Source organism: Lissotriton helveticus, chromosome 6 (assembly GCF_964261635.1).
Source record: "Lissotriton helveticus chromosome 6, aLisHel1.1, whole genome shotgun sequence".
Lineage (NCBI taxonomy): Eukaryota > Metazoa > Chordata > Amphibia > Caudata > Salamandridae > Lissotriton > Lissotriton helveticus.
The window spans coordinates 638516981-638589069 of NC_136067.1; positions in this window are offsets into that span (position 1 = coordinate 638516981).

Below are 72089 nucleotides of genomic sequence, written 5' to 3' on the forward strand. Positions count from 1 at the left end.
ACGCATGCTACGGAAGATCTTCTGGTGGATCCCCACCGAGACCAGGAAGACCGTCACCCAGGCCCTCGTCACCAGCCGACTGGACTATGGCAACGCCCTCTACGCCGGTACCACCGCCAAGCTCCAGAAGAGACTCCAGCGGATCCAGAACGCCTCAGTCAGACTCATCCTCGACATCCCACGAACCAGCCACATCTCCGGACATCTGAGAGACCTTCACTGGCTCCCCGTCAACAAAAGAATCACCTTCCGCCTCCTCACCCACGCACACAAAGCCCTACACGACCAAGGCCCGAGCTACCTCAACAGCCGAGTCAACTTCTACGCTCCCAAACGCCACCTCCGATCAGCCAACCACGCCCTCGCCGCCGTCCCCCGCATCCGAAGAACGACTACAGGAGGAAGGTCCTTCTCCTACCTGGCCGCCAAGACCTGGAACTCCCTCCCGACCGACCTGCGCCTGACCCAAGACCACCTCTCCTTCAGGAAGAAGCTGAAGACCTGGCTGTTCGAGCAGTAGCGGCACCCCCCCTCCCCCTCCCCCCCCCCAGCGCCTTGAGACCCTACGGGTATGTAGCGCGCTTTATAAGTGTCACTGATTGATTGATTGATTGATTGATTGATTGATTGATTGATTGATTGATTGAGATAAGCAATGCTCTCTGGGCAATACTAAAGCATTAGAGCTCCCGCTTAGGAGAATACGGGTCATTAAACGCCATCTTTTACATCAGAGTTGCAGGTGAGTGCCTGTAACTAGGGAGAAGGCCTTTAAGAACTGATGTAGTCACTGTAAGGGCCTTCAAAAGCTGACTGTTAAGAAAAATCCCTTCTCAAATGGGGCAACTCATATTTCTGCAAAAAAGGTTCGAGTTTGTAAGAAATGTACATGATGTTTTGCGAGCTATAGATATACTTTTTTTCATTGTAATTACAATAGCGCCATCTATTGGCCAGTCACAAGATCATTTTTGTTGTTGTTTATGAGAGTCGTTGTTCGTGTAAGTCATATTTAAGGATGTCGTGGTTAACAGATTGGTCGTTGTTTAGGATTCATTGTTCAGGTCAGTCGTTTTTCAAACTTCGTTATTAAGGCTGTTTCCCACCTAACAGGTCACCCTTACTGAGCACTTCAGAAAACATCTTGCAGTACTCACCAACTTTATCGGCCCATCTGATGATCTTCCACCTGGCCAACGATTGTATTCACCTTCCACCCAACCGTTCTCTGTTCTTAACGGGAGAGCTTTCGTGCCATCATCCCCTGCTAAACTTGCTGCTGAACTGCGTACAAGCCGACCCATGGGCCGTGGAGGTGAGAAGCCCAAAGTATCCAAAGTGACCCGAGTCAAAAAACCCAGGGCAGCTTGTACCAAGACAATCATGGCAAATACTTCTACAACAGTCCCGCCCCCCCAATTAACGCTCCGCCTCGCGATGCCGCCTCGAATAAAACTTTTTGGCTGGAAGCAGCCAAGTTTATGTCCACTTTACTTGATCCTATCATGCTAAAGTTGAGCCAAATCAAGGAGAGACTAGCCGGCTTAGAGGTCCAAAATTCACAAGCCCCTCCAATAATGGTGACCCACAATGTTGACTACTCTTCAGCAGTAACGGACAAGTCTAAATCTATTCTGCCCCCTAGTTGTGGCGCAAGTTCTCCATCGCCTTTGGGTATCCCAACAGGGCCACCTGCGCATGGGGGACTTGCTTCCCCAGCCTGTGCACATCCTATCGATCAATTGGAGGCATGTCCCCCAACTTCTTTGGGTGCAGGCAGAAATCATCAACGGGCACTAAAGAGACCGGGCGAAACAAGTCAGAGACCAATTCCACCAGCAACCCAAGCCCCCTCCTGGGAAGTGGGGGACACCTACCAATACCAACCTTTCATCTTCCTCCGGCAGCCTCACCCCTTGCGTTGGTCCTGGCAAATGTTCCTCCTCTTCGGGACCAGCAACGCGAATCAACCACACAGCTAATGGACAAATGCTTGCATTGATTATCTAATCATCTTATGGACCAGGGCATGGGGTGTCATCAGGTAGCCAAAAAAGATCATTATGGCAAGAAGAGTGGGGTGGGTCAGCAATTCGAACAAATCCTTTGCCTGAGACTGAGGTATGGCCGAAATGGGGAATGTACACGCGTGTTCAAAATCGAGAAGGGGGTCAGGCAGGGTTGTGTCCTTGCCCCGTTCCTTTTTTCCATCCATACAAATGGGGTGGACGCGGCCCTGTCTGGCTCAACTCCTGACATGCCCAGATTTAATGACTCCTCTTTACCATTATTGGCCTATGCTGATGATGTAGTGCTACTAGCTAGGACAGGGGTAGCTCTCCAGAACCTTTTAACCGCATTTGCCTCATTCATGGCCTCTCTAGACCTTCGCGTCAATGAAGCCTAATCCTTTATTTTCATAGCTGGTGCCGCCAGAGGTGCAAAAGTGCCTCACTTCCTCCTTGCTTGCAAGAAAATTGAAGTGGTCTACTCCTTTGCATACCTGGGTGTTCTGTTCGACAGTAAACAAACCTGGTAGAAACTGGTGGCTGCCAGAGGCGTGTGCATGGAAAGAAGCCTACTAGCTATAAAAGGTATCACTAAGAAGCTGGTGGCCAGTCCCGTGGACAAGGTTAAAATCTTTATTTAACCAACACAAAGGCGGCGGCAACCTATGGGGAAAGCGTCTGGGGGATGGCCGATATCGAGCAATTACAGAGAATGGAAGATACCTTTTTCAAGTCTAGGGTCTTACTTCCATCTACAGTATCTAACTCTGTCATAGACCTCGAATTAGGGCTTGCCTACTTGTCTGACTACATTAGACTGGCACCGATCCTACTGTGACTTTCTCCATCTGGCAAAGATTTACGGTTAATTTAACCCAACATATAATTGGTGACTGTCTCAGGTTGGAGGGTCGCAGTAGGATCGGTTGGCTCAGCTACGTGGAAGCGGAGCTTAGTGCCATCGCGCAGGAGGAGATGTTTAGGGGACCAGCTTCCTGCAGGAATGTCTCTAAACAGAAATTGACTGATTTATACATGCAGAACATGCAGGGGACTGGTTTCATCTCATCCGCAGGAGAAAGAACTGCCATCAAAAAGCGCGTATCGCTTATGCCTTTGTCCCACCTAGGCCTAAGGGAGATCATTATTTTTATCTTTCACGTATCACTATGGCTCAACACAGATTCATCCTGGTGCGTTTTCGTTTGAATTTTATCCCCCTGATGCTTGGGCTCCCAGAGACGAAGTTTAAGAATGCTGACCTCACCCTGTGTCCGTGCGACAACGTTTCCCCCAAACTGATCTACATCTGGAATTGTTTTGTAAATTTTATCACAGTGAAATAGAAGCTTTTATTTTACCTATTTTAAGATGCCAAAACTTTAAACATTGTAGGGTGGCATTGTACTTTTTTAAGTATTTACCTAATCCGTATGTTTGCTTCTCGGTAGCATCCTTTTTGTGGGATTGTACAAGAAAAATAAAGTTGAAGGGCACGCTGTCTTGAATTACTGTAAAGAATAACCAAAAGCAAATATGATTGTAAATTGTCCCTATGGTTTTAATGGTCTGATATGATAGATTTGTGCTTGTATGATCTTTATGTAAATAGATCGAATAAAGATTTTAAATTAAAAATGACTAATGTCTCATTTGTAGGTTGTAGCACAATTCATGTGGATGCATAGAGAAGGAGGTAAAGGAAGCACTTATAAAATTACAAAAATAAGAATAGGCATAGTTACCGGGAGGAATCAAAGTTCACTGCAAAGCTATGTAATTAGCATGCACTGCTAATTGAAGCATTTTATCCCCGGGTTTATTACGGTCATTATTATTCTGTTACAGTCCTGCCTTCGAGCTAACAGTGTTTGCAGATGGCATAATGCAATATGCTTCTTTGTTTAAAAAGGCCCAGGAGAGGGTTTCAAACCTGAATTAGTCGAAAGTAAATATCTCCCAACTTTCCTGTCCTGTTTGATTGAAATGCTCAGCCTAGAAGGGGTTGAGGGCATGTCTAATGCTGAACGAAAGGCTATTCAAGTTAACCCTCAGAGGATTCATGTGAATAGATACAGTTTTGCGGGTAATTCACTGAAGAACATTGCTTTGAAGATTAAGCAATAGTTTTCGTCATCTTAGACGTTAACCTTACCGGAAGATGGCAGAAATTGTTAGTCACACACACACGTAAAATGTAAGGTGACGAGGTGTGGTGTGTGGTAAATAAATAAATAATACCCTATTTTTGAATGAATAAATGAATAACAGATAGCTCAATAAATAAGAGTCAAGATTCGAGGTAGTAGGAGTTTTGCAGGTTTAATACAGCATAAGGACAGGAACAGGACGACCTGCACAGGAATAGGAAGGCAGGGCCCAGCAGCTGCTGGGGCTGGATCTGGGATGAGCGCGCTAAGGAAAAATCTTTTAATAACAGTACATGAGCATATATACATAACGCAAACATATAGCATTACATTGCAATAGGCGTAGCAGTGGGTGGAGCAAAGGGTGTGACGCGTAGTAGTCGCGAAAGATAAGGGTGAAAAGAGGTGTAACAGGGCGTATACATAGACATGTGATGCAAACGTAACAGAATATGTCATGAATGGGGCGGAAACCATGGAGGGGGCTACCTGAGGAGCCGGGACCTCTAACCTGATGGTGCGCGCAAACTAGCAATGACGTGTTACTAGGAGAAGCTGGGGGCTTCGAACTCTGTGCTAGGAGCAGAGACTGAAGTCTGGAGAGTCAGGGCTACATGTACCTAAACAGTATCTAGTATCTGATGTTTAGAGAACATGTTGATATAAACTAGAAGTCAGGAGGGTAAAGGCTAACAGACACTATGACTGGACCATGCATTATTCTACATGTAGTGCGTGATGAAGAATATTAAATGACCATTAAATGCAGTATTTCTCTTACATGGGGACGTGAAGGCTAGACAATGACGGAAACTATTGATGCGATTCAGTAGCTTTAGGAATGCAGAGACGGAGGACTGAACTGATAACTGGAATCATAACATACTCTTGGCAGACTCAGAGGCAGAGCCAGGCTGAGCCGGGCACTGCGAGGCAGGAAGTAAGTGAAGGGTCGAGGACACAGGTGGGGGCTGTATCGCTCCTCAGCGAGGCTTCGGGAGACAGGAGCTGAATCTGATGTCCAGGCCCTTCTGAGGCCTAGAAACGGGGACTTTACAATGAAATAACGTGCACACTGAGAAACGTGGCAACGTAGCTTTACATGGGCCTGATATTCGTAGTATTCACGAGAACTGGAAACTGGCATACTAGAAGTGGACACAACTGTAATTGCGTCTATAAACAAACATGGGGAATAACATATGCATATTAATCATGCACATATAACATATGATGGATGACACGTAGGGACACAGAACATGACAAAATTTACTTTTCCACATTCCCTCCTTGTCACTACGTTTCCATCAGGAAACATCAATATTCATGATACCATCTATCATTTCATACAGTATCATTTGCTCGTCTCGAATTATCCTGGAACGGGATTTAGAACGGGGCTTGGGACTAGGAATACATGATGTAGCACAAATGCCGCAAATCGCAGGGCCACATTGTATACAGAGGCAGCAGCTGAATATGATCGCTACTGCAATACCTAGAAAGGACAATACTTTCCATCCCCAGGCGGAAATTATATTCCAGAACCAACCGGACCATGTCCAGGTGCCTGGATCTTGGTGTAACAGATGGGCAATTTTATGGAGTCTGGTTATAGCTGAATAAACAGACGGCGCGTTATTTGGAATGAAAATGCAGCAACTAGATCCGATGACTCTACAGGCCCCGCCCCTATCGGCCAATATGACGTCAAGGACGAGACGATTCTGGAGCACGACAATTCTCATAAAGGATTGTTCTTCGGTTAAATTACTTAGAGCAGAAGTAGTCTCAATTACTACTGCTTCGAGTGTTCTGGTTAATCTACGTATCAGTTTACTATTCACAACTGTACCTAAATAAGGAAAGACACCTTTATTGATATCTATATATTGTTCTAGAGTAGTTTCAGTATAATCGACAATCGGGAGGTTTCTCTTGGGTCTTGTATGTACTAGGTGGGAATTCCTATGGTAGTCGGGTGGGGCTAGGAAAACTGGTGGCAGTAGGAAGGCAATGTAACAGGTTCCCTCCCAATCGAGGGGCAGACGAACATATGCAGTTTGACCACAAATAAAATAAGAATGACGTGAAGCTTTGAAAATAGATTTCCCACTGTCACTATACTTGACAATAGTAGTACAATCACTATGTCCTACATGTACGGAACCATTATTTCGGACACATAATTCGCCTTTAACTGGTAGTACTGAAATAGCAGGTAAGTCTGGAGTGGAATCAGACTGAACATTCAGGACCATGAAATTCGAAGAATAGTTACCTAAATTATACACTTCATTTTCTAGATCTAACCCGGTTCTGTGGGGGAGACCTTGCTTGTCTGGAAAAAATGTACTGTTAAGAAAAGACATATCTGTTGAGGATGACGTTAACGTGGACCATGCTCCACACGAACCATTATGTGAAAAAGGATAAGGAAAAAGTGGCAGAACTCCCTTCGGTGTCTGGAAAGGGGGGAGTCGACCACATACCCAACAATTAGTGGCATTGCTGGTCTGGTGTGAATAATGTAACATGCGGATGAAAGAATTATTTCGCATAGCGAGGCGGTAAGAGAGCTCATGAGGAGGTAGATCACTAAACGTATGCTCTACTGTAGCATTAGCAGACTTATTTACATGAAGAACTGGGAAATACAGGTAAAATGCGTAACTGGTGCAGGAAATCATAATGCTGAGAAATAATATGAAACATAGAAAAACAATACATCGAATTGAGTTTTGACTAACTCTCTCACTATGGGGGTCTATTTTATACATGTCAGAAACAGTCTAACCGTTTCACCTAGGGGAGGACTTAGACAATCAAACTGGCTGACTTATTTTACTAGACCGGAGTTTCAACTTGTACTCCTGTTGCGGAGTTTTCTCTAACAGGGGAGGGTTTGTAGCAATGTCTTTTGCGGGACAGTCCTTAAGAACAATATTTTGGCAATCCTTCAAATCCTGGGAAATGTTCTTTGAGACGGGTTTCAGTCCATAAAACTTCTTTACGTGCGAAAGGTGCACCCAGCCTTTGCGACCCTCCAACTTCACGGCTGTACGGGTGGCGAGGAGGACCTGTCGGGGCTCCTTCCAGCGTGGCTCCAGCGGACTTGAGCGGTCAAAATTGCGGACAAGAACCATGGATCCTGGAACGATTTCATGCGGTGCCACCTCGGTATTGTCTGGAAATGCGGCGGCAACCTGTGAACGACAAGAGTTGAGGGCAGACATCAAGGAAGCTAGGTAATCTGTCAGCATATTACTTGAAACATCGGTAATACTTCGGGGTCTAGGAGTACCCCACATGTTAGGGGGGCGGCCGAATACGACCTCATACGGGGACAGACCTGATCTGGAATGTGCGACCATGCGCATATAGAACAAAGCGACTGGCAGAGCTACTAGCCAGTCCACACCTTTCTCTTTACATACTTTGGCGATGCGGATTTTCAGAGTCTGGTTATGTCTCTCTACGAGACCGGCTGCTTCAGGATGGCGTACACAATGAAACTTCCACTGGTACCCTAACAAAAGGGAAACGTGCTTCATCAACTCAGATGAGAATGGCTGGCCGTTGTCAGAATATACGACTCTAGGGAATCCATAACGGGGGAAGAACTCACGAACCAGCTGCTTGGCAGTGGTCGCGGCGGTGTAATCTGGGACTGGATATGCTTCTGTCCACCTGGACAAAGCGCATACAACTACAAGGACATACTTGAAACCTCGACATCGCTCCATCTGAATATAATCCATCTGGAGGACTTCAAAAGGGTGGTCAGGGGGCTGGAATCCACCTTGTTCCACCGGGACACTTTTACCTGGATTAAACTGACAACATATCATACAGGTACGGACTTTCTGCTTGGCTGCAGCTCGTAAATGCTTGTTGAACCAAATGTTCTGGATACTGTCTAACATAGCTTTTTCTCCTAAATGTGCTGGACTATGTGCAGTATTAATAATGACTTGAACCATAGAGTCGGGGAGAAACCATGTGGCTCTACCCTTCGTTAACCATCCTTGATCTGTCTGGACCCCTCCTTGTTCGGACCATTTCTTGATTTCTTCAGGAGTAGCATGTAACTGGATATCTATGACATCTTGTGTAGGGTCCTTAACTGTCATGCATGTAGTCGGATCTGGAGTGTGTGTCTGTGTCGGATTAACTGGAATGTCTGGAGTCTGTGCTGTAAGCTTGGCTGTGCGATCTGCTAGATCGTTACCTTGAGAAATAATGTCAATAACTTTCGTATGTGCTTTGCACTTCATGATAGCGATAGATGTCGGTAAATGTATGGCATCTAACAGAGCTTGAATAAGGAGACCATGCTGAATCTTGGTTCCATGAGAAGTCATGAAACCTCTCTCTTGCCAGAGCACTCCGAAGTCGTGTACAACTCCAAATGCGTAGCGTGAATCTGTGTAAACATTAACTTTCAAGTTCTTGGCGTGTATGCAGGCTTGTGTCAGAGCAACTAGCTCTGCTGCTTGAGCGGACAGGGTGTCAATACGGTGTGTCTCAATAACTTCGGTGTCGGTAGTCACTGCATACGCGGCGACTAGTTCTCCTGTACTTGTTCTCATGCATGAACCATCCACATAAAGTGTCAGGTCGGGGTCTGGTAACGGAATATCTGTCAGATCTTGTCTTGGCTTTGTCGTAATGTTAACTACTTCCACGCAGTCATGTGTGGCAGAATTCGAAGTAACTGATGGTAACAGTGTAGCAGGATTGAGAACGTTGCAGCGTCTGATTTCTATGTGTGGCTGGAACAGTGTCAATTCATAACCTGTTAAACGTGCAATTGTCAAGTGCTGTGTCTGTGTTCGGTTTAAAAGAACTTCCACGGAGTGTGGAACTTGTACTGTCAGGGAGTGTCCTAATACTATGGAATCACTTTGTCTGATAGCTAGGGCTGTGGCTGCAACTGACTTGAGGCACGCAGGCAGAGCCTGGGCTACAGGATCTAATGTGCTCGAAAAATAAGCACATGGCTTGTATTGTCCTGCTTGATCTTGTGTGAGAACAGATAATGCTGTACCTTCGCGTTCAGTGACGAAAAGTGTAAAAGGCTTACTGTAGTTTGGTGTAGCTAGAACTGGGGCTTGACATAGGGCTTTCTTTAACTCATTGAAACTAAGTGTATGTTCAGATGTCCAAGGGAGGACAGTCGATACGGCTGCCTCCTGTGTCGTTAACTGTATCAGTGGCTTAGCTAGAAATGCATACTGAGGAATCCATTGTCTGCAGTAAGAAGTGAGGCCGATAAAGGCACGTACCTCCTTCTGGGTCTTGGGCTGAGGAAGACTCGCTATTAACTGGATACGGTCTGGTGTCAACTGCCTACCCCTCTTGGACAGTAAGTGTCCTAAGTAGACCACTTGCTGGACACAGAATTGAAGCTTAGAAGGGGACACCTTGTGCCCCATCTCGGCTAGGAAATACAAGACTGTAAGGGATGCTCGCTCGCAAGCACGTTCAGAACGGGCTGTGATCAGGAGATCATCGACATACTGGAGCAGGGCAGTGTCAGTTGGCATGTGAATGTTGTCTAGTTGTCTCTTGAGTGCTTGGCTGTAAATGCTAGGGCTTTCTGTGAAACCTTGAGGAGCTCGTGTGAACATATAGCTCCTTCCATTTAAACAGAATCCGAAAAGGAACTGGCTGTCTGGATGAATAGGGACACTGAAAAACGCGTTCTTGAGGTCGATTACAGTAAAGAACGTGGCTTCGGAATCAATGGCTGTCAATAGGGAAGAGATATCTGGAACGACTGGGTACTGAGGAATAATACATTTATTAAGTTCTCGTAGGTCAATCACTAACCGATATACTGGGGGTGCATTTGGATCAGTACGTTTCATGACTGGAATGATCGGAGAATTGCATACATTGGAGTCAGTTTCTACAACCACTCCTTGAGCCATGAGCTCGTCAATAATTTTGGATAAGGCTGCTACAGCCTCAGGTGGCAATCTGTACTGTCTGATTCGTGGTAACACCACACCTTTCTTGAGAGTCACACGATGGGGTGTGATTTGCATATAACCAACATCAGTTGGACCTTGCGCCCATAGATGCTGCGGAACATTAGACAATCTGGGATCAAAATCTCGTAATACATAGTGACCCTTGAAGTCACGTAGGAACAATCGTATTCCCTCTGGGGAACAGCATATAACTGCACCTAATTCTTTCAGTGTTTTAATGCCTAACAGATTTTCTGGACATGACTTAGTAAGTAACAAATCAGTAGTACGGGACAATGGACCTACTTCTAGAGTAACTGGCTTTGATATTTCATTTACAATGGGTTTTCCTGAAAATCCAAGGGAAACATTTCTTGAGCCTGAGAGCGGAGCCCCTGGAACTTCGGCGTGACTTATAGTGGTCCTACTTGCCCCTGTATCAATCAAAAACTTTCTGTCTTTCCCTAATACTTGACTGTGAACATAGGGACCTTCTTGATCTACAGGTATCTCGATGAGAGGCAAGCCTACCTCCCTCTCTAGGCTGTTTCATGAATATGGCTGGTACTCTGGATACTCAGACTGTGCATACTGGTACATCTGCTGTGTAACGTGCTGTGTTGCAGCAATAGGCTGCGGAGCTGTAACTGTCTGTGGTGCATTCTGTGACTGAGGAGTCTGTGAAACTTGTTCGTGTCTAGGCGGACGTGGTCTTTCTTTAGTCTTACCAGTGGCTATGTTGTGTTTCAGAACTGCACACTCGTTTATAAAATGACCTGGCTGTTTACAATAATTGCAGTTCCCTTTAACGGGAGCTGCAGGATGACTGGCTTGATTCGGACCCCTCTTCTGACTGTCTTGAGGAACAGATTGTGCAACTAGTACTTTCATTTTCGTGTCTTTCATACGTTTTCTCTCGTGTTCTTGTTCTTCCCTGATCCTATTCTGGTGGTATTGGAGCATCTGCAACATCTGGGACGGGGTATTAGCTTGCCAGGTACTTTCGACTTTCAAAACTCGATTCTTAATTTGTGGACTTGAATTCTCGACTAATTTAGTAACAAAAAGGTGAGGGTATGACTCACTACTTGTCTTGAGGCCACTGTTGATGCTAAAACATTTCTCAAATCTAGAATAAAAATCACTAATGTCTTCGTCTTGTTTCTGTTTACAGGCTGAGATTGCATCCCAGTCTTCTTTTCTAGTTGTCAATAACCTAGGCAAAACTTGTATTAATAATTCCGGTAATTCTTTACATTTCGCTCCAAGACCGGTACCTGGTACTCGTGCCTTGTCTTCGGCTTCTAGAACTGCCCAATCGATCTTTTTCTCTCCCACCTCCCATTCTTTTTCCTTGAGCTTTTCATACACCCCTGCGGGATACAGAACCTTGAACATTTTAATTATATCTGGATACGTGTATTCTCCCATACGGAGCATGTCTTTTAATTCTCTATGGAACCCTGCTGGATCTTTATCATGACAGGGAATTAATTTCTTCATCTCTAGGAGTTCCATCTTTGTAATCGGAGTGTAAACAAACACTCGTTCTAGTTCGCCACCCGTTCCTCTAACTGGGTGGACTTCTCGTAACGGATTCTGTCTCTCCATGTAAAATGGTTTACTTTCTGGGGGTGAGACATGAACAAAATGCGGGTTCAGAAACGTTCTATATTTGTGACGCTGTTCTAGAATGACACTAATTAAATCGGTACCTAAACCTTTCCATCTATACTGGAGTAACTCGTTCAGGATATCGTGTAACGGGCCTGGATCAGAGTGTTGACCCTCATACAATGTAATGAGGTGCTGAATCATATACATACCCGCCAGTCGTTGCTCGGCTGGGGGCATTTTCAGAAACATTTGTGCCACTATTTCGTCTGGAAAAGTGGTAGAATCAGTAGTCCATCGGACTGCCGATCGGGCTAGTTCTTGTTCATGCATGGTACTTAACTCGCTATAACCGATTCGTGATTTCAGAATGTGATCGGTAGCTTGGAATACTTGTTCTAGAGAACCTTGTTCTGGTGCTGGATGATGAAAAATAGACTTGTGTTCTAGGCGTAAATGGCGATCTGGAAATCTAGATTTTCCTACATAGGCTATTCTGTCGGGATTCTCGTCCTCAACCTCTTCAGGATCAGAGTTACTTTCTTTCTCGCTTACTTGTGCTGCTTTACGTTGTTCGTGTATTCTTATTATTTCTTTACGAATTTTCTTGTACATACTTTCCATAGCACTGATGGTTCTGTGCTTACCCTCGGCTATATTATCACTCCACTTTGTCAGGGTTCTCATTTCGGCTTGATCTTTGGTCGGATAATCTTGTTCTCGTATTAGACAATTAATCAGAAACTTTAATAGCATGAGCTGGACTTCAGCTTTTCTTTGAGACATGACTTCGCCAATGCTTTCTGGATCATCCCCTGTACGGATGAAACGATTTATTCTGTCTAGATCTTCTTTCATATTCGGTAGGGTGACTAGATACTCGGCCACCCTTCTTACACGTAAGGAATATAAAACCATATTATCCTCTCCTGGGACTGGATCATAGCCACATTCATTAAGGGCTTTTCTTATTTCTGCTACAGACTGATGTCTGGGCGTACGCTGTGACGCTTGCATATGTAATTCGGCTGTCGTTAAACGCTTGTGTGGCGGCGGGGTTTGAGGAGTACCTCCCCCTGCGGCCCCTAAACTAGAGTCGTCGACTGATCCTCTTCGTACTAGTGTGGCAGGAAATTGAAATGCGGGCTGAACTGGTATGGCGGGCTGGACCTGGGGGACCGTAGCAGGTACTGCAAGGGGTACCCCGGTGTCTGGAGGAACGGGAAGTGCCTGATTTACAGGGACTGGTGGAGCGGGGACAGGATTTGCATATTCTGGGACTGTGTCGTCCAAATAGGACGAAATAAAAATATCAGCTGCGGTCTGTTTGTGACGTAGCTTGGTCGGAACTAATGGTGGCGGGAAATTACTGGATGCCTCTGGGGTCGCTTTTGGCAAGCCCTCGGCAAGAAGAGGATACATACCCTTAATAAGAGCATGCCTCTGTCTGTCTGACTGTTCGGCTTTAACTTGTTCACCTATCTCGATTAATTCTTTTTCTTGTGCTCGTTCTAAGGATTCTCTACTTAATTCTGACTTTCTGATTTCTTTTTCGGTTCTTTTATGAGCTTCTTTGCGCCATAACTCGATGGCATCTTTCTGTGACTGTCTGGCTTTCTTTTTCCATAATGCCTCTTCTACTCGCATGATGCACTCGGCATCCCATGTACCCGATACGGGCCATCTATACTTTTCTTCTAACTGTTTGGTATACTCTACCCATAAATCTAGATATAGTATGGCACTTATGCCATGTTTCTGATACATAAAATGACCTGGACTGTCCCTAGCCGGAACTGGAACTGCTGCTTCCAGCAGACCCTTTCTAGTTTTTAACTGACGTAACTTAGAAAACAAGGGCATGACTGGACTGTAATCTAGACACAATACAATACACAATGAACACGATACTTATTCCCCATTCATACCACGACATTAAAATACATGAAGAACATTTAAAAATAACAGTTCGAACAGAATACTACCTGGAATACGGAACACAGAATACATGAATTTTCTCGAGAACAGAACTGACTGGAACAGAAACTAGATGCACTGCTGAAACAGTACGAAACTTACCGGTCTCATAAAGAGACACGTCAGGACCCGCATCCACCGAAGTGGACACTTCGTTTGTGGGTCTGTGTACCACCAACCCACGGACCAGAGTCAATCAGATTGACCCTGTCTAGATACTACCCCAGTAACGGTACTCACCGGGCAGCAAGAACGGAAGGCCTCAGACTGGACTGGACTGCCTCGACGTCGGACGGACGAACTTCGGACTTCTGTTACGGGTGGGCCTCCGGATACCTCGAACCTTGGACTCTCGGCTTGGGCTCTGGTCGGGACTCGTCGCGTTCCTCCACCGTCTCGTCTGGATGCTGGACCGCCTCCTCCGTCTCCTCCGTGGGCCTGAGGGATACTTGAAGCAGAAATATCTGCTGGTGCGCAGAAGAGTTCCGTCACGACTGCAGAGGATCAGGGGGTCGGCGTGGCTTCACCGACGCGTGGGGAAAGGGCAAGTCCCTGTTCGGGCGCCATTATGTGGTAAATAAATAAATAATACCCTATTTTTGAATGAATAAATGAATAACAGATAGCTCAATAAATAAGAGTCAAGATTCGAGGTAGTAGGAGTTTTGCAGGTTTAATACAGCATAAGGACAGGAACAGGACGACCTGCACAGGAATAGGAAGGCAGGGCCCAGCAGCTGCTGGGGCTGGATCTGGGATGAGCGCGCTAAGGAAAAATCTTTTAATAACAGTACATGAGCATATATACATAACGCAAACATATAGCATTACATTGCAATAGGCGTAGCAGTGGGTGGAGCAAAGGGTGTGACGCGTAGTAGTCGCGAAAGATAAGGGTGAAAAGAGGTGTAACAGGGCGTATACATAGACATGTGATGCAAACGTAACAGAATATGTCATGAATGGGGCGGAAACCATGGAGGGGGCTACCTGAGGAGCCGGGACCTCTAACCTGATGGTGCGCGCAAACTAGCAATGACGTGTTACTAGGAGAAGCTGGGGGCTTCGAACTCTGTGCTAGGAGCAGAGACTGAAGTCTGGAGAGTCAGGGCTACATGTACCTAAACAGTATCTAGTATCTGATGTTTAGAGAACATGTTGATATAAACTAGAAGTCAGGAGGGGAAAGGCTAACAGACACTATGACTGGACCATGCATTATTCTACATGTAGTGCGTGATGAAGAATATTAAATGACCATTAAATGCAGTATTTCTCTTACATGGGGACGTGAAGGCTAGACAATGACGGAAACTATTGATGCGATTCAGTAGCTTTAGGAATGCAGAGACGGAGGACTGAACTGATAACTGGAATCATAACATACTCTTGGCAGACTCAGAGGCAGAGCCAGGCTGAGCCGGGCACTGCGAGGCAGGAAGTAAGTGAAGGGTCGAGGACACAGGTGGGGGCTGTATCGCTCCTCAGCGAGGCTTCGGGAGACAGGAGCTGAATCTGATGTCCAGGCCCTTCTGAGGCCTAGAAACGGGGACTTTACAATGAAATAACGTGCACACTGAGAAACGTGGCAACGTAGCTTTACATGGGCCTGATATTCGTAGTATTCACGAGAACTGGAAACTGGTATACTAGAAGTGGACACAACTGTAATTGCGTCTATAAACAAACATGGGGAATAACATATGCATATTAATCATGCACATATAACATATGATGGATGACACGTAGGGACACAGAACATGACAAAATTTACTTTTCCACACTGAGTTCACACAAGGCAGTTTATTTCAGTAGGATTTCAGCATACGTTTCATCCATATTGGCGCAGAGGTTTTGTTATCATGTTGAATCTCTCTGTACTCTGCTAAGATTTAGTGTGATCGGGGATATTTCACAAATATAGACGAACAGGGTTCCGAGCATGTCATGAACACAGGGTGTGATCAGGACATGTCATTCCCACAATACTCAAGTGATTGTTTTTGAATTCCTGAAGCAGACCCCTCGCCCATTATGACATTTCCAGGCCAATTCACATGAGGGTCTGACTACGAAAAAAACCAAAAAAAAACGTGAGGGTTGTTTCCCAGTACTTCTAATTATGAGATACTTGATGAGACATGCAGGTCGGAGGCCGGGCCTTCTCGTACATTGCTCCAAATCGTGAAACGACCACCCGCTACTCTGCTCTGGACTTCTGCAAGAAGCTGAAGGTCTGGCTTTTCAATGTACCCAGACCCCAGGCTAGGCAATCACATCTTCTCAGTGCAAGCATACCCTCTCAGGTGAGAGTGCACTTTCCACATAACATACTGATTACATACAGAGCGAGTAGACAAGAGTAAATTGGGAATTACAAAAAAAATAATAGCAGTCATTTATGTAGGATGATTGGCATATTTGTGCCCATGTCAAGGGGCTGGCAGAATAAAGAGTCAAACATATTAGCTAAAAAAAAAGCTATTGATCTGTTGCTATACTCTTAAGCACGATTCCCCCTGTAGAAGAAATACATCTAGGCACCAATTACAAACATTTCACGCTTTTGAGAAGCACGCAAGCCCAACCTATGAAAACAAACGCTGTGTAAAAACAAGTCAGGATGGGCTGGTTATGAGATAAAATGGGAATCAGAAACAAATAACACTGGCATAAGTATAGACTGGGTCAGGATACATGCATCAGCACTCACACACAAGGTATCACCGATACTATCACAGACCAAATATATGATTATTAACAGGGCATTTTGGACCCCACAGAGACTATTTAAGGTGGGCCTGCGGGATACACCGAATTGCTGGAACTGCTCCTCTGGTATTGGTGACCTTCCACACATGCTGTTTGATTGCCCCATGCTCCACACCTTTTGGGCAAAAATCTTTGACTACATTGGACACACGTTCGACATACATCCTGCAAGGGAATTCATCTACATTCTCCTAGGAGCCTTAGATCCATCATTAAAAGGGGACCATGACCGCCAGCTCCTGGACCTTCTACTAACATTAGCATGTAAGGTGATCCTATGCAATTGGAAATCAACGGGTGAGGTCTCCTTCAATGCATGGAGGGAATGGCTGTCCTGCATTGGGGCACTGACAATCCCGCTTTACACTCATCACCATGGCAGGTCACCAACAAAAAATTATGGTCTTCATTGGACCAGGCCTCCTTCACCTTTGACCCACCCTGAAGTTCTAACTGATGAGGCCTATGCTCAGTGAATTGTGGGGTGCATGCTGCATGAACTGTAATGGCTATATCTTGTGCTCACGGGCTTGACAATCTTAGAACCATAAAGCAGGAACTATGAAGTATAAATGGTACTATATGGCTTGATTTAGACGGAGGGCTCTACGGAACTATATGCAAATGTGAGAATGCAATGTTGGTACTTTATTTTCCTTTACTGTATATGCATTGTTTTATGTAATAATCCATGTTTGATTGCGGTATCTTTGTAACACGACTGTAATTCTTCTGATGCCTTCTTGCCGCTATCATTTCTGTTATCATTTCTGTTATTGTTTAATAAAAATATGATTTGAACTTAAAAAAAAAAGGATGGGCTGGTTAGCCAAGCCATCGAAAATCCTTAACCTTGGAAAGAAGTTGCTACGTACATTACAGTTGTATCCCAAATGTAAAAGACACTGAGAAGATAATAGTTAAAACTGTAATTTACCTAGCACCTGCTAAGCATTGTAGGTCGACTTTGATGTATTTATCACTATTTAATGTGTTCTATTTGTCCTAACTTAGGGGACGATTATGATGGCGGACAGACCTGAGTCCGTCTGCCACCATAGAGTAGGAGGGACCGTCCGCAGGGGCAGCGGCGGTCCCTCCGTGCAAATTAGGATGTGACCGCCACCCTGGCGGTCACATCCTGTATTTTTTACATTTCGGCGGGTGCAGCTTCAAGCTGCACCCGCCGCAATGTTAAAAATGCATGCCCCGCATTTGCGTGCACAAAGCGGCAGGCACCGCGCGGTGCCTGCTACTTTGTTCACGCAAATGCAGGGGGGTACCATAGGTACCCCCCATGTGCACCCCCCACCCCCCCTTCACCCAGGGGGCCCGCAACGGGCCCCCGGAGTGAAGGTCCGTATGCTTTTCCACGGCGGAAAAGCCGCCGTGGAAAAGCATACATTTTACTCTATCATATTATGGGTGGCGGTGTCTGATAGACACCGCAGCCATGTTATAGCTTTTCCGCCGCGGTCGGAAGGCGACCGCGGCGGAAAAGCTGCGGACTGAAAAACGATCCCCCAGCCATCCTTATCTGGCGAGGGGTCTTTTTCAGTCCGCAGCGGTTTTCCCGCATCCTCCGGGCCGGCGGTGGCTTCCGCCGGCCCGGAGGATGCAGGAAAACCGCCATCATAATCGGCCCCTTAATTCCTGTACATGTCTTTAAAAATACAAAGATTTTACCTTTGATTGTATGTAATTGTGCACGTTCATCTTTTTAAGTTATTTTAGTAACCCAGCAATATGTTGTTTATTTTATAATGTAGGCAAATGCATTAGATGCTTTTCTAGCAGTTTCATTTATAAATGTTATATAAGCTGCTATATTCTGAAGGTGATTTATTTATTTATTTGCTGAGTTTTATCTAGCGCTGGCTAGACCCAGAGACATCAGAGCGCTTTACATGAGGATCAGCGTGTTACAAGTTACAAAATTACAAAAGTTACTGGATCTTAGTACAACATAGGAAAAACAAACAGTGATACACAGTAAAACATGATTTACTAGAGCATATTATAAACCAAGACACTTCTTAAATTACTGGAGCTTAGCATTAGAAAGATACATGTCCTATGGGGCATAGAAAGGATAGTAGGGAGAGAAAAAGGGCTAAGGAATGCTGATTGGAACAGGCAGACCAGAAAATGGGAAAGTACTTCACGGGGACAAAGCTGACAATGTGAAAAACAGACACACCAGCTGAGCAAAGGCAATCTCAACAACCAGTGACTGGGTGACCGTACATGATGAGAGGAGTGTAGGAGACTTAAGGGGGAAGGTCAGAACAGGCGGACAGCGAGCAGTCCAGCGGCGAAGAGGATCGGTCGAGGCTACCAAGATAGAGGACCCCGGTAGTAATATCAAAAAATGGCAGGATACATAAAAATCCAATTAAGAGAAACCACAGGGGAGCTAGCTCCATGGAGCAGGGCAAGATGAGGGAGGCAGCCACGAGGTCAAGGAGGGCAGGAAAACGCCACTCAGAATCGTGTCATTAAGTGTTGTCATTAAGTATGCCACAAAATTCAGGTGGAAGTCAGCTCAGATGCTAAGGCAGAAGCCCCAGTGAAGGGAGGCTGCAGCAGGGACCAGGAGGGCACGCCTCTCTAGGCTCAAAAAGTAAAAGTAAAAACAAGCCTGGGGGCACCAGACCGCAATGCCAGGGTACTCACTGCCACTGCACCCCTTACCGAGGGAACAAGAATCGTTCAGGTTGTCTTTCAGGAGGCGAAGCAGGAGGTTAAACAGCTGCGGTTAAACCCGGAAGGCAGAGGGACGTCCAGGAGAGGAGGACCCCAACCCATCACCACCACAGCCATACAGACATCGTCACCAGGCATCGGCCACATTAAAATAGGCTCCGTCGTCAGCAAATCATCAGTGTTTCATCGGAAAGGCGGGGGCGGAAGGAGACACAGCAGAGAGACATGGATAACTGTGCCCGATGTCCGGCTCCGTAGGTGATGGCCGAGACAGTGAACTATAGCCAATCTCCTCTAGAGCTGTCGAGGCAGTTCCATCGGGCATCAGCCATGTTGCTCCTGTTCCTCGGCCAGAACATCAATCACAATTCCTCCAAAGATCTCAAACCCAAATGTGGGAGACTGGAGGGACGCGGACTGCAGTTAAACAAGTGTATAAAACGATCCAAAGAGGGGGGAGATTTCAGGGGATTTGAGCCAAAAAGTCAATCCCTAGCCAGGAGCTCCCGGCCAGAGCTCCTCAACTGTCGGCCATCTTGATCATGCTCTTTTAGTAAACGATGACTTTGATGATCGATACCTCCTAGGTAATGTTACCACCTGTACCCAAACTTTAGTTCATGTAATTGCATGTCTGTAAGCATTCAACATCAACATCATATGTCTCACATCAGGTGACAGTGCGTATGCTCTGCGTCCGGAGATCCTCACACAGCACCTGTCGCCCAACAACATCCATGAAAGGCGGTACAACTCTGCACACAGGTGCACAAGGACAGTGATTAAGCATACTTTCAGAATCCTAAAATCACGCTTTAGATGCCTATATAAGAGAGGTGGAGCTCTGCAGTATGCGCCAGAGACAGTCTGTAAAATTGTGGCAACATGTGTCATGCTGCACAACATGGCCTGCAGGGGTGGACTGCCCATGAATGTGTCTGACACAGATTCTGATGATGATGATCCGGGACCACCTGCCCAACAACTAAGGGATGGCAGCGCTACAGCAGAGGGGAGAAGGCGTAGGGGCCAGATTGCAAACAACTATTTCTGAAATGTACGTACACACCAGCTAGTCACTCATCTGCACAAAAGGAATGAGTAAATGTGAATGCCAATGTTTTTTTTTAATTTTCATACATCTATTTTAAAGTAGGACCACCTGTCCATCAGTAACATTAGTATAATGAAGCCTATGGGAAAATAAATGGGTTTGGTCACCAATAGTAAATAACTCAAATTTACATGAAAGATGTTTGGGGAATAGTAAAATGTAATTTCCTGCTCCTGCATGTGGCCTGGCCGTAGGTGCCACTAGCCATCCCAAGGTTGCAGCTGCTGCCTCTGAGCAACAAAGGTGCATTGGTGGCTGACATGCTGCTCCTGCTAGATACATCACTACCAGTGCCACCAAGTCCAACATCCCCAAGTAACTGGCTCATCTGCAGTGTTTCAACTGCAGCTCTGATATACTCCAAACCACGCGCTTCATCGCCAATGTAGTGGCCAATTGTCAATTGTGATTTATGTTATATCATTTTTTAGCAATTTGTACAGTACTGAACAAAATTTGTGTTATACTCAACAACATTATGAATGTTCATCTGTTGAAATCCTAAATAAATGTTCTTTGACTAGTTTATGCTTGCATACCCTTAATAAAATGGTTAATCAACTGCATTGTCAGGCAGTCAGAAAAATAGTACATGAGAGGGATGAATTTGTTTTTAAAGAAAGTATGACACAAACTGACTAAATGATATATGAAACACAATGGGGGATATTCTTAACAAATGGAGAAAACTATCGCTAACCTCAGTTAGCATGCATTTTGTTATCGCCGTGTACCGCGGGAAACTATCACTGTGTTAGCAGCATATTCACAACACGCCGCTAACAGGCGATATATTACCCTACCGGGGTACGGCGATAAAAATCGTCATGCTAACGTGAAAAAAGTGGCGATGGGCCAATTAGTGGCCAGGAACGGCACGCTAATTAGTGTCAGCACACCTTTTTTCATGTTAGGCGGGAAATACCGCTATAAAACGCCCACTATGCAGCCCAAACACAAAAAAAAGAAACTATTGAGGCGAACCATGGATGAAGCTGGACCCAACACAGAGGCCTGCAACAACCCCACAAACACCCAGGAGGACCAGCCAGAGACCCTGGGAAAGGCCAAGGAGAAGAGGAAGAGGAAGACGCAGTTCAGTCAGCAGGAAAACCAGGTCCTGATTGCGGAGGCGACAGAACACCAACAACAACTTTTTGTCAGCTCCAGTGTGTCATTGACAACCAAAAATGCAATATGGCAGCCCATCGTGGCCAAGGTGAATGCTGTCGGAGAGTTGAGGAGGACAGTAGACAACTGCAAGAAGCACTGGCATGATGCTAAGCGCAAGACCAAGCAGAAACTTGCAGCCTACCTGAAAGCAGCAATGCAGACTGGAGGTGGGAATCCAGCGCCATAGGAGGAGCTGGATGTGTTGGAGGAACAGGTGTCACAAGTCATCAGTGAGGAGATGGTGGTTGGAATTCCCGGACAGGATACTGCTCAACACGAACAGCCACAACAGCAACAAGGTGAGTACCAACCAGGGCCTTTGGGGACGGGGGTGATGGGCCCAACGGCAATCATGCACAATTAAATATATCACAGTGCGCACCGACAATGACTGCGGATCATGTCTCAGATCCCCTTGGCCCTGGTGGCATAGACGCATATCACCCTACTCAACCAATATATTGCAAGACACATATTAGTGGGCTCACAGATTTGGAAATGTGCACAGAAAAGTCAAACAAATATAGTGCAAGTATCATATCAGACCACAAAATAAGAGCAACATGAAAGAGCAAAGGCCCACATTGATTGGAGATGTGGAAGGCTGTCAAAATGGCCCCCTTGCCTCAACATCACCCTGTATGTCGCTTTTTGTCGGAGTTGTGTGCATGAATGTGCATCAAGGGTGACACAACTGCACATACACAATCTTGCACACAACGCAGACACATGTGCACAATGCTGCATTTCTGCTGACATTTGCGGTGGCATGCCCACTCATGCACATGATCAGCCACACACACAGTGCATCCTCATGTTTAGTATCAGAGAGATGCGGCCCTGTGCAGACTATTTGTATATGCATGCTATTGAGGCAAGGGGGCCATGTAGACATCCTGCCACATCTCCAGTAAATGTGTCCACCTGCTTGTTTATGAGATGCAGTCCTGTGAACACAGTGCCCGCTCGCTGTGGGAGTGCTGCGGGGCGGTGGTGCGGGCGGTGGACAGGTACAGGAGAGGGGAAGGATGGGGGTAGTGGAGTTGGACACACGACGGGGTGTAGTTAGGTAAGTAAATAAATACATTTAACTATTTACCTTGTACCTGCTGCATCGCAAACTCGGCAAGGTAAATAGTTTAATACATTTATTTACTTACCTAACTCCAGTCTGGCGTGTGTCCAACTCCACTTCCCCCATACTGCCCCTACCCCGCACCGCACCACCACCCCGCAGCACTCCTACTGCGAGCCATCTAGTGAGTCTGCATACCAGAAACACATGCAATGTCACAATAAACTGATCATGCAGCCTACTGCCTCAAAGGTGCATATCCCACAATGCACACAAACAGCAGACTTCACTCAAAAGGTGATGTAATAGAATGAGCAGGGGGAGTGCGGGGACAATGCATATCAGGAATGTATCAACCAAATCTATACTGTATGACTTGTCTGTGTGCCACACTCACAGAACTACAATGTCCCTGTAAAGAGGTAAGACAACCAATGCATGACAACAAGCAAGGATAGCAAAGTTGCAACAAATAATGACAACTAGCCAAATGGCACACTCACTCCTTAGGTCGATTTGCACACCTCCACTCTCAAGTGTACACATCTGCCATACAGAAAACACCAATCCACAGCGGTCCTGGTGTGAGTTGACCATTACATCATTATGTGTATGTAAACCTATCAGTTTGGTAAGTCAACAGTGTCAGTGAACAAATATGTAGTCATGGTTGTCATCACCCACACGCAAAGCCATGCATTAAATATTCTTAACCAAGACAGCATGTATAATCCATGTGACCAGCTGTGTGGCGCGTTCACTAACACACTTCACCTTGCCATTTGCATCTGTTGGGATGGTGGCGGTGACAAGGCCTAAGCACCACAAATACACATTAGGAAATACACATCCATCAAATCCAGGTCCACTTACACACCACACGTGGGGTCAACATTGAGGGTAATGGGTGTTGACACTGTCTGTCCAGCCAGCAACACCAATAGAAACTCACGCAGCACCATACTCATAACGGGTAAGCCAACAGGAGGGTGGTAACCAATGCATGCAAGACAAATCACAATAGACAAAGCTTCCTGGATGCACAAGTGTACAGCATAGTGCAGCACACATTGAAACAGCAAGTAGGCCTTAGTAGGCAATGCGCCGAAAAGGGCCCCCTTACACATAAATGATCTCACAACATACACATGCACATGTGCAGTACACAGCAAAGGTGCGGGTCTGTGAGCCACACTGACAAGGCAAGTGACAGTGTGTTAGAAGCGGTTGTCTCTAGTTGGCAGAGGTATACACTTCTGACAAATAGGGACACACCTTTTCTAGTCAGGGCAAGGGGATCACACACTCAGATAACCCCTGCTCACCCCCTTGGTAGCTTGGCAAAGCAGACAGGCTTATCTCAGAGGCAGTGCGTTAAGCATTGATGACCACATACAGTAATAAAGTGAATACACTACAAATGGACACAACACAGTAGTATTATAAAAAGAAGGATTTTTTATATAAGGCTTAGCACAAGACCAAATAACGACAAAAATATACCACAATCTTAATAAATACTCTTGGAAGGAAAAATAATAGTTCAAGCACGGTTTCTTCTTAGCACAAAGTCTTTAGTATCAAAAGCAACTCTTCTCCTTTAAGACACAGTTCTTGGCAACAATGTAACCCACACGGGAGTCACACGACGTCGAAGCAAAGATAATCCAAAGGTTCGGCGTCGACCGCGAGGAGCGCTACGTCGAGCCCGGAGTCGCACAGACCCCAACAACACAGTACCTTGGAAAAGTGAAGCACTCGATGATCAGCGGCGTCGAGATGTCCGGCGTCGCGTCTTCGGCGTCGATCGGGCCTCGGAGTCGGGGCGATCTGCAGCGGCGTCGACCGAAGTCAGGCGGGAGCAGCGCTCACGAGATGAAGCAGGATACGGCGTCGTCGATGTCGATGTTGCAAGAGTGAGCAGCGCTCACGGCGTCGAGAGGGCTCGAAGTCGATGCGATCAGCAGCGGTGCAGACACGAGGTCACTTGGAGCTGGAGCCGAACTCACTACTCACTGGCGTTGTTGCTGGCGTCGATCGGGCCCGGCGGCCGGCGTCGAGGAAGCGGGACACTGGAGCCGTTACTCACGATGTCGAGCTGGATTCGGCGGCGTCCGTCGGCGTCGAGATTGCTGGATTCTTTCAGAGGTGCTGGATTCACAAGTTCCAGCAAACAGCACTTTAAGAAAATAAATGAAGTCCTTTAGCCCTGTGACTTCAACAGGAGACTGGCACTTCTTCCAGTCCTTGGAGATTTTCTTAGCAAAGATTGAGAGTACACACACAGTTCCTCTCTCCTGGTTCCTTGGCAAAAATAAAGAAGCAATGCAGGATTCCCCCAACAAACAGCACTCTGGCAGAAGGGGTAGGCAGTCCTTAGATCAGCAGGCTTCTTGTCCTTGGTTCAGGTTTCCTTGTCAGAAGTGATCTAAATTCTTGGTTCAGGGGTCCTTCTCTTATACCCCTTTTTGGCTTTGATCCCTTTGTCCATGCAGGGGAATTTCCCCCCATCTTGGGTTTGTTGTGAGTGTTGCCAGGCCGAAGCACCTGGCCTATTCACTGTGCAGGGCAGAGTCTTCAGCCGCCCAGCAGGAGCGGAGCCAGCATTGTCACTGGCAGGGGCAGGGCCATCAGTTGCCCGGCAGGAGGTGGGCCAGGAAAGTCCCAGGCAGGCACAGAGTCATCAGTCGCCTGGCAGGGGGGCGGAGCCAGCATTGTATCAGGCAGGGCAGGCTATCAGGAGCTACTCTTCCCCTACTCTCAATGCAAATGCCCCACTCATCCCACACTGACTCATTCAGACCTCTGGAGCCACCCAGCTCCTGTCACACGCACACCAGAACCAGCAGAGACCGGTAGACAGTTAGACAAGAAAATAGCTACTTTCTAAAAGTGCTATTTTCAAACACAGAGTCCAAAAACCATCCACACAAACGGATGCGTTATTAAACCCTGAGTTCAGGGATACCAAACTCGACATTGCACCATGCTCCCCGAGCCCGCTAGGATTATAGCATTAATAATCCTGGCAGCCCATTCTAACTGATGGAGAGCAGGTTACCTTACAATAGTGAAAAACGAATATGGCTGTAATTCACTATTAGGACATGCCAACCTTGTCAGGCTTGTCCTACCTTATGCTTACAATGCACCCTGCCCTTGGGCCTACCATAGGGGTGACTAACATGAAGTTAAGGGAAGGTTTAGGGACTGGCAAGTAGGTGTACTTGCACAGTCTGCGTGACAGTACCAGACTGCACGTGGTCTAGAAATGGTAGACCTTCAGACATACTTTTACTAGGCCGCTCTTGTGGGTGGCACAACACGTGCTGCAGGCCCACTAGCAGCATTTGTATTTACAAGCCCTGGCACTCCTGGTGCACTCTACTAGGGACTGACAGTAAACCAAATAGGCCAAACATGGAATTCAATCAATACAGCAATTTCACTTAGGGAGCACTTGCACTGTGGCACTGATCAGCAGTGGCACAGTGCCCAAAGCATTTACCAGCAAAAACATCGTAAACAGAGGAGGCAAACAGAAAAAATGGAGGAGAGACTCATGCCAATGATGCCAGGTCTAACACAGTGCATGATGAATAGCATGCATGCACCCCAAACATCTCACCATGGTGCAGGCCATGTTGCTGAGGTGGTTGAGTGTGGACCACATCCTTAAAGGAGCAGATCACACTCTGACACATCCTCGTGTACATACAACCCCTGACGTAAACAAGACACCTGCTGCCAAACAATGCACAGGTGTCCCAACTCTGACCAAGACACATATTTACCCTAGCTAGCAACATCTAAGCACTGTAAATGCACATAAGTGAAGGCTCACTGCCTGAAAGGGATAAGGAGTAGTAAAACCAAAGCTGCATGGGTGAGTATCCCACAATACAGCTCACATGTGGGACAAACTGCATCACCCTCACAACTGGACAGAGGACACAACTGGTGCCGCTTGTGTGTATAAACTGGCCAATTACATTTGTCATAGCTGTAAACTGTAAAATGACAATGTACAAGTAAAACCTCATATCCGTGATGTAGCAGAAAAAGTCAACATCCCTCAACAAATAGGCATCTCTGCCCAAACAGTCACAATGTGCATGCAGTCTACCTGTAAACTCATCCAATGCATGATCATACATGAAACACACAGTTAAATTGCAGCTCCCCATTACATTGCAGCGGGAGAAACAGCACCTCCTGAGCAGCAGCCTGTCCCACTCTTCACGGATGAAGAGGAAGAATTTGCCACCATCAAAACAGACACCCTACAACAGCTGCTAGACTCCATCAGCACCCCATCTCCAGGGGCAGGACAACCCAGCTGCATTGTGCATTCCCCACCTCCTGCACAAACCACACAGCAGCCAGCACCTAAAACCACGTCTGTCTCCCACGACCTCCAGGACCCACACCTGGCATTCCAACGGTGTGTGTTAGAGGTCCAGTAGGAGATGGCTCATCAGGTGCGGGTGGGGTTTGACAGCCTGGTGGCCAAACATAATTCTGTATGTGGGTGTGTGAGTTCCATCCAGGACCAGCTACAAAACATCATGGACCCCTTAGTCCGCTCAATGCTCTCTAACACTCCATGGCTAACATCGCTGGAGTCATGACTCAGAGAAAGGAACATCTGTCCAGTCAGAGTGGCTCCAGTGATGGCAGCCAGGAGTTGGACTGCATGTGGAAGATAATGGAGAACACAGAGCAGATGCAGGTGGAACAAATGGCTGCCCCGGCTGCACACCAGTGATATGTAGCTGGAATCTTCCCTGCCCTGCAGATCATTACCACTGCATTGCTGCAGCAAGGTATGGAGCAGATGAATGCTGCTGCTGCTGCTTCTACATCCACATATCTGCCCCTTGATGTGTCAGTGCCTCACAGTGCTGCAGCCAATCTACCACCACCCACATGTGAGGCACATGACACATCAGAGCACAAATATGTGAATGATTCTGCTGTTTGGCAAAGAAGGAAGCAGTAGCATTCATATATGCCAAATGGCCAGTTTCTACTTGGTCAAGGGTTCAGCATCGTGCCCCAGAATATCACCTTCCACCGTCCCCAGATACACACTGTGACACTCACCTTGAACCTCGACATGGACTGCCATATTTTGTCTGGTTACCAATGACACGGCAATCAGACTGCTGACTGAACTCTTCCTCATCCTTTGGACTCAACCCTAAAGGACTCTGTCTGGCCCTCCAGATTACATTGATGCCCTCCACTGGGCATCAATGTAATGTGGGAATTGCATGGCCAAATACTGGTCCAGTCTCCAGCTATGTCAACGGACATGTTGATAAATAATTGTAAGTCACACAGATATCTGTTGGCCATGACCAATCCAGTATAGCAGTCTGTTAACATGTAGGATCAGTGAACCCACCAAAAGGTACACCTAGGGAAATAGTACAAATTTACATGTTTTACTGTGATCAAGATAGGCAGTGAGATGACCAGGTATGTGTGAACTAGCTGTGCCCTCACTGCTCCAGTACAACTATCTAGCAATCTCCCAACTTAGTCCCACATCCATGAAGGAAATAGGAATGTATGTCAAAAAGTCAAAGTCTGCTGCAGGCCACAAGTAGTGTACCCCTTTAGAATTGCAAAAAGAATATCTCCTGGCATATCTATTGACACTCTACAGGGTGGACAAAGCCTGTTGTAATGGTGCACATTGCATGTCACATCCCAAGATGGTGCACACCATATACACATTGATGAAGATACTTAAGGGCACATGTCTACCAGCCATAAAATGAAAAACAATGTCTGCCTCAGTGAAGTAGAGTTGGCAGAAGGGTCTCACCCCAAAGTTTAAGTGTTAGAATTGGGGGTCTCTAGTTGGCACAGGTAGGTACTTGTGACAAATAGGGACCCTTGCCTCTAGTCAGGGTAAGGGGATACACTCCTAAAATGACCCCTGCTTACCCCCTTTGTAGCTTTGCACGAGCAGACAGGTTTATCTCAGAGGCAATGTGTAAAGCATTTGTGACCACATAGAGTAACCCAGTGACAACACTACAGATGGACACAACACAGTTGTATATTAAAAATAAGTATTCATTATATAGACTTAACACAAGACCACAAACGACAAAAATCCACAATACTATACTTAGTTTTAGCTTAGTTCAGTTCAGTACAGTTCTTAATATGCGACACTTTAGGTCAATGTACCATTCATTGCGGGACGCTTCCACAACAAACAGTGTTGCAGCGATGGAAATGAGGCAAAGTTCCAGTGCAAAGAAATAAAGACGTGAAGATCTTCCAGATGCGGCACGCTTCTGCGATGATGCAAGAAGTCTTGGTTCGATGCGTCAAGTGCAGCGGCAACACCCTGGTTCAGCAATGCGACGGCAACAGCCTCAGCTGCGACACTCTTCTCCAACGTTGCGAGAGGCTTCTGCACAATGCAACAACTACAGCGGTGACATCCAAGATGCAAGGGCAGTAGCTCCGATGGGGTGCAATGCGTCAGCTACCGTGGCGACACCCTTCTTTGGAGTTGCGATGGCAGCGGCTGCGACAGCGACACGCTCCTTTTAGTTGCGAGACACTTCTCTCGATGCGGTGCAATGCGTCAGCTACAGCGGCGACACCCTCCTTCGGAGTGGCGACAGCAGCGGCTGCGATGGCTTCTTCCTCTTGAGTCGTGCTTTCAGCTCCTTGTGACACACAGTCCTTCAGAAGGCCCCAAAACAGCAGCAGACACTTCCAAAGAACTCTGGGGAGCTGGGGTTTAAAGTTGTTGTCCCTGAGACTTCAGCAGGAGGAAAGCTCTGTTCCAAGCCCTTGGAGATCCTTCACAAGTTGAAAATAAAGCACACAAAGTCCTTTCTCCTTTCTTTGGCAGTCAGGCAACCACTGCTGGTCAATACCCCAAGCAGCACTTCAGCTTAGGGACAGTCTCTCCTCAGTTTCTTCAGGGTCCTCTCCTCAGCAAAGGTTTCTTCTTGTAGTCCAAAAGTGATATAATTTCTTTGAATCAGGGTCCCAATATTTATACCCCAAAATCATTTGTCCTCTGAGGCAGAGAGGCCTTTGCCCAGTCCAAACCAGTTCTGGAGCACTCTGTTTACATGACTCCTTTCCTTTCACAGTGCAGGGCAGAGATATCAGATGCCCCACAGGAGGTGGAGCCAGCATTGTGGAGGAAAAGCACAGCCTTGGAGCACTTTGTTGACATGATTCCTTCTCTTCTTTCACTGTGCCCGGCAGAGACATCAAACGCACCACAGGGGGTGGAGCCAGCACTGTGGGGGGGGAGCAGGCGCAGTCCTATTCAGGTCCCAGGTGCCAGGTCCCAGGTGCAACTCCTCCCTCCCATCTAGATGCAGATCTCTCTATTCACCACTGGGCGGACTCATTCTGTCTCCTGGAATCCTCCAGCCCTGTCACTCAAACTCCAGACAAGGAATAGACAACCTAGCAGAGGGAGGCTTTGGATAGTTAGACAAGAAAATACCTACTTTCTAAAAGTGGTATTTTCAAACACAGAATGTTAAAACCAACTTCACTAAAAGATCCATTTTATCATTCTGAGTTCAGGCATACTAAACTCTAATTTACACCATGTTCCCTGAGTCAGTTAGGATTATAAAATGTAACAATCTAACTCCCCATTCTGGCCTATGGAGAACAGTTAGCCTTGCAATAGTGAAAAACAAAAAATGGCTGTAATTCACTACTAGGGCATGCCACACACACCAGGGCTTGTCCTACCTTATACTTACAAAGCACCCTGTCCTTGGGCCTACCATAGGGGTGTTTGATATGAAGAAAAGGGAAGGTTCAGGGACTGGCAAGCAGGTGCACTTGCCCAGTCAACATGGCAGTACCAGACTGCACACAGGCTCTGCAATGGCAGACCTAAGACACACTTTTTCAGGCTGCCTCTGTGGGTGGCACAACCAGTGCTGCAAGCCCACTAGCAGTATTTGTGTTACAAGACCTGGGCACACTCAGTGCACTGTACTAGGGTCTGACAATTAAACCAAACCAGCCAATCATAGAGTCACTAATCCATACATCAATTTGCAATACGGAGAGCATATGCACTTTAGCAATGATCAGCAGTGGTAAAGTGCCCAGAGTCATAACACCAACAAAAACAGGTCAGATAAAATACAGGAGGAAGGTAAAAAGTTCAGGGATGACCCTGCAAAAAGGGCCAAGTACAACAGTAAGGCATCAGTCAGCCCCTTCCTGTGGAGCAACAATGCTTACTGACTTTGGAAACCCTCGCATGATGTGACCACTGTGAGCAGCTAGGGCAATGGGACAAGGGATGTGAGGTGCACTGCACTGAGCATATAGTCAGAAGCAGTGCCATCATTTCATGGGTACAAAAGGGGGTGGTGATGGATGGAGCATCTGAACCAATCAAGCTTGATTCCGGTCCAGGGAAGACATGGCTTGGCAGTTCGGGCTGGACTGTTCCCATGAGGCACAGGGTCAGACTGATTTGCATATGGCCATGTCTGAACTGGGGTGGCAGAGTGAGCTAAAGAACGGTGATGGATTAAACCCAGATCAGTTGACTGGGGGTAAGTGTTTGTATTGTCAACGCTCCGTCCATTACCAGCTTTGGTTTTTCTTTGTTCGCCCTAAGTTGGCAGGGTATGCTCAGACGTGATTCCCTTGCTCACTTTGCCACTGGAGTCAAGCAAGCCCGGCTGAAGATGGCTGTAATGCCAGAAACCGGTCCTGGGAAGCTTGATTCCGGTCCAGGGAAGACATGGCTTGGCAGTTCGGGCTGGACTGTTCCCATGAGGCACAGGGTCAGACTGATTTGCATATGGCCATGTCTGAACTGGGGTGGCGGAGTGAGCTAAAGAACGGTGATGGATTAAACCCAGATCAGTTGACTGGGGGTGAGTGTTTGTATTGTCAACGCTCCGTCCATCACCACCTTTGGTTTTTCACCATTTCATGGGTGGCATCACTATGAGCCAATGACAAAAGGCAACAGCTGGGAGAAGTGGCCATGACACTGACACTACAGGGAGCAATGCTACATTTCCCCTCTTGTGTGCAGCAGAACTGTGTGCACGCACAAAAACGTTAAAGGTGAAAAAATCATGACTTTAAAACTATATTGATTCAAAAAAGGCATTTAGGAGAAGTGAAGTTAGTATATCTAACTAAACTACTCCTAAATACCGGAAAACTTAAAGTCATGACTTATGTGAATCAGGCCCGCTGTTCTGCCATATGCAGTTCACAATGGACCCCCAGAAAGACTACTACTTGCATGGCCTGGAGTTTCAGCCTCCATGCACAGAAGCATATTATTCAAATTTATCTGACACACTTGCATTACGCACCAAGTGTGCCAAGGTCTGAGCAATGTAGATGGACTCAGCACCAGGAGCATGTGAGATGCAGGGCTATGATGCAATCTCTGGTACCCGGCGCATACATCCATTTACAGGATGGATAACTGTAGCTATTACAATGTTCTCTCAATGCCATGTCCCTACGTTGTGTTTTAAATGGCCAACAATGTGCTGTCCAACTCGTGAGTCACAATTAAGATGTATCACTTCACAAATGACTACCCCTAGACTGGGCCGTAAATCCTACTTGCCACCCTGTTATCCATCCAAGTTTACTGTGCTCACATCTAAGGTATCCTGACAAAATACATCCTCAATCAATCAATCAATCAGTGTTTTATAGCACCTGTGAGGGTCTCAAAGCGATGGGGGGAGGAGCAGCTCCGGGTCACTCGAAGAGCCAGGTCTTGAGGTCTTTCCTGAATGTGTGGAGGGTTGGGGAGTGTCTGATGTTGACCGGGAGCTCATTCCAGGTTTTGGCTGTGACATAGGAGAAAGCTCTCCTGCCGGTTCTGTTTCTGCGGATGCGGGGGACCTCTGCCAGGGAGAGGAGCAGAGTTTCCTCTTGGGGACGTGGAAGCATACTCGGTCGTTGAGGTATTTGGGTCCGATGTTGTTGAGGGATTTGTAGGCATGGGTGAGGAGTTTGAAGGTGACCCTCTTCCCGACGGAGAGCCAGTGAAGGCTTCGTAGGTGTTGGGTCATATCCTCATGGCATGGTGTCCCTAGAACAAACCTAGCTGCGGTGTTCCAGATGGTTTGGAGCTTGTGTAGAAGGGTTTTGTTGATTTCGGCATAGAGGGCATTGCCATAGTCTAGTCTGCTGGTTATGAGTGTGTGGGTGATGGTCTTTCTGCAGTCGGGGGCGATCCATTTGAAGGTCTTTCTGTGGATGTGGAGGCAGTTGAAACTGGTGGACGAAACAGCGTTAATCTGGTGGTTCATAGAGAGGGAGGGGTCAAGGATTATGCTGAGGTTCTGAGCGTGGTCTGTCGGGTTGGGTTGGCTCCCGAGGTGTTGTCCCAGGCGGAGGTGCAGGGTCCGAGAATGAGGACCTCAGTCTTCTCGGAGTTGAGTTTTAGGCAGGTGTCCTTCATCCAGGCTGCTACATTTCTCATTCCTTCCTGGAAGCTGAGTCTGGAGATTTCTGGGTTCTTGGTGAGGGAGAAGATGAGTTGTGTGTCGTCAGCGTACGATTCGATGCTGAGCCTGTGCTGTCTGACGATGGCAGTGATGGGGGCCATTTAGATGTCGAAGAGCGTCTGGCTTAGTGAAGATCCCTGATGTACACCGCAGATGATGTCAATGGGGTCGGAGAGGAAGGGGGGGGAGTTTGATCCTCCGGGTTCTGCTGGAGAGGAAGGATTGGATCCAGTCGAGGGCGGATCCCTGTATTCCTGCGCTGTGGAGTCTGGTGGCTAACTTGCGATGTGAGACGGTGTCAATGGCTGCGGAGAGGTCTAGGAGGATGAGGGCTGTGCTGTGTCCCTGGTCTAGCAGCACGCGGATGTCATCGGTGGCGGCGAGGAGGGCAGTCTTGGTGCTTTGGTTGCTGCGAAAGCCAGTTTTCTTCGATGAAGGCGGTCAGCTGGGCATTCACCAGTCTTTCGATGATTTTGGCTGTGAAGGGGAGGAGACAGATGGGTCGGTAGTTCTTCGGGTCAGTTGGGTTTGCCATTGGTTTCTTGAGGAGGGTTTCACCTCTGCACGCTTCCAGTTGTCTGGGCAGATGCCGGATATGAGGGAGGAGTTGATTGTTTGTCCTAGTTCGGGTGCAATGACCGCGGCAGCACTGTGGAAGATATGAGGGGAGCATGGGTCTGTAGGGGCTCCTGAGTGCATCTTCTTCATGGTTGAGGAGATGAGTTTGATGGATGCGGGTGCCCAGGAGGTGATGGTCGTTTTCTCGGTGGTGGTGGGTGATGTTGTGCAGATTTCTGCTGGCTCACTGAAGCTGTCATAGAGGGCGTTGATCTTCAGGTGGAAGTAGGAGCTGAGTTTGTCGCAGAGTTCCTGGGAGGGTGTGATGTCAGTGGATTTGGAGGTGGGTTTTGCGAACTGCTGAATGACGTTGAACAGTTGGTCTTGACTTTGTCTCTCATGGTGTCCCTTATATGCTGGTGGTAGTCCTTCAGGGTGCTCCTGTGGTTGCTCCATGCTTCCGTGGTCTTCTGGTTCCTCCAGGTTTTCTCCAAGCGTCTGCAGGAGCATCTGGCTTCTTGGAGTTCGGTGGTGAACCAGGCGGCCCTCAGAGGGCATTGTTTGGCAGTGCGGCGGAGAGGTGCCAGCTTGTCGGCGCAGCAGGAGACCCAGCGGTGGAATTCCCTGGCCATGGAGTTGGTGTCAGTCATGGACTTGGGGGGGTTTCGAAGGAGGGTGGAGTTCAAGTGCTCCTCTGTGACCTTACTCCAGTTCTGTCGCAGCGGGTGTGGGGTGGGCTTGGGTGCGGTGGTGGTGTTGAAAGTGAAATAGACGCAGTGGTGGTCCGTCCAGAGGGGCTGGGTGGTGTGGCTGAAGCAGATGTTTTTTCCTCCCGCGAAGATGGGGTCGAGGGTGTGGCCTGCTCTGTGGGTGGGAGCACTGACAAGCAGTCCTAGGATGGTGAGGTTCTCGAGGAGTGTGGTGGAGTCAGGGTCCTGGCTGTTTTTGAGGTGGAAGTTCAGGTCCCCGAGCAGGATGTAGTCCATCGAGGTGATGACGTGGGGTGCGGCGAGCTTGGAGATGGTGGTTGGGGCTGAGCACGGGGTCCTGGCAGTCTGTAAATGAGGGTGTAGCATGGTATGGGGCTGGTCTGGACCTGGAATTGGAGGTGTTCCGTGTTGGAGTGGGGGTCGCTCGTGCTGGATTTGGAGATTCGGAGGGGGGTCTTATGCGTGATGGCAATACCTCCTCCCGGGCGGTGTGGGCTGTACTTCCTCTGGATTTTGTAGCTGTCAGGGATTGCTGTGGCGATGTTGGGCCGGAGGTGTTGTTGGTCCAGGTTTCCGTGAGGAATGCGGCGTCGGGCAAGAGCTTGTCGTTCAGATCCCAGATCTCTACTGCGTTTCGGTGTAGGGAGCGCACGTTGAGGAGGATGCAAGTCAGTGTTTCAGTGGGTTATTCAGTCGGTGATCTTTTGGCGACTGCGGGTGTCTTGTCGATAGTGAAACATCTTCGACAGTGTCCGCATGAGAACTGTCCATCGGTTGTGTTGGGCGAGGATCATACACAATTGGCGTGGCCTCCGGGGTTGTGAGCGTAGAGGATCGCTGAGTCCTAGCAGTAGGGACCAGGAGAACCTGGGTCCCTGATGCTGGTCGTGGTTGGGTCGCGGGCGGGCACAGACCGGCTTGCCTTAGGCGCACCTTTGGCACACCAGCGACGCGACCATGCAACAGTCGCCATTATGTAGGGGAGGAGGCGGGAGTAGAGTGGGAGTAGAGGCTCGAACTCTGCTGCGGATGGACTGCGGGTGTGTGATCAACTGGCGGAGCTGCTGGGGAGGGTACTGCCTGGACCGAAGGTCAAGGCTTTACACCTGTAGTCTGCTCGAGTGGGCGATGAGATGTGGCCTAGTGGCCAGAGACGCTGACTTTGGAACTGAAGAACTAGGTTTGCATATTGATGTTGGCTTGTGATCCTGGGCAAACTGTTCAATCTCCTTGTGCTTAAAAAAGCACATGAGTCTGGCCTCGTGTAATGTTAACTGGTGCTGTAATGCGCTCCAATGACTTTGGACCAAGTTCACACTATATAAAACTCCCTAAACAAATCACCCAGAATTCCAGAGGAGCAGTTATTCAAGGTTGGTTGCCCACCAGCCCCACCTCATGGCATCCTTCTACATATACAATGCATCCACTGCTAAGTAACATGTCATGACCACACTTATACATTCAATTGATTTTCCATGATATGAGATGCATACAAGGTAAAAAGCCAAAATCCAACACATCACCCCGGACATAAATGCAAGTAGAGATCCAAACTAGTAGCCATTTATTTTAAAATGACAAAATATATCTATCCTATACTGCCAACAATCAAAACTAGTACTAATCTAAACTAAAATAACTAGAATAAAGTGAAAAAGTACCTGAACTGTCTACCCTACCTAATCCTAAACACACAACAACATATCTAATACATCAACCCCTCCCTCCCGCCCATAAGGCACCTCATGAGACAGGACAAAGACATCTAAGCTATACACAAACTAACTACACACTTAACCTACACAAAGATATATTTTTTTAACCAATAAAGACATCAACCCCCCAAATGAAAAGGAAACTTATCCCCAAATACTATATAATAATAATAATAATAATTGAAAACTACCTTAAAACCTGACACCACCTATGCCTACACTAAAACTACACTACCTAACACTTAAAATACTTACATAACACTACCTAAAATACAAAATTAAACATTGGGGGAAGGGAGAAGAGGGAGAATGGCCTCTACACGGGCAGGCATCATGGTAGTCCCAGGGCTTTCTTAATGTCCTCCATGAGCCTGGTCTGCTCGGACATCTCCCTCCTAATCTCTGCCAGCATCACATTGTTGTCCATCAGAGTCCTTGTGTCTCGCAAAGTGAAAGTCACAACCTGATTGGCAGGCTCAGGTGGTATTGTCCCCTGTGTGTGTGAGCTTGTAGGGGTATGTGACAGTGCTGTCCACGCTGGGACCCACCACTGACGCCAGAGGGTCCTGGGATGGCCTGAGTGCCACTTTTTCTCCCACATGTTACCACCTCGTGTACCGACTTCCAAGTGCCAGCTTCCTTGCATGTCTGGTACCTCCATTCCATGTTGCGATACCTTTTCAAAACCTTCTTTATGTGGAGGTTCCGGCACTTCCTCAACTGGAAGGCGTGGGACTCCTCTGGCATCATGTTGTCTGTAAAATATGAACAATGGAAAATTGTGAGTCCTTTGGACTATGTCAATGTTCTCCATTCAAATCTGGCATACAAGATCACTTAATAATGGGAGCCTACACTCTGGCGTAACTATGTGTATTCAGAAAGTGACCTGCAAAACAAAATGTTCCAGGAACAGTGACTACATGCTGGGGAGACTGACATGCCATTGTTTGGCATGGGACATATACAGTCACAACCAAATGAGACTGTCAGTGTAAAATGATGGTGCTGTGACGTACCCTGACTGAGGGTGACATGTACAAGGAATCAGAGGAGGGAGGCATTCTCCCTCCGTGTGTAGCGCCACCCTCCTCCTCTCCTGCAACACAGTGCAGCATCATATGAATGATGCTCATGTGCAGCCCTGTGTGTCCCCCAGCAACTGTGTGCAGTGCATCAAGTCTGCGCAAACACAGGCACTCTTGTACAAGAGTGCAAGGGTGTCTGTGTGCAGGGGGGCTAGTTAATGTGTAGGAAGGTTACCCTACGGCACAGGAGCAATACTGGGTCAGCCCCACTCACACTTTCATCTCAGCTGCATCATGCAGCACACATGGAAATACGTCAGGTGGCTGAACACTGAGGCACTGGGCCTCTCTCCACCACTACTTCACAATAGGTGACCCATTGCTGCCCAGAGGGGTAAACATCGTTTCATATGAATTGTCAATCATGCATGTCTTGGATCCGCTATTGTCACTCTGTAGTAAACTTCACTACGCAGTCCTTCACAACGCAAACTGTTACAAGGCATTCCCCATTGTAACATCAACCTGGAGTCATAATGGTTATTGTGTTATAACGGGCAATGCATTCTCACAGATAGTGTTGTAGAGGCATGCATTGTTAAATATATGGCATGGCAATAATTGCAGGACTAAAGCATGTGTGGTAAATGCATGCGTAGTGATGTCACCAAATTGTACGGAGGGGCTCATTTACCTGAGCCAGAGTCGACCAGGGAATTACCCCAAGGCGGAAGCATGACAACACCATTGCAGTGACCAAACATGTCTATGTGTATTTTTGGGCCATCTTTGCTAGGTGTTTGTGGAACGTGCCATTGATGTTCTTGGCTCAGAAATACGCACTGCTACCTTTGTGAAGCTGGTATGTAGCATACCTGCGAAATAACATTGACAACCTGTGTCTGATAACAGCCTCCTTGTGCTTGATTGGTCACGCTTGCACAGTCATATCAGTCAAGAATGAACATGCATTCCATGTCTGCCCATACTCACCAGCTACACCACTTACATGTCTCCTATCCTATCAGTGCTCTCTGTCATCCACATGCATGTGCTATAGTGACAGAACCCATAGACCTAATTTACATGTGTATCACTGACTGGGGATGTGCAAACGTACCACTGGAAGACAAATGTAGCTACACCTTAACCTACTGATTCATACACTCTTGTGACTTCAACAAAATGTCATCACACTGTAGGCAAGGTACATGTGATACACACCCATACTGCATGCTACGCCATTGCTTATTTTAGCCAGCCATTCATGATACCGCACTATGCCAATATATGATGTCCAAACTCACCAGTGGCGTGTGGGTCCTTGAATTTTTTGCTGTCCCCCTGCATGATTAGAGGTCGTCTAGCTGTGAGACATAAAACCCAATATGTGTTGGTATCAGACATGAAATTACACATGTCATATGGGGAACATCGTTTACAACGCAGTGTTTACACCACACTACCTTAACAACGCTGCCATTACAACGCAAGTCGTTACTACGATTTGCGCTGGATGGCGCTGTTGGTCAAGGAATATTGTAATTTTATATTCCAACACCTTCCCTACTGTTACGTGGACTGGTGTTGGAATATAAAAAATTGTAAGGACTTGCGTTGTAATGGCAGCGTTGTCAAGTACCGCGATCTAAAAGATCGCGTTGTACTGACATACATCCATGTCATATTTATCTTACATATCATCACCATTACAGACAATGCTCCGTAACAGTACTGTTGCGTAACATGTTTGCTAAATGATTGGGTCAACTTTGCCTACCATTCACACAAGAACCTTGAATGCTGAGTTGGGCCAAACAAGACGACACTGCTAGCAAACATGCACATTCTAGTTGTGTAACACATTCACAAGGCACCATTTCTACATGAAACATGATGTTATACATGCTCTGTGTACGATTGCATAACTGCAGATCGCACAAAGTTGTTTCACAGGTGTTGGTCAAGCCTGACACTCTGGAGATGTCTTATTACCTTTGAGCTATTGCACATGTTTCAAACATTGTCACATGTCGCCTATGTACAACGGAAGCGTAGCAACATACCAATATTCATGTGCACAGCATTTTTACACTACCGTTTGTGAAGCACACAGGTCCCAGAAACAATGCCTTGGATTGTTCAAGTACAGTCACCCTTCCTGTGCACAAGCAATACTTGTCCTGCACGCAGTATTGCACAATGGTGCCAGCCTTTTCTTTTTTCTTCCTCATTCTGCCAGGGTGTGCTCTGATCCATCTGGGTCTTACCCGAGGGGCTTTTCCGATAACCCATGAGACAGACAGACATAGTAACTCACAAGTATATAGCTGTGTCCACTTCCATATCCTTGCTACTGTGATACCGCCAAAAGGAGAGACTATAGCCGACAGCAAGATTGACATAATTTTAGGACTCACATTGTTTTTTCTCTCCATTTTACCAACGGAGCCCAAATTTTCTTTTCACTTGTAAGATCACATGCTAAATCCGACTCACTAGTATATATGACATTTTTAAGGCACTGAGAAAAACAAGGAGAACTTTCTGATTTCCATAGTCTATAGATCTTGCGTCTTGCCAAAATGATAATATAGAACACAAACTTTATGTTACTCACTGAGAGCTGGACTTCTGCTTCGGAGTATAATCCCCAAAAAATAAGGCGAGGACTTACTGAGATCCGTGTCCGGGTTGTTTCCCCTATAAAATCGCAAACAGAGTTCCAATCTGATGAGATTCTTGGACAAAGCATAAATAAATGGATATCGTCCGCCGCTGTCAGTTTACATCTTGGGCAAGTATATATGTTGTTGGTGATCTTCGACAACTTAGCAGGTGACCAGTACACTCGATAGGTAGTAAATAGGTGGTTGCATTTAAGTGATGCTGGTTTGACCGCTGATGGTAGGATACCATATGATTCACACCACATTTGCTTCACATTGCTCTCCCCAAATACCGGACCCCATAATTTTATAATATCACTTTCAAATTCTGTATCTGCTTCCAAGAAAGGCCAATACCAGAATGACATTTCTTTTTTCCACTGGTCAGCTCTAAACACCTGGCTAAATTTGGTCTCCACCTACTCCACCCAGTCTTGTGTCACCCACCAAGAACTCAGTTGGTAGTATTTAAACCTTGTTAGCTGTCCATTGGACAGATTATTCTAAGCTTCCCAACTTATCATATTAACGCCCTCCTTGAGATCCGCCCAATAAAGAATACACCCTACTTTCAGGGGCAGGCTAAATTGATCACTCAGGCACTCTGGGGTGCCTGGATAATCCCTTATGGCAGCAGAAGACGAAAAGTATGGAACTCTCAGTGTTTTCTTCATGTACATTCAGGTATTCAGTGCAGCCTTCAGGACCTTCAATCTGACTTTTAAAAAAAACTTAGGGTCTCCAAATTTAAAAAGTAAGTACCATTGACCTTGCGGGATATCTTCCAGCATGGCATCGAAAAGTGAGCACATAGATGACTTATCTATCGTATTTGCCTACATATGCACATTTTTAAAATTAAATGCATAGCAATATTCAAGCAGATATAAAAGTGCCAAACCTCCCAACTCCAGTCTTCTCCTCAATTTCTTCTAGGATATCCTGGGTCCTTTTGATGAGTAAATAAAACTCCGTATTTCCCCCTGGAGTTTAGCTATGTGTTTTTTCTTAAATGTTCACGGAATAGAGTTAAAAAGGAAAGTGACTTTTGGGAGAATAATCATTTTTATAATCATTTTTATTAAATTGACCCTACCGTAAATGTTTAGGGGGAGGTTCACCCATTTTACCATTAATCCTATCACATCCTGACTAGTTTTCTTCCAGTTAGTTTTTATGATGTCTTCTAACTTCTGTGTGATTAAAATGCCTAGATATCTTATTTGTGTTTTTACCCCCTGACTCTGTGGGTCCTGATTCCACTCCATTATCTCAGTTTTATCAACATTTACTTTATACCCAGAAATCTGACCAAATATGTCTGCCTTTCTCCTCAAATTAGGGATTGCTTCCAACGGGTTACTTGTGTATAACATCATGTCATTGGCGTATGATGCAAATTTGACTTCGAAATCATTAGATCTAAAAGGGAGGATAGGGGTGTCTGTTCTTATCAGGTTTTCCAATGGCTCTATGTATTTATTAAAAAGAAGCGGGGAAAGAGGACAGCCCTGTCTTGTTCTCTAAACATTTTGAACCAATCAGAGAACTCCCCATTCACCAACACCCTGGCCCTCGGGCCATAATAAAGGTTTTGCACCGCCGTGACCATATTATGAGGAAATCTGAAACTAGGTAAGGACTCCCATAAATACTTCCAATGTACCTGGTCAAAAGCTTTGGCCGCATCAACCACCACTATAGTGAGAGGGATATTCCGAGTCACAGCAATATCTACCACCCCTATCAACTGAAATGTTAATTCGTTGAGTTGCCCCCAGGTCTAAATCCTCTTTGATTGGAGTGGATAACCTGTTTTATTACCTTAGCTACCCGAGCTGCGATAATTCCGGAGATCTTGTAGTCTGTGTTTAGTAGGGAGATGGGTCTGTAAGAATCAACTCTCTGTGCGTCTTTGTTAGGTTTTAAAATCAAAGTAACTGTAGCCTCCGACCAGGACATCGGAGCAAGCTCCCCCCTCATATAGATTTCATTAAACAAAACTTTTAGGGCTGAAATCAAGACATCAATAAGACACAAATAAACCTCCACATGAAGACCATCTGGCCCCGCAGCATTTCCTTTACCATCTTAAACTGAGTTCTAATCTCTCCGTCCCCTATCTCTCCTGCTAAAACGTTCTGTTTTTCAGTGGTTAGCCGCAGGAGAGTTGTTAAACCTAACCACTCAGCGATAGCTTCCTTCTCTGGGTGGATGTCTTCCATATGTAGGTCTCTCATAAAACTATAGGCGTCTTGACATATGTTGACATTAATATGTAATGCTTCCCCAGTGTTCCTACTGGTTAGTTCTTGAATTGCATTTCTAGTTCTGTCAGCCTTGGCCTCGCAAGCTAATAAAGCGCTACACTTCTCTCCATAGGCGAAATGTTGGAGCTTACTAATGTTCCATCTATCCAGTACTTTCTTATCAATCCGCCCTTGGAAGGCTGCCGGTAACCCCTCTAACTCCTTACTCAAGACCTGCACTCTATCTGTATCTTCCATCGAGGCCCTCTGGAGTTCTCTTTCCTTTACCTCGATCTCTTCAATTTTATCCTCGTCCTCTCGTTTTTCCACCCGTCTCTTGCCTGCACTTATAGATATCAAGACCCCCCTCAGATAGGCCTTACAGGCATCCCAAACTATTTGATTTATCGCCGAGCCATTGTTTACTTGGAAAAAAACACTGATTTGTCTCTTAAGTCTCGAACAACATCCTCATCTAATAATATGGTCCTGTCCAGTGTCCATCTTCTCTGCCCCTGCTTTTGCTGGACCGTCAAAGCCAGAAGGACTGCCAAAGGATCTGACACTGTTGCCGGAATATGTGTTACCCCAATACCTTCTCCACATATATTTTGATCAACTAAAAAAGAATCAATACTGGAGTGGTGTCTGTATTTTTTACTAACAAAAGTAAACTCTCTAGCTTCCTTCATCTTAATGTGCCAAATATTGTTTAAATTAAACTCCCTCATCATACTATTCAATCTAGAAAATGATCTAGGTGGGTTGGTGTACTTGACTTTTGAAGTCCTATCAAGCCCTTTGTCCATAAATAGATTAAAATCTCCTCCCAACACGATAGGTGCAGTAGTTTCCAATAGATAAGTTTCCAGCATTACTAATGCTTCCGGGTTATCATTATTTGGCCCATAATATACTGCGCAGATCAGAGGTCTATTTTGTACTGTAAGAGCTGCCACTAACCATATACCAGAGCAATCCGTTTCATATTTTACTAATCTTATTTCATTGTTACTCTTATTTTAACACAGCAACTCCTCTCATGCTCCCCCTCTGAACTGAGCTTACTACCTCTTGAACCCATCTGCATTTTTTTAAAACATTGCCTTCATTCACTGCTTTCTAAATGCATTTCCTGTAGTTTATGATTTGGGCTGGGCTTTGTTTAAGAGTTTCCAAAACTCGAGACACTTTCCTCCGGGACCTTAACCCATTAACATTCCATGTTAAAAAATGAAATATTTTTAACTTATCCATGCTAAGAAACTGTAATCCCAGTTCTTATCCAATACAGCTTCATTCTGGCTTATAACCATTTCTGATCTTATCTCCACTCCTTCAAGAGATAGACAAATGAGGACTATTTTTTTGTTTTTCTCCCCTTGCTCCCCAGACCTAGTCCTCTCAAATTCCCCCTCCCTCTGGGAAACCCCCTCTCCAAATCTTGGGCAATGCATTCCGCCCTTTGAAATTCCCCCTTCTCACCCAGAAAAGAGACCTAAAAAAATTATAAATAATAATAATAAAGAAAACAGCCTCTCTATACCAGTTCTTAATGTGTTGAGCTAGTAAATTGAAAAATCATACCCTTTTAACAGAAACTTATATCCTATGTATTCCATATATTCTATATCTTCTCATTCCATCTGTGATGTTAATATATCGACTTCCTCTGGGTTGCTTATGTTGTGCATTTTGTTTCGCCACAATATTTTTAACATGGCTGGGAATTTTAACTGGACCTGGGCTCCCTTACTTCTCAATTCAGTCATTCTAGAACCCAGTTCCCACTTCCTCAGGGCTGTCCTTTTCCCAAGGTCACTCCTAATTTGATAGGAGAACCCATCATGACTCAAAGATTCCCCCTTCAAATCCCATTCCAGCACTAACTCTTTTACAGCGAAACTCAAAAAATTAATCAGGATTTTCCAAGGGGTCTTACGGTCAGGGTTCAACCTATAAGGGTCCCTCTGGGCCCTCTTTCTCCCAGTCAATTACTTCCCTATCCTTCAAAACTTCCTCCCTAAGTAGGCCACATATAAAGGCCTTGACATCTCCTTTTTCAGCCCCCTCAGGAATTTTTAGGAATCTCAAATTATTGCGTCGAGCTTGGGTATCCAACCTTTCCAAGTCATCTTGGAGCATTATATTCTGTTTTTTTAGTAACTCGATATCCTTAGAGTTACCAGTAACTGCTACTGATAAAACTTTAACCTCCGCCTCTAGGACTCCAGTGTGCTTCGCAAGGTCGCCGAGCTTCTCCTCAAGTGTCTCACATTTGTCTTGTATCCCCTTTTGGTTGGACTCAGCTATTTCAAACTTTGTTAAGATATCTTGACGCAGACATAAGAACATCTTTTCCATACAGTTTCAGTTTCAAAGCTTTTATTCGATTAGCACTTTGCAAATCATAAAAAGTACATCATAATTACAATACATGTTTAAATCGCAATATATAATACAGATAAAAACTGATTGACTTTAAAAACTTCTCTCCTGAGGCACAGCCGGGAGCCACGTTACTTTGTTCTTTTTTAAAACTGTTTGCTTGTGTGATTTTAATACACTGTTTACCTGCCTGCTTAAAACGAAGGATTCATCTTGGCCACTCCCAGACCCCCTAAACAGCCGATTCAGCGCTGCAGCGGGCGGGCGAGGCCAGCCTTGATCATAATTGCCGCCTCTCTCGCGTGATCAGGCCACGCCCCCTTATTTAGGGCACGCCCCTTTCCAACCTCCCTCTCACTTCCATATAGGATGTGTCCATACCGGAAGCGCAGCGGACGTGCGCAGCGGGCGCGCCGTTTGCGCGCCGAAGGCGTGCCTAAGGCAAGCCCGTCTGCGCCCGTCCGCGGCCAGACGGGGCCCGGGCCATGTCACTCTGCCCAAACCACCACTTTCACTCCCAGGGACCTGATTGCACTGCACTCACCTCGGTCACTGGACACCACCAGTTCCACACGCCTGCAACAACTAGGTATTTATCAAGCTCGCAGTACCTTTCCTGAGCTACAGTCCCTCCCGTCCTCTCTCACTTCTGAACCCTCAGTTTTTCCTCCCCCTCCTAAATCCCCACTCGCTCAGGTACCCGCTAATATGGAATTAGCGGTTATCTACCTTAATACTCGCTCACTTGTCAGACACCAACTTGACATCTTCCATCTCCTAGACTCAGACCAACCCGACGTTCTTCTCTTGACCGAGACTTGGCTGAATGAGGATTCCTCCCCTGACATTCTAGCAGCCATCCCTCCGGGGTACTACATACTCCACGCCAATAGGCCTGCTGGCAAACTAGGAGGCGGCGTAGCTGCCATTATCAATCTCTCCCTCAGGTTCACTTCCCTTTCCCTCCTCACTATCCCTCAGGTGGACTGTCTGGGAATTAGATTCGAATCTTCTGTCTCCCCCCTTACCTGTGTTCTGGTATACCGTCCCCCACAATCCATGCCTAACTTTTATTCAAATTTTGGTGACCTGCTCTCTCAACTTACCATCAATAATTCTAAACTCCTAGTCCTGGGAGACTTTAATTATTGGCCGTCAGATACCCATGAAAGCCTCCAATCCCTGGCTTTCACTGATCTATTAACTGGACTTAATGGCATCCAACACGTTCATCTACCCACTCACTCTAAGGGCCATATCCTTGATCAGGTGTGGACCTATAATCTGGAAATCAAGTCGCTCACGATCTCACCCTGCCACTGGTCCGACCACCACTTAATCTCTTTTCTTCTTCTGGTCCCTCCCCCGCCCCCTCGCAGCCGAGGCCCCAGCCTCCATGCTCGTAACTGGAACAAAGCAGACCTCGATCTATTCATCACCTCTTTAACATCTTCGGTCTCGGCCAGTCTTGGCCCCATTGACTCCCAAGAAGTTACACTTGTCGAATGGTTAGAACATGCCAGCGACAAGGTTGCCCCCTTAAATTAATCAGATCTAAGCGCCCCCACGACGCACATCGTTGGTTTTCCGACAGTCTTAAATCCTTAAAACTTGGTCTCCGCCAGGCCGAGCGCCGCTGGTGCAGAAGCTACGACCCCTCAAAGAAACCATTCTTTCTAAAATTACTGGGAGAGTACAAACTAGCAATATCAGCCACTAAAACCGCCTACTTTTCCACCAAAATCCTTAACTCTGCGTAGAAATCTAAAGACATCTTTGCAATCGTAGATGAGCTTTCACACCCGGACAGGGTAACCCTCAAACCTCTTCCATCTCAAGCACTCTGCGACTCCCTCAACTGTTTTTTTATAGAAAAAATTATCAAAATCAAAAATAGCATTTCCTTCACTCCCCCGGCTATATCCCTCATTGAGGCTGCACCTTCTATCAACCCTCATCTCCTGACTCAGTTCCCCCCCATATCAGAAGAAGTCTTCATCACTCTACTTAATAAAGTCTCTTCTGGTTCCCCCACAGACTGCTGTCCCCCCGCGATTCTCCGGGCTGCCTTTTCAGCCTGTCCCACCCCTCCACTGGCCCTCCTGAATAACTCCCTTCTGCTCGGTGAGGTTCCCAGTCAGTTTAAGAACGCGGAAGTAGTACCTATCCTGAAAAAACCCAGCGCCGACCCTACGATCATGGCCAACTTTCGTCCCATTTCCCTCCTTCCCTACCGTAGCAAAGTACTTGAGTCATATGTCACCAGCATCCTCAGCTCTTTTATCGAGGACTCCAACTTTTTGGACCCTCAACAGGCTGGGTTTAGACCAGCCCACTCAACCGAGGCGGTCATTCTTTCTGTAATGGAGGAACTCCGCAGAGGCGCTGACTCTAACATCAGCCAAGCCTTAATCCTCTTGGACTTGTCGGCAGCCTTTGACACGGTCGACCACTCCATCTTGGTCGACCGTGTCAAGGAGGCTTATATTGGAGGGATGGCCCTTGACTGGGTTCGTTCCTTCCTGACGAACCGCCACCAATCTGTTCGAATCTCCCAGTTCTCGGCAGATAGGATAAAACTCACCTGCAGGGCTCGTCTTTGTCTCCTCTCCTTTTTAATTTGTACCTTACCCCCCTGATCCGCTCCCTCCGGGGAAGGAATGTCACTACATTTAACTATGCAGATGACATTCAGCTCATCTTCAACCTTGACTCGCAGGAAGCGGCTCAGGACTTCCAGTCCACCCTTTGTCATATCAGCGACTGGATGGGCGCTTGCCACCTCAAGCTTAAACCCGACAAGACGGAGCTCGTTCTTGTCGGAGGCCCAGCCAATCCCTGGAACTCTACCTTCTGGCCCCTTTCCCTTGGCCCCCCCCCTAGTCCCGCTGATAAAGTAAAAAGCCTGGGGGTCTATATCTCTCAGGATCTTTCCATGAATCATCAGGTCAGTGCCACAGTGTCCTCTTGCTTCCATCAGCTCAGAAAAATCAGAAAAATAGCTCACTTCCTGACCACTGAAGCTCTCACCCTGGCGTTGTTGGCGTTAGTCATCTCCCGGATCGACTACGCCAACGCCCTATACGCAGGCATTCCGCAATACCAAATTAAGAGGCTTCAGTTAATTCAGAATCAGGCCGCCCGCCTAATCTATCGTCAACCAAAACATCACCACGTCCGTCCCCTCCTCAAAGCCCTTCATTGGCTCCCTGTGTCGGAACGCTGCAAGTTTAAACTTGGCTGCCTCACCCACAAATCCCTGGCCGGTATCGGCCCCTCTTTCATCTCCTCTCTCCTTCACCCGTACGCCCCCCCAAGACTCCTCCGTTCTTCCCATCACGCTCTCCTCCAGACACCTAGGTTTAGGCGTAAAAAGCACGGAGGCCTTAGATTCTCCTTTCTGGCCCCTTCACTCTGGAACTCTCTACCTCTGGACCTCAGACTCTCCTCTTCATACACTCACTTTAGGTCTCTCCTAAAAACTCACCTTTTCCGCGGTGCTTATATATAAGGTTCCTCTTTTTTCCCCCTCTGCCTCCCCCTGGGTTAGTGATCAGCGCCAAGAAACCGTCCGGTGAACGCAGCGCTCTACAAATCCTTTTTACATTACATTACATTACATTACATAAAAACAATTATAACAGTGTGTACAGAAAGGTATAAAATCATGCGGATGGTAGCTCAAACTGTACAGTGAATTTTCAAACATGATTTCAAAAAACAAGCTACACATTTAGCGAAATTTTGTGAGTCTAACGACTGCAAGGTCAGATAAGCTGGGCGACAAGTTCTCAGGCCTATTGCACGGAGAAGGGGGATAATCCAGCGCTTGCGTGGTTGTTCGTAGTATCGGCAGAACAAAGTTACATGTACCGTAATGTAGACTGAGATGATATCCCATCACACGGGCATTTAATCAAATCATGGGACCAGTTTGCTTCAGTGGGGAAGGTAACAAGACGAAAGAAGGAATTAAAACGAAACCTGGTTAGGACAAACTTTCCATAGTTGGATAGGAAGAAAGTTAAGACATAAGAACATCTTTTCCATACAATTTTGACTACCGCTGGTACATATGCGCCATCACTTTGATTGGGGTTCTCCATCCCTCCCAAATGTGTACTTCCTTGGAATGGCTCCGTGATGCAAGTTGAGTTAGGGCTAGAACTCGACTCCTGACTTAAGATAGGGGTTATCTCTGAACTGACACTTTCAGCTTGTAACTCATAACCCTGTGTAAGCTCTACTAAAGGAGTAAATCGATTCTCCAGGGGGAGCGGGACGTTTTGAGATTTCCCCCCTTTTTGTGGGAAATTTCAACCTGCTCCATAATTTTAAAGTAGGATCTTAGCGACTCGTAGGTTTGGCAGGCACACACTTCCCCTTTGGACCACAGCGTCCTGGCTTCATTCCTGTCTTTAACACCTTCTTTTTAGGGGTGATTACTACTGCAGCCTCTTTAACTGCCTGTTCCCTACTTCCGCCTACCCTACCTCCTTTTCCCTTATTCTTACTCTCTGGGATTGACCAAAGATGATATTGATTTTTAACTCTATTTTCAATTGTAGTTTTAGCTAATCTTTCAGTTCCAGCCTCCACTATTGCCAACTCAAGTAAGGATACAATTGAGGGGTGTTTATCCAACTCATCCTTTCTCCCCTCCCTCCGTTAGTCTCTGTTGTCTCTTGGAGTAGTGGTGGGACAGTCATGGAAGCTCTTTTTTCATCAGTCTCGACCCCCCCCTGCTTCAACCCCTGTACCTGGAATCCGCTGACCTTCTCTGTCTTCCTACCTCCAGGCACGCCGCCTGGCTGCTCCTCAACTTGTGATTTCCAGTACATAAACTGTGTGCCTCTAGCCTGGATGTCATCGACGTCTCCCGTGTTGTTGTCGGCGCTGCTCACCAGTCCTTTCTCCCCCTGCGATCCAAGGGCAGTGCTGGCTCTGCTTCTCTCAACCTGGAAGCCTGTCACCACCACTGCCGCGCGGGTTTTCTGAAAGAGACGCTCCGCGTAACACCAAAGCCCCGGCTGCAGCTGAAGGTCCACGGCCGGAGCCATAGACTGCATCTAATCCTGTGAGCCCATTTTTCCATTATATTGAACTCCAAACCATCCACAGAAATCAAATTAAGCTATAATTATTGTGTTATCTATAATAGCACACACACATGCATCTTCATATGGAAAATGGCCGTTTTCAGCGGTGGTACTACATTCTCTTCTCTCTCAGGCTCAGGAGATTGTGCGACCGGCGTCAGCCTGCCTCCATGTTTCCCTGAGTTGATACCCCCACAATGGTGCCAGCCTTGGCACTACAGTGCTAAGTTTTGCGCAAGTGCAGTGGATAATACCAACCTCACCCTATGCTCATCAATATGAGGCAGCGTTGTTTTTCTGATGTGCCAACTTTAGGCGTGAACGCGTTATGTCTCCTACCTCACTCTGCCACATTTTTGCACTTGGACACCAGTGTGTCACACACGTAAATTCTGGCTTTACATTACAGTGTTCATAATTAAATTTGTTTTTTAAACTTACCACACTGTAGGCCAACAAGGACTCCCAGGTGGTCCAGCAGGTCACCCTCAAGGGCCAGGCAATCCTGCCAACGGTGCTTATATTGGCGCACAGTCCTGTCCACCCCAAAGACACGCAGCATCTGCGCCCGCACACGCTCCTATCTGATCTTCCTAACCTTGATGTCATGTCCGGAGAGGATACAGCCTCCTATCTCCACCATCCATGGCAGAAAAAATTGATCAACCAGAAGAAGCCCCTCAATGCCCCCTTGGACATCCTGCCCTCCCTGCCTACACCCACCATCTCCCTGCACACACCTTAACCCACTGCCACAAATCAAAATCCAGTATAACAGACCCAACAACTACAAAGTGAGTTAACTACCCCAAGACAAACACCAGACAGGATTGATAACAAGAGACTATAAAATGCATAAAAACAAGTACACCACACTTCACAGGGACACTATTGACTGGACACAGGGCTCAGCACAACTCTCCAATCTGCAGCACACACCACCAAACACCCCCAGCACTCTCCACAATCCCCAGCAATGTGATCAAAAGAGAGCACTCCTCCAGTAAACAAGAAGCATGCAGACACCACTTCCTGTGTGTTTGTGGCCCGTTTTGTGACTTAGCGATGAAAATTGGCACGCAAACAAGGCTTTGGGGTAACATTTCATATAGTTCGATGTGTTTAGCGATGTAATTCCCATTGCTAGCTTTTGCGTAATTTCAGGCAGTTTTGCACCCTAAGTGCAAGTTCTTACACAGATGAACAGTCTTAGATGAAATTTCATTTATTGTCCTAGAGAACACAATGAAAATCTTGATTTGACCCCAAATGTTTGACATCTATCAATAAGGAGCCCAGAGAGTTTTTTTGTGGGAAAACGGGTAGCCCTCCACTCATAAATCACATAAATCAACAATACCCGCCCAAATGTTTGACCCCAAATTTCACCAAAAATGTCATGTTTGACCCCAAATGACACCTTTAACTTCATAATTGACGACCCCAAATGATACACAAAATGTTATATTTGACCCCAAATGACACCCTTAATTTCATAATTGACCCCAAATGACACCCAAAAATTCATGTTTGACCCCAAATGACACCTTTAACTTCATAATTGACGACCCCAAATGATACACAAAATGTTATATTTGACCCCAAATGACACCCTTAATTTCATAATTGACCCCAAGTGACACCCAAAAATTCACAATTGACCCCAAATGACACCCAAAAAATCATGTCTGACCCCAAAGGATACCCAAAATTTCATATTTGGCCCCAAATGACACCCTTAATTTCATAATTGACCCCAAATGACACACAAAATATCACATTTGACTCCAAATGACACCCTTAATTTCATAATTAAACCCAAATGACAACCAAAAATTAATGTTTCACCCCAAATGACACCCAAAATGTCATATGTATCCCTGAATGACACCCTCAATTTCATAATTGACCCGAATTGACACACAAAAATTAATATTTGACCCCAAATGACACACAAAATTTCATATTTGACCCCAAATGACACCCAATATGTCATATTTGAACCCAAATGACACCCAAAATTTCGATTTGACCCCAATTGACACCCACGATTTCATATTTGACCCCAAATGACACCCTGATATTCATAGTTTACCACTATTGACACCCTATATGTAATTTTTATCCACATATGACACGCTGAACAGTAGAATTTCGTACATTTGACACCCTAACATGTCTAGTTCAGAACAAATGTCACCCTAAACAGCATCTATGTTCAGAGGTGACATATCCACCATCATTTGTAATGTACTCATGCGGAGGAGAAACATGCACACAGGGAATGTGTTTAGTGTTTTTAATTTACATATACTGTGCTTGGGGTCATTTTGAACTGATATATGATTGCAAAGAACAGTCATGATATGACGTGCGCAGGTGAATGCATGGTTTATGATTCTGTTGATTTGGGCAGTTCCTGCTGCAGAAGCTGTGGGGTATGCTCCACCTGCCTCATCTTCCTCATCATCCTGAGCATCATCTGGTGCATCTGGCACTTGGATCCAAGGGGCATTTGATGTACACATATATTATCCAATACACAACATGCTATGATAATCTAGCACACTATTTCTGGGCTGTACAACATTCTTCCACGAATGTATGACGTTACAACTCATACTTTTACAACGCATACCATTACAACGAAATTTTTACAACGCAAAAACTATTACAACGCATGTATTTACAACGCATGTTTTTACAACGCAGGTACCTTTACAACGCATACCATTACAACGTAAGTATTGGTAAGTATATATTAATTTTTTTAATTTAAATTAATTGAAATGAATATAATTTAATTAAATTTAATGTAATTTAATTTAATTTATTTTCATTTAATTGATTTAATTTAAATTTAATTTATTTTTTATTTTTACCCTGTACCCCAAGAACCCAAAACTGACCCTAAACTCTAAAAATACCCCTGTACCCCAAAAACCCAAAACTGACCCTGAACTCTTAAAATACCCCTTTACCCAAAAACCCAAAACTGACCCTGAACCCTAAAAATACCCTTTTACCCAAAAACCCAAAACTGACCCTGAACCCTAAAAATACCCCTTTACCCAAAAACCCAAAACTGACCCTGAACCCTAAAAATACCCCTGTACCCAAAAACTGAAAACTGACCCTGAACCCTAAAAATACCCCTTTACCCAAGAACTGAAAACTGACCCTGAACCCTAAAAATACCGCTTTACCCAAAAACTGAAAACTGACCCTGAACTCTAAAAATACCCCTTTACCCAAAAACTGAAAACTGACCCTGAACGCTTAAAAATACCCCTTTACCCAAAAACTGAAAACTGACCCTGAACCCTAAAAATACCCCTTTACCCAAAAACTGAAAACTGACCCTGAACCCTTAAAAATACCCCTTTACCCAAAAACTGAAAACTGACCCTGAACCCTTAAAATACCCCTTTACCCAAAAACTGAAAACTGACCCTGAACCCTAAAAATACCCCTTTACCCAAAAACTGAAAACTGACCCTGAACCCTAAAAATACCCCTAAAAAAACCCAAACATATAACATTTTAAATATAATTATATACTTACCAATACTTACGTTGTAATGGTATGCGTTGTAAAGGTACCTGCGTTGTAAATACATGCGTTGTAAATAAATGCGTTGTAATGGTTTTTGCGTTGTAAAAATTTCATTGTAATGGTAGTGCGTTGTAAAAGTTGCGTTGTAAAGGTTGTTTCCCTTCTTCCACCTGTGATGTCAAGGCACCAGAAACGTGACTTTAGCACGCCAAATGTGCACTTCACAATGCCCCTGGTGCATCCAAGGGCTAAATTATACTGCCTCTGGGCCTGGGTGTTGGTGGCTCGGAGGGGTGTCATCATCCATGGGGTGAGTGCATATCCTTGATCACCTGTAACATGTAATGGAAAGATGTGTCCATTAGTAGGTATGCATGCTGGGTAGGTGGGCAATGTCAATAGTTGTGTGGTGTGTGATTGGTGCTACTTTGGTATAAATGTTTGCCATGTGTAGCTTCTGAAAAATGACCAGCATCAATGCGAATTACATTGCCTCACAGCTGCTCGTCCCTCCCCCGAGCCTATTTACTTGTGTGCGCTGCACGGTTGCATCACTAGCACTCCAACAGCGCACCAATGTCAGGTCTGTCTGCATATGTCCGCAAGACTGACAGCCACACCAGCAGGGTCCCTGGCTCTACTAACGTCTAGCACTACCACTCATCCACACTCCTTGCAGTCAACACCAGGAGAATGTTTAGATGCCAATGGGCCAAACCAGACACGGCTCATGTTCTGTTCAGCTGCTGCCGCTAGATCTTACCCAACACCTGCACTTACCGATCCAGACCTGCCACAAAGCAACAGTCAGTGACACCCTCACCTGCAGGACCCCCAGAGGGCAGGAACGCTTCGTAATCACTATCAACATCATCACACGCCACGTCATCTACTCCATGGACTATGTACTCATCCATGAGCGGAGCCTCCAACTCACATACCAGGACAACTCCAAATCCATTACCCTCTGGCAGATGCTTGCTAACATCGGACTGAGCCAACTCTTCGTAACACTGAGGCACAAGGCAGGGCACACCTTTGACCCCATCTTTACATGTGGAAACTGTGTCCACTACATCAACACCACTCAATGCCCATGGTGTGAGCAGCACAGTGTACACTTCCTCGTCATGAAACCCCATGACACCCAAACCCACAGCCGGCACCACACAGAGTTACTGGAGCAGAGTCACCGAGGATATGGTACACTTCATCATCAACAGCAACACTCACACTGCTGCCGGCAATGCCAACCGCGCTGTCCGGAATTTTCACACATGTATCTCCAACTGGGCATACAAACTTGCCCCAATATACAACTCCAACATACACTGTGCTACGAATGCCACCTCGCTCACCAACTACATCCAAGATGATAAATGCATCTGCAGACACCTGGAGTAGAACTGGAGCTACATGAAGGGAACCATTGGACATCACCACCTACAAGGACACCTAGCTCATACTCTCCCTCAACAAGGTGCCGACACACATCAGACTGGGGTTCCAGGGAGGATTGCAGCAAGTTGCAACATGGATGTTCCACAGCTGGGGGTTGCTCTACAAAAAGTAGACATTAGTCCTCATCCTCGTGACCAACCCATCAGCATGTGGCAACAGCTGGTGGGCCCCCGCCTTAGGCAGCACCCCACAACAACCTAGGTATCGTACTCGACTCCTCCCTCTCCATGTACAAACAGGTCTACGCAGTGGCCTTCAGCAGCTTAGACAGACTCTGCATCCTCCATGCTACCTTCACATGGTTTCCACCCCCGTCAGGTAGGTTAGTCACCAATGCTGTCATTGCCATCAGGCTGGACAACGGAAACACACTATAAGCCCACATGGACATGTCTGTGCGCTGCAAACTCAAGACTGTCCAGCACACCACCGCCACACTCAGCCTTGTGTACATTCTTTGTTTGTAGGCCGAGTACCTCCATTGCACATACTTGGTTCCCACCTCTCACCACATTTGCAATTGTGTGGCAGAGTGGTTATGCCTTTGGGGATGGTTTGCCTACATGGCTGGCCCCAGTTACCACAGGTATTTGTGTTGTGGTGTCTGGTAGGTGGGTATGTTGATTAGTATGTTGTATGTGAGTGTGGAACATGTGTATTCTCACAGTTGTGAGTTCCATGATTGTGGAGTTGAGGTGTGTGGTGTGTTCAGTTAGTACTTACCAACGAGCAGTGCATTTCCATATGTGCCATCCTGAAAGCACTGGTTGATGATGGACTGGCGAAACATGTAGGAATCATGCACACTGCCTGGGAACTTGGCTACGACATTGGTGAACAGGCCCCGGTGGTCCACTATGTCTGCACATTAATGGTATGTGTTTGCTTTCTGTTGCGGTATATGTGTGCAGTGTCAGCAGAAGGCACAAGTAGGACATGTGTGCAGTCAATCACCCCCAACACATGCGGGTAGCCAGCTATGGCGTAAATCCCTTGATTGGTCTCCAGCTGTTCCTGTGCAGTGTTGGGGATGTTACGGTGCTAGGGTATCAGGCTGATGATGCCATCCAAGACAGTTGTAAGGAACTTTTATAGGGCTGGCTGTGAGAGTCCTCCGACTCTGGCAGTTGTTAGTTGGAAGGTACCAGAGGCCAACATGTGCAGCACAGCCAGCAGCTTTGTTTGTGAAGCGATGTTGGTTATCCGCTGTGTTGGTGCCGTCAGCCTGTGGGCTATCTAGGTCAGGATGCGGTGGATGGATGTCCTTGCGAGCCTGTACTGGGCAATGACCTCCTCTGGTGTTAGGTCTGTGAGGCTGAAGCATTGGTGATGGACCCACTATCTTATTTGGCGCAGCCTCAGTGGCGGTCCTGGGGGTGGTGGCAGTGGCAGTGGATGTTGTGGCCTTCATGGTGCTCCAAGCTGCATGATTAGCACCTCCATGGCATCAGCGGGTCTTCAGTTCCAGCAGCTAACAGGCCTTAGCATGTGTTTTTTTATCACATTGCCGGTCCGGGCGATCGTTGAGAATATTGCAAAATTGGGTTAGCGTGTGTTTTAACACGGGAACGTCTACATAGCATAGGATTACCATTAGTTGTCTCTAACATCGTTGGCGATGTGGTTAGCGGCCACTGTCGCTAATGGCTGTTAGTGACAGATTGAGAATACAACAGTAAACATATCGTCAATTTAGCGGCAGAAAAGTTCAGGTAACGCGGCAATATCGCCTTGAGAATATGCCCCAATATGTTGAAACAATTTTTGTGAATCAGCATAGTGCACTTTTAATACGGGGCCTGGAGTAATGCGACTAGACTGACACTTCTCAGTTTGCTAGGTCAGAGCAGAGAGTTGAATTTCCAATTCTGAGAAAAATACACTCGACATGCACTTATATTGACACCGCACTATGGATCGTTAAGTAATAAGCAGGGATATATAGATTCACTCACCTCACCTCCACATCTGCTCACTTTCATGATATATTTGTTGTCAACAGTGTGGGAGTTAATATAAGTACCTTTTGATTTGAAAACTTCAAAATTGTGGTAAAACTGCGGTGAGGATGAATGGAACACCTATGCATAATTTTATCTTCTCATATTCAACACTCCGAACTAATTAAAAGTAACACTGCACCACTGTTTTAACTGACAATGAATTCTGAAAATTACTTTGTCCATGATCATGATGGGTCTGCCAATCCTGTTTGGCGCAAACTCCTGTTTCCCAGGTCAAATAGGAGCCAGCCTAGAGTCATTGGAGGATCGTCCAACTACTGCAGAAGTAATTATTGTGTCATCAGACAATATAAAACGCTTGAAGTCATCAGCTAACATTAGAAACAGTGCCTGGTGATTTGAGAATTATTTGAAAATGACAACCTGATTACTAGAGAAGGTGAGATTGTTCCTTAGGAATCGAGAATGATTTGAAAATGACTTTGAGTTCTTCACAAAATGAGATCGTTCCTCCTGATTTGAGCATGCTTAGTTAATTGAACAAGTTTGCTACTGTACCCAAACAAGAATATCAGTAATTACTTCGCTGTGCTGTGCAGGGTATACTGCGTATTCTGAGTCACATTTTTCCATCACAGTATTTTATATCAGGAGTGTCTTTACTTAGTGAGCCTAAAGGGTACCTCTTTTTAAATGATTTTTACATGTGTACAGTTATATATAAATGTTTTTAAATCAATTTATATATGTGTACACATCTAAAAATCTTTTTAAAAGAAGGGACCTTTAGCCACGCTAAGTAAAGGCACTCCTGATATAAAAAACTGTGATGTGAATGTTCTTCCACTATACTATGACTCAGAACACCCTGCACAGCGAAGTAATTACTGATATTTTCCTTTGAGTTCATGTTGCCGTGGCCATTACACAACTTGGATGAAGGCGGTGAACAGTGGTGATGCACCGTTAGTCATTGGGTCAAGTGCATGGCCTGACCAGAGCCCTGGCCTTGAGGCCAGCCCCCACTCTGCTGCCAAAGGCTGTTTTCAGGGTGGTTGCCGCCCATGGAAGTGTACTGCGAGGTCTAGCCCTAGGCCAGTATCCTCATCAACCCCCGCTGTGTTGACCTACAGTCATGTGCAGCAAGAGGTTGCCCACCAGCAGGGCTTGGGCTGTGTACAACCGAAAACATCTCATAGGAAGCATGCAGTAGATTTCTCTATGGCTCATTTGGGTAAAACTGAAAAACGCTGTCCAGACTAAACTTTTGCTATTTCACCAGCCTGGCTGAAAATAAGCATACATCCTCACCTGCACACATAAATTCCTCAATGACACGTGATTTAGAAGTTGCCTGGTTTGACTTGATGTCTGATCAGTATGTGGTCCTGTCAGTCACTTGTAAATTTGCTATTTTTGTTGTTTGTGTGGAGGAACAATGTGTTCTGTTCTGATGAGGATATCTGTGCATTTACTATTCTAATTTGTGCTTTCAGGCTGGGTAAACCTAGCAGCCTGGTAAGTGAATTTCTATTAGAAAAGTGAAGGATTATGCTTGTCCTTCCCTAAGGAACTAGTGGTGGGTTTGTGCCACCATCAGTGAGCTGCCAGGTTTCCTTGGATGTGCTTATCTTTCAGTTTGCTTTGTCACACCCAACAATGGCGAAGCAGATTTCTATTCTTGTGTCAGCCCGATGTATTTTAAGCATGCTAACTTCAGCCCCTAGGACACTGGGACTGGTGTTTCTTTTGGAAGTTTTCCTTGGGCCTGGGCAAATGGTGTTGACCCAATGTGGGTGGTGTTGTTACATATTCTTCTATGCACCCATAATATGGTGCAGACACAGCGGCAAAGTATTTCCCTCAAGCTGCACCCCTATGTAAATTAGGAACCGTACCCTTAAGATAGAGCTTGTGCTCCTATATGTTATTGCCATTCTCCACCTGCTATCGTAAAGGATAGGTGTGGAGGGAGATACTGGTGGTCTGTATATAAAGGTTGCTTGACCGATCTGAGTATGTATGTGATTTTAATGTACTTGCTGACATTTGTTTTTGATACAATAAAAACTTCAGCTAAAAAAAACTAAAGCACTGATGGAGCTCATTATTTTGGCTTTTCTATAATGGAGTTCACTTTCAAAGTTTCACTTAACCATCACCAAAGTACTGATAACTGTAGGTGAAAACAATTATAACTCAAGGAACAAGCACACAGTAGGTGTCACACACAAGCACACGTTACAGGTACAGCAAAGTGCTGGCTTCCAAACAACTGAAACACATGAACATCAGAATAGCAAACTTCAGTCAAATTCACCGACTAGTTTTAGTAGACAGTATTACCACAAGCTTCTCTCCATGTATTCACATTCTTGCTTGCAAGAGAGATGTGCTTATGTGACAATATGCATATTCTTCCTTGAGGACATATGGGCGAGATTGAATATTAAACGGGTATGTTGTTGTGTGCCTCTGATATATTACAGTGACCACTGTCTCTTACTGTTCATGCAACATCAATTTAGAGTCAATCATTTTTATTGAGCGGGAACATGGCATGGTACACAGCCCAGCTGCCTACATCAACTTGCCGGCAGGGCGAAACCTCAGTGCAATGACACAGCGTTTGGGTCTACATCCACTTTTCGAGCGCTGTCAAAGGTTGGGACATGGAGGCCACATTAGCTGGCTGGGTGACCCAGTGCACCACATGCGAATAATGGAAAGCAACAGTGACCGGCAGCTGAAAGAACTCTGTTCACAGCCGGGCGAACGGGATCAAACCGTCTAAGTCAAAAAGGGAACCAACCTTCTTGCAGCCTTCCTCTCGCCAGCAATGGAAGAACGTGGAAGCGTGGCCCGGTGGAAAGTCCGGGCTGTCCACGATAAGTCCACCCTTTGCGTTGAGCCAATTGATCCCATGCTTTAAGGGTCAGAGACGTCACCGGGGAGGAGTAAAGGCCCCAGGCTCTATGTTTGCGCAGTAGTCTCTCCGGATATTACAACCAGCCACAGTCTGGTCCATAAAGTTCCAATGCTTGCTGGACATTGGCCTGTTCCATTCGACTATATATCGAAGAATGGTCGCCTGAAAGTAGGCAGTCAGCAGAGGAAAGCCCAGCCCTCCGGCCGACCTCGGTGTGACTGCCACGGACAGGGCCTGTCGCGGCCGCTTATTGTTCCATAAGAACCTATTAAGAAGCCCCTGCAGCTTCCGAAGGACGCCGTGCGGGGGACTTAATGGCAACGTTTGAAAGAGGTACAATATTCAGAGAAGTACAGTCATTTTTAGAGCCGCCAGACTTCCATACCAGGCCAGCTTAAGACAGTAACAATCCGCAAGAGCTTTAGTAACCTGCTCAACCAGCAGCGCATAGTTCAGGGATAGCGTCTTGGCTATAGAAGGGGCCAACCGTATACCCAAGTACGGGATGTCAGATGCAGCCCACTGGAACTCGAAGTCCTGCTTCAAATCCCGGACATCCGTCTCTGGAATGGATAGGTTAAGGATTTGTGACTTGGAGTAATTAACTTTGAAGCCGGCCACTTTCTGGAACTCGGACAGCTCCTTCGAAAGGCTGCGCAGAGAAGAGTAGGGATTGGTGAGCGCCAAGATGACATTGTCAGCATAGAGGCTGAACTTAAGCAGGTCAGCCCCAAACTTGATCCCAGCAATGCCCGCATTCTACGGGGAGAGGGGGCACCCTTGTTGTGTCCCCCTCTCGTTAGGAAACAGTGCTGACCTGCAGCCATTCTCCCGAACCGCTGCCCGGGGGCCGCATAGATACACTGAATCCATCTCAGGAAGTTGTCCCCCACCCCAAAGGTCTTCAGCACCGCAAACAGGTATTCCCAATCTACACGGTCGAAGGCCTTCTCCGCATGTATGAAGAGCAGGAAGGCCTGTGTCCGCGAGCGGTGCACCACATCCATAAGATGCAGCAGCCGTTTTGGGTTGTCTCCCCCTTGCCTCGTAGGAACAAATCCCGCCTGGTCAGGTTCAATAATCCCATCCATCAAGGGGCTAAGCCTCGCCGCCAGCACGCCTGCAAAGAGCTTGGCGTCGATGCGAAAGGTCTCTATGATAGCAGAGTCTGTGGTATTCTCCACCCTCTGCGAATCCCGAGCAGCGTGTACCGTGTTCAGCTGAGTGCGCACCCGAAGCCTATGTGCAAGCATCCGCTCCACCTTATCGCCACAGAGATAAAACTTGCGGAGCAGACGCAAAAGAGCATGCATGGCTCGATCCATGTCGAGATGTTTCAGCATGCGCCTCTTCGTCTCCATTTCTCTCCAGACCTTTGGCGCCCCAGTCCTCTTATGGATCACCTCCAGGGCCTTTACCTCCCCTTCTAATTCTGCTCGTTTTTCCTTGCGCAAACGGGAGTATGTCGCTGCCAGCGCAATAAATTCTCCCCTCGCCACCAGCTTCAGGGCCTCCCAAATGGATGTGAGAGGCGTATCCCCAATCTCGTTTTCCGTGATATAGTGTACGATAACCTCCCGCATCTTTGCCACCACCGATTCGGACTTAAGTAAGGAATCTCGAAGGCGCCAACCTGCGGCCGGTGGCCTTATCCCACTAGAGGTAAGAACTACAGAAATAAGCGCATGGTCCGACAAGGAGCGCGGTGCGATGTCTGCTGCAGATAAGTGGGGCATAAGGGAGGACGTAGCTAAAAAAATGATCTAAGCGCGCATACGTCTTATGAGCTGCTGAGTAGTAGGTGTAGTTACGTTCCTGAGGATGCTGAGCGCGCCATACATCATGCAACTCTCCATCCAACAGCCACTGCTTCCCCCCCCGGGGACAGCGCCCCGGCCTGGTTGGACCGCTGCCCCGATCTATCCACGTCAGCCTCCATAACAATGTTTAAGTCCCCACCCACAAGCACTAGGGCATCCGGGGATGCCAGGACCTGCGAAAGTACTGACTGCAAGAAGGGCTCCTGATTCGTGTTTGTAGAGTAAATGGACCCAATCGTGAACATTGTCTCCCCCCACTGTAATCGCACAGCTAAGAACCTGCCTTTAATGTACACTACCTGTGAGACGACTTTACAGCGTGCTCGTGCACTGAATAGAATGGGCACCCCGTTTTTCTTACTAGGCCCTGAAGACCACAGCTGCAAAGGGAAACGCCTGTCCGCCAGGCGTCGGGTATCTTTAGAAAGGAGATGAGTCTCCTGCAGCAGGCAGACGTCCCCCTCTGCACCTTCCAGGAGGAATAAGACAGCAGCACGTTTCACCGGGCTATTAAGGCCTCTGACTTTAAGGCTCACCACCCTCAGTTCCTTATTCAGCATGGCAACAAGTGGGGCAGGACTTCAACACGGATTGCAACCCTGGAGCACGCATGGTCCCAAATCGCCCCCGTTTCCCTCTCTGGATCCTTCCCTCTTCCCCCCCCAGCTGATACGGAGCCCCTAAAACAACCCCCAACCCCCCTCTCCAATCCCCCCCAGCCAAAGAAAACCCCAGAAACACAAGGCACAGCAGTTCAAGTAAAAGGAACAAACGATAGTCTGCAAAATAGACCCCAAAGGCAGGGGAACATGGCGCCAACCTTCCGTTCACCCAATTCCTGATACAGGACTCCACACCAGACAAGGACACCCAAATACTACTCATCTACCCCCTGTGAACAGTCTCCTCCAGCGCCAGCTACCGGCCCTATTAGGGCCTAGCGAAGGGTCCGTACCTCAGGTGCCCCCTGAAGTGTCCATTGCCAGAGCCACGGAAGCAGCCACAGCCCCCCGTTCCAGCAAGCTCACTGACAAGTCAGGTTTCATAGTGGAAGCAGGCTTACCAACCCTCTGCATTCCGCAGAGCGCCGTCGTCACCTGCTGGGAGAACTGTCGACTCCAGATGAGGATGTGGGGCATTCCATCCCCAAGATGTCAAGGGCCGCTTCCAGAGACCGGACCTGAATCAGCTTGTTCTTCCATTTAAAGATAAGCCTGAATGGATGCCCCCAAGAATAGGTAACACTGCTCCCGTAGGTAGTTGGTGACAGGCTTAAACTCCCTCCGTTTTACCAGAGTGGAGGCTGCAAGGTCCTGAAAAAGCATAGGGCGGTGGTCGCGGAATTGAAGGGGATTAAAGTTGTGTGCCTTCCTCAGGATCCTCTCTTTAAGCTGAAAGTCATGCACACACACACTAACATATCAGGAGGAGGGGCCTTAGGTCCTCGCGGCAGACCTACATGGTGCACTCGGTCCATTTGGATATCTTGCAGGTCCTCCTCGTTTAGGATGTGCTTGAAGAGAACTTCCACATACTCCCGCAGGTCTGAACCCTCGCCCTTCCATGGCACTGCCCAAATCTGAATGTTATTACAGCAGGACCTGTTCTCTAGGTCCTCGGCATGGGCTTGCAAGTCTAAGTTCTGCTCCGTCAGGCGAATCAAGTCTTGCTGGAGCCGGTGTATGTCCTCTGCCATCCCCAGATCGTGCTCCTCCAACGTCGCAACCCGCTCTCCCACACCGTCCCCGTCCCGCCGTACCTCACGTAGATCAGACGCTAGCTGGGAGTGCAGTTCCGAAATGTCCTCTTTGATAGCAGAAAACAGCTCTATCATGAAGGCCTTGGTCGCTGGGGCCTCATTATCTTCCCGCCGCGGGGACTTATCTGCCACCGGCGAAGCAAGCTGCACAGGCACTTTCTGGGCCCCATCTTTCGCAGTCTTGTCCTTCCTGATCCTGGCCGTCGCCATTGCTTCCCCTGGGAGAGCCTGCAAGCAAGCTGCTAGGGCGATGAAGGGAGCGCCAACCAGAGTCCAGAACCCCCACTCACGCCCCTCGCCGCCGAGGACCCACACACGCGCCAGCCAGAAGGTGTCAGGCTATCCCGCACTCGAGTGGGCAAGCAGTGGATCTCACACGGCAGCCAGCCCGCAACTTTGCACCTCCCAAAACCAACGAGGGACCCCCGTACTCCTGCAACAGCCGCTCCAGCAATGTCAGACGGGGCAAGCGGCTCCCTCTGTCAGCAGCCCCACAGTCCTCCAGGCGGCTACAGACCCCCAGGCCTCCAATGAGCTAGTCCCAGCTCAGTCGCTTCCCTATCGTTCACTCTCCAGGCGGGAGAAGGAACTCCTTAGGGTAGGAAGCAGCAGGGTTCTTCAGGGCCCAATTTACTTCTGTGGTCTGGCACGGAGCGCCGTCGGTTTTGGCACCAGGGGTGGGCGCCACTGCCAAACCGAGGCCTCTCCCAGTCTCCTCGTAACCACCGGATCCCCAGTCGGGGGAGCCAGCAACAGTCTCGACAACACAACCCCGCTCCACCTTCCAACGCAGGCCAACCCCCGTCCGCCGGTCTGCGGACTGAGTCCCAGGCGCCCGCGGAGCCCCCGTCCCACTCCTAACCTCCAGCAGCCACACTGGGCCAAAGCAGGGGTATCAATGCCTCCGGGGGGGTGCCAGCCAGCATAGGGCCCGCGCTGGATGCTTAGGAGTTTCTTCCTCCAGTGTCACCCCGGGGTCTCAGCAGGCCTCCCCGGCCTCTCCGCCCACTCCGGCCGCACTCCTCACTCCAGGCCAGGGAAGGCCGACCACTGCTTACGGAGCCTCAGCCCCCTCCTCACCGTCCTCCCTGCAGTCGCGGTGCCAGCAGCTCACCTCGGTGGTCACAGGCCGCCACACACCTCCAGCCACACAGCTCCCCAGACTCTTCGCGTGTCTGGGCCACCTCCGACCTCGCCACCTCTCTCTGCTCAGCTCCAGACCACAGAGACCCCAGCAACCTCCGGGCTGCTCAAAAGCACAGGGCACAGCCGCTTCAGGCCTGGATGGGCGCAGACAATGTCTCAGCCCCCTCCTATTAGGGCTCAGCTCCGACACGGGCCGTCCTCTCCGCCCCGGGGAACTCAGGCCGCTCTCCGGGCTCTACACGTGTCCGGGCCGCACCTCTTAGCACCGCCGCTTCACAGGATGGGCCCACAGGTTAGAGCCGCCAACCACCGCTAGGCAGTTCCGGGGCACAGGGCACTGCAGATCCTGCCACCGACAGGGGCTCACAGTGCTTCAGCCCCTTTTCCGCTGGGCTCAGCTCCGGCATAGGCCGACCACTTTGTCCCGGGGAACATAGGCCACGCTCTGGTCTCCGCCCGTGCCTGGGCCGCACCCTATGTCACCGAGGCTCCGTGGGTCGGACCCTCAAAATAGAGCCCCGGACCACCGCTGGATAGCTCAGGGGCACAGGGCACCGCAATTCCGTGCTCAGATGGGCACCTGAGAGGGCGCTAAACAATGCGATAAAACAGGCGGCGCCGGAGGGACTAGAGAACACGTCCTACTCCATCGCCATCTTGGCCACGCCCTGCAACATCAATTTAAAGGGAAAAAAAAGTTTTTCGTTAGAGCAAATGAAAACTTGAAAGTTGTGATACCGTTATACTCACAAAATACAGAGAAATGCTCATAAATGCTCAAAAAGTGGGAAAGATTGAAACTGAATTACTGTGAAGGAGCCTGGGCCCACTTACACAGCAACATGGAATCGATGATCTTTGTGTGCTGCTTGAGGGGTAAAGGTAAAACACTTTCAAACCAATATCCAAATACAGTGTAGCCAATGTGGTTACACAATAACCCAGTTCAACACTAAGGGCCAGATTAGGATGGTGCTCGGACTTACGTCTGTCGCCAGTCCAGCAATAGGTATTACAATGCGACCGCAAGTCCGTCGAAATGAGTATGTTCTGTATTGCAGTGGGTGTTGCAGGCTGCAGCACATGCCGTAGTACAGAATATACACTCTACATATCCCTGCATTATGTGGCAGACACCATGCAATGCTTGCCACATGGCACAGGGATATGTAGGGCGGCATCATAGGTGCCTCCCAAACCCCAAAGCTGAGGGCCAGGGGAAAAGGAGGGCCCTCTACAGGCCCCCAATGTCCATTTCTGCCAGCCTTTTCATGGTGGGTAAACCAAAATGAAACGGCCCCGGGAAGGGACATTGTAATCTCTACAGCGGTGCCTGCCACCATTGTAGGGATTGCAGAGACTCCGACGTTCTGGTGGACTCCTAAAGCCCGTCAGATCCATGGAGGTTGTTCGCTCCAACCGCCAACCAACCACCCGCCATTATTATGAGGCTGACGGTAAAGCAGGATCCAATGGCGGTGGACCGCCACCGACGGTCTGCCAGTTGCATTCCCACCACCATCGTAATGAGGCCCTAAGCCTCAAGTTAGTAGGTTTATTCCAAATACAAAAACAGATTAATATAAACTAATCTGAGCATTGTCATATAGAAATATACTGAAAATAGAATGAAGACAAATCTTCAGACATATTAATATAAACTAATCAAAGCATTATTGTATAGAAATATAATGAAAATGGTAAGAAGACACATCTTCTGAAGCGATTTACCCTATATAACAAAAAGAAAAACAACTAATTCAATTATAGCTATGTAAGTAATGAGGAAACAAAATTAACTTAGCTTTATATTGCATCAATTTGTCTTTAAAATTAAACATGAACCTTTTATCTGTCCCTTCAGTATTCTAAATTTGGCGAACCTGAACTAAAGCAGAAATTTAAAGGTAAGGAAAATAGAAGGATATCAGCCATCAGAGTTTTTCCTAAAAAAAGCTCTAATATAGGTCAAGTAGCATAAAGCCACACTAACCAAGAGAAGAGGTATGTACCTCAAGGCGTTCTAAGTCAGAATACTAACTATTCCCTCACTACGTTGCATAATAAACATCAGTTACATCCAAAGTACGTCAAACAAACTCTACTCAGAAAATGTTAATACTTCTAACACACACTGGCTGCTTTTTAACACCTCTCCATTCCCATGGTTCGTTACCCCAGCCGTCCTTGGTTTCGTCTCCGCCTCCCATCTTAATATTGCGTTCCTTCGTACCAGTTGTTGCTTTACATACCTCACTATCTACTGAGAACAAAGACTCTTTCTCTCAACTAATGCAGTCTTATCCATCTGTAGTGGGAACACAAAATACATGCAAAATATCTATGGCAAGAATAAAACAGGAATTCATAAACTGAACGTGAACTTGAATCCAAATACATCTCAGGACCACAAGTTAGGCTAAGTTAACAAGTGCACAGGTTACATTATGTGCACTTCTCTAAACACAAATAAAGCAAAATGATCAATGTATACTTTAGTAATTAATACAGTAGTAACATTGTTATTCGGGTAGAGATTCTAAACAAATGAATATTCCTTTATTAGACATATAACTATATCACTTATCCAGGAACATGTTCACAATTAGTTTTCATGAAATACAAAAACATAGGCACCACAATTCTATCAGTTGCATCTCTAAACACACATATGAATTGCATTGGTGGCAGGGATAATTTTAAATATGCAAAATCCCCACTCTTTTAATAACATTAACCACACAGAATATATGTGAGTTCAGACTACATAAGAGTATATTGCACTCCAAACATATCTCTTGAGGTGGAGGTATTTTAATACTACCCACACTGTGAAATATTACATAAAAGATACAAGGAATATGTGCTTGAAAGCTAAAATGTATCCAGATGGCCACATCAATTTGGCTGGCGATGAGGAAATCACCTTGAAAAGACAATGCATCTGTCTTTTAACCCATCCTGCCCAGCTCCCTCATGACACTCATTTAAGAAGTATGGACTAGGGGCAGTTTATTATAGCAAATTATCCAGCTGTTACAGGAAACACACTCTCACTACAGTCCAGTGTGAACGCTACGTGTTAGGCATATGCTACAAACCATACAAAGAACTATTTCTCAACTGTATTGAACCTAAAGCTTCTACTTTCAATGTATGCAGGTGCTAGATGGGCACTGTCAAAACTGCAGGAGCTGCACAAACATCTGTTACTTTTTCTGTTATTCTAAACTGCCCAGAAGATGTGGGAAGAGGGAACTAATGCCATTTAGGCTCCTGGTGACGAATGCAAAAAGAACAATTGATGGACAGAATGCAGAACAATCTCATACATTCACCCCAGTACAGAGATCTGGGCCTAAATCCATGGTTATTTTGCACATCATGTCATTCCAGTTTGTACCCAGCCATATGCAAATCTGTCTTGACCCTGCAGTCCAGCCCGAACTGCCAGACCAGGTCCTCCCTGGACTGGAAACAAGCATCCTGGGACCGGTTTCGGGGTTTCACGCCTCTTCAGCCAGGATAGCTTGACTCCAGTGGCATGGAGAGCATGGGTCCCACGTCTGGGCATACCCGTCCCACTAGGGGTGACAAATGCAAAGGCTTCTGGGATACTATTTCGATCTCTGGTGACTCACACTGTTTGCAATTCTGGAAAACGAATTAGTAGCTTTCTTTCTCAGCTGCTTATCTTCTTCACATCTGTACATTTACTCATATGTTATCCTTCCTACCCTGACCGCTATATTTTAAAATTCACACTATTTCCCAGTATTGGGAAAATACTGGAGCCACCCCCTCCCTCTTTTTAGAGAAAAACAATTTACAACATAAAAAGGAGCGCTACTGGAGATGTACCAACTCTGGTTGCAGCCTGAAATGTTTGAGCTATTCTCCTGCATTTGCAAAGTGCAACCTCACACTTAAGTCTCAGGTAGGAAGTTGCACTTTTTCTTTTCTTTGTCAATCAAACCAAAAATCTAATTTCACCCGTGCTAGCCTTCCGCTAAAAAGAAATTACTCCCAGAGCTAACTGCTCACGAGTCCTTGTACCATAATCATATTATATTAACTCATGCGGCCCATTATAATGTATGGAGGTTCCTTTGAGCTTTTTGAAGGTCGGCTGGTATGTAGAAATGTGTAATAAAGTGTTTGAAACAAGCTGCTGATATATGTTTTTGTTATTTTTCCAGATATGGGAAATCATTGTACAAAGCCAACAGCTGGTCATTTGTTGACAATATGAGGAGAAAGTGTGCCTTAAAGATCTGCAATGCTGGAAGTGACCTAAAGAAATCTCAGATTATGAACCTAGACATTGATGTTTATTTTACACTGATTCTTTTCCTTAATGTTATTATTTTGTGCAGTATCATGGGTCCTTACAGGGCTAGGTATGGCTACATGTCACTTTAGATCAGTACAATTTTAATCAGGGTTTTTCGATCTTTTGATGTAGAAAATCGCTGTAGTAAAAAAAAAATCCATTAATAGGTTGAACCTTAAATAAAGAAAATACCCCTAGGAGTATGAAACAACTTGCAAAGCTTCTTATGAATACAGAATATTTTACTGTATTGCCTGCTCCTAATTTTGTTGCAGATGCTTTTTATAACACTGTTCAACTTTTACCATTGTGATCCAAAAAATATTTTTAGTTGGCCTGATGATTCATTTTTTTAGAATTCATAGGCCTAGATGTATCAAGCTATTTTTTTCGTAAACAATGCGAATCGCTAAAATGCACCGTTTGCGACTAGAAAACAGAAATTCTCGATGTATGTAATTTTTTGCATCGCAAAATAAGTAATCGCTATTTGCGATTACTTAATTGCGATTTGTACATTTCTGCAAATTTTTCATGCGATTTCTTAAATTTCTTAAGTCTCTTGATTGCGAAAATCGCAAAGTAGAAATCGCAGATTAAGGAATCGCAGAAAGTTGCATGGAAAATTCGCAAATTGCAAAAACACGAAATTCGCAAATTAAGAAATCGCTAATAACACTAACATCATTCAGGTGAACCAATTTGAAAGTATAAGAAAGACCCCACAATGCATTTTTTTCAAACACAATGGCTGGACTTTACCTGATAGCTAGGAGGCTGCGCATTCAAGCTCTCGCACAGAGGAGACAGAGGCAGGAGAGAATATTCAGACTCCGGATAACTCTTTTCCAACAAACAGAAGAGGAAATCTTTGAAAAATATAGACTGCATCCACACACCATTTTGGACCTAATTGATGAATTGAAGACTTTTTTGGATCATGAAACAAACAGAACTCACTCAATACCCACACATTTGCAGGTATTGTGCTCCCTGCACCTTCTGGCTTCTGGTTCTTTTCAAAGGGTCATTGCAGAGGTTGGAGGTGTGTCTCAGAGTGCTCTTTCACATTTCTTTAGAGTGTTCCTAGAAGCAATGATGAGTAGGCTTCAACATCATATCTACCTCTCCAACAGTCAACAAGACATTCAAGATTCGAAATTGGAATTTTACCAAATTACACGTTTTCCACATGCGATTGGATGCATAGATGGTACCCATATTGCCATCACTCCTCCTTCTGCCACAGAATTTGTTTATAGAAATAGGAAATGTTACCATTCTCTCAACATCCAAATGGTGTGTAATGCAAAGTACTTAATCACAGATATAGTGGCTAAATACCCAGGAAGCACTCATGACTCTTACATCTTTAGGCATAGTGGATTGCATAGACGTTTGAGTGCTGGCCAATTTGGAGAGGGATTTCTACTTGGTATGTATGTTTACATTTTAAAAAATAAATTCTGAACAAGTTAACTATCATAATTTCATGAAGTAATGCTACATAATTGTTTTAATACAGGGGACAGTGCATATGCTGTACGTGATTTCATCTTGACCCCTTACCTAAATCCTTCTAATATACATGAAAGGACATATAACAAGGCACACCGTTCAACACATGGAGTCATAGAAAGGACTTTTGGAATTTTAAAAAGCCGGTTTCGTAGGATTCACAAAAGTGGAGGGTCTTTACAATATAATCCAGCTATGTGCTGCAAAATAATAACTAGCTGTGCAGTGTTACATAACATGGCAATGAGAAAAGGAACACATTTGGATGTGAGTGACTCTGATTCTTCTGACAATGATGAATTACCACCCCCAAGAAGAGTTGTAGCTGGAGAAGGAGCTGCAGCTGGTCGACAAAGACGTGCAGAAATTACACATAATTATTTTTAGGTAAGAATAAATACCATGAAAGTGTTTTGATGTTTCAAAGTTAAGTTTTATGTAATCAAACAAAGAAGACAGTGTAATTTTCAATATGAAACCTGTTACTCCATAGGAAACTGTACTAATATTATCGGAATAATAAAAGTGCTCATCTGCTCAAAGGTACATTAAGAAAGGATGAACAAATCACTTTCTGGGTTGTCTATTACTACAGTGCTGCACTGCTTCATTGTTCCTAGTAGCTGTTTCAGGGGTGGCATTTCTAACACTCCTGCGCTGACTGTTGTCAGAGGTTGGTGTTGGGTTGCTACTGCTCCTACTACTTGTCTTCTCTGTATCTCCCTGTTCAAAGAAAGCACGTGCCCCAGAGTTAGCTGTTTGCAGCAATTCTACAGCAGAAGTAACCTTATCTAGGCCTTTTGCAACTCTCCGTGTGCATTCAGTAACCATGCGCTGCATGGAAACACTGCGCCTAGTGCAGTTTGTGGTCACACTACATAGTCTATTAATTGCTTTGGTGTACCCTAGAATTCTTGAATGTTGATGGCGTGCTGCCCTATTTCTGCTTTCTTCTGACCTCTCAAATGCCATACAAAGTCTGTCCATTGAAGCAGCTACTTCCCTCATCCCTTTTCCCATGCCTGCGTTGCTCATATTCAACTTAACAAGCTGTCTGTTCATAGACCTTAGGGCTTTATGCTGCTTCTGCTGTACATCCAACATGTTCTGCTCCAACCCTGCAAACACCGTAGGATTGTCCTCAACAACTGCCCTGTTCTGCCTGGATCTGTCCAAAGTGTATGCTCTTCTTCTGTTTGCATTACTTTGCTCTGCATGGTCAGATGTCATCATTGTCTCATGTGTACTGTCTCTTGACTCTTCAGGTTCTATTTCCTCATCATCAAAAGGGGGCAGAGGGGCCACATGTCTTCTTTTGGCCCTAACAATGGAATTGGAGTCCACCTCCTCATTTGAATTTCCATCAGGTGGTGTGAAGTCCTGAACATGTGAAGAATGGTCTTCAAAAACCTCAGTTGGATGTTCAGCATGTGCTGTGGATGTAGATAGACAAATATGAGTTTGTTGTGTGCCTCTGTATTACATTCAAATAATTTGTTTTTTATTAATATTTCTTATATTTAAAAAATAATTTTCACATATAAAGAATGTTTGGTAATGCAAATTAAATGTAAGAAGTAATTTTCTAATCTGTAAGAGTCAGAAAACCTCACTTCAATGTGAACAAAATGTGAGCAATCCCTAACATGGACTACATGCATGACTCACAAATGCACATACATACATGCATCCTTCTTACCTTCTGCTCCTTGTCTAGGCTCTGAACTGTCAATATGTGCAACTCCAATAGCACTCTCAGGCAAGAGTGTTGCCTCTACAAGTTCCTCATGAGGAGTGGGCTGGTCTGCAGTGGAGGTTCCCCCGCCTGTCTTGTTTGCTTCTTTAATCCTTTCTGCAAGTTTTTCCTTTGACCTCAGGCGCATATCATACCACCGCTTTTTAAGTTCCTCAATGGTTCTAGGGGTCACTCCAATTGAGTTTACTTTCTCCTGTATCTCAAGCCAAATTTTCCTCTTCCTTGCTTCAGGAACTTTCAAAGCTTGCTTGCCAAACAGCAACTCATGGTTGCCAGCCATTTCTTCTATGAGAGTTTCCTGCTCCTTTTCTGAAAATTTTTGTTTCCTCTTCCGTTTCTCACCAGA